The sequence below is a fragment of the Onychomys torridus genome, chromosome X (assembly GCF_903995425.1).
Source record: "Onychomys torridus chromosome X, mOncTor1.1, whole genome shotgun sequence".
Lineage (NCBI taxonomy): Eukaryota > Metazoa > Chordata > Mammalia > Rodentia > Cricetidae > Onychomys > Onychomys torridus.
This window is the reverse complement of record NC_050466.1, coordinates 42,332,070-42,404,158: the sequence shown is the minus strand read 5'-3', so window position 1 is coordinate 42,404,158 and position 72,089 is coordinate 42,332,070. Positions and strand designations below refer to the sequence as shown.

The following is a 72,089-nucleotide window of genomic DNA, read 5'->3' as shown; positions in this document are numbered from 1 at the left end:
AAGAGTGATGTTCAATTAAGAAAACACTTCCTTCAGATTGGCATGTGGGCTAGCCTGTGTGGAATTTTCTTGACTAATGTTCATAGTGAGAGGTTATAGCTGACTGAGGATGGTGCTAGCCCTAGGTAGGTGGTCCTAGGTCCTATAAGAAAGCAGGTTGAGAGACACCCGGAATAAGCCGATAAATAGCACCCTTCAATGGATACTTCTTCAGTTCTTGCCTTTGGGTTCCAGCCCTGAGTCCCAGTCCTGACTTCCATAAGTGGTCAACTATGATCTATAATGTGAAATAAACTATTTCCTCCTCAAATACTTTTGGATATTGTGTTTATAATAAATATTTTGATTTTATAATTAATTTACTTTTACATATCAGCCACAAATTCCCCTGTCCTCCCTCCTCCCACCCACAGACTTGTCCCCCAAAACCCCCCCATTCCCACCTCCTCCAAGGCAAGGTATCCCCTGGGGATTCAGCCCAGCCTGGAAGATTCAGTTGAGGCAGATCCAGTTCCCTCCTCCCTGCAACAAGGCTGACCAAAGTATCTCAGCATAGGCCCTATGTTCTAAAAAGCCAGCTCATGCACGAAGAACAGTTCCCAGTAACACTGCCTGGGGACCTCCTAAGCAGTTCAAGCTCATCAACTATCCCACTCATCCAGAGGGCCTAGTGCAGTTCCATGGGGGCTCCTCAGCTATTGGTTCATAGTTTATATGTTTCCACTAGTTTGGCTATTTGTCTTTGTGCTTTTTCCAATCATGGTCTCAATATCTCTTGCTCATATAATTCCTCCTCTCTCTTACCAGTTAGACTCCTGGAGCACCACCTGGGTTTGGCCATGATCTCTGCATCTGCCTCCACCAATTACTGGATGAGAGTTCTATCATGACAGTTAGGGTGTTCGGCCATCTGATCACTAGAGTAGGTCAACTCAGGCACTTACTCGATCTTTGCCAGTAGCCTATAGTGGAGGTATCTTTGTGGATTTCTGGGGACCTCTCTAACACTATGCTTCTTCCTATTCCCATGGGGTCTTCATTTATCATGATGGTGTCTCTTTTCTTGTTCTCCAACACTGTTCCTGATCTAGCTGGGACCTCCTGCTCCCCTAAGCTTGATTTCCCTGACACTTGCCCTCCATTACCCACTCAGCTCCAGTTTGCTCATGTAGATTTCATCCATTTCTCTATTGCTGAGTGATCCCTGTGTCTTTCTTAGGGTACTCTTTACTAAATAGCCTCCCTGGAGTTGTAAGTTGCAGTCTGGTTATCCTTTGCTTTAACATCTTGTATCCACTTATGAGTGAGTACATACCATGTTTATCTTTCTGAGTCTGGGTTACCTCACTTAGGATGGTGTTTTCTAGTACAGATTCAATGCAGTCCCCATCAAAATCCCAAAACAATTCTTAACAAACCTAGAAAGAACAATATTCAACTTCATATGGAAAAACAAAAAATGCAGGATACCCAAAAGAATCCTGTACAAGAGTTTCTTGCCATTTGGTGGGCCCTGTGTGGAAGGTTCCCCTTTTCCGAAAATGCAGGCAGACCTTGCAATCCCCACACTTTGCCCTAACACCCTGAGACCCCAGCCATGTCCTGAGTCTCGGAGACAAGCACCCCGCTCCCATCTGCCCAGGAACTCCCATCTGGACCAGAGGTGAGTGCCTGGGGTCACGCCCAGAGAGGCCCCATACATCCCAGCCCTGGACACCAGCCATTCTGGGGAAGACCTGGCCAACTTGGCCCCAGGTTCTGGCCATAGGGCAGGACCCCCCCAACCCCACCAGGAAGGTTCCCCTTCTTCAAGACTCCCTGTCAGACCCAACAATCTCCATGGCCTGTCCCTACAACCAGAGACCCCAGCCACTTCCTGAGATGCAGAAACAAGCCCCCAACTTCCACCCTGCCCCAGAGCCCCAATTTGGAAAAGATAAGGAGACCCCAGCCACTTCCTGAGACTCAGAAATCAGCCCCCAGGTCCCATCAGGCCAGGACTCTCATCTAGACCAGAGCTCCGATCTGGCCCAGATATTCAATCTGGACCAGAGAGAGACTCCCTAAATCTGTCAGCTCTGTCTGGACCAAGCACAATGATAAGACCAAGAACGAATCCACAAGGACCTAGGCAGAAGTACATACAACACAATAAAGAGCAATACAGCATCACCAGAACCTAGCACTTCTCCAACAGCTAGACCTGAACATCACGGAATGGAAGAAGCAGAAGAAAACAACCTTATAAATAACATCATGAAGAGGCTAGAGCCTTATATAGAAGAAATCAAAAATGAAGTGAAGGAACAGAAAAACAAAAAATGGGAAGAATGCTATAAAACAAACTAGAGGAAAGGAAAATTATAGCAGAAGAAAACAATAAGTCCCTGAAAGAAAATCATGAAAAAGCAATGAAACAAACAAGGGAAATGGTCCCAGACCTGAAAAGGGAAATAGAAAAAATGAAGACACTAGCAGAGGGAATGCTGGAAATACAAAATCTGAGTAAATGAACAGGAATTTCAGATGCAACTATAATAAACAGAATGGAAGAGATGGAAGAGAACAACTCTGGTGTTGAAGATACAGTAGAAGAAATAGATTCATCAGTCAAAGAAAACACTAAAGCCAACAAAGTCATGACCCAAAATGTTCAAGAAAATTGGTACACCATGAAGACCAAACTTACGAATAATAAGGATAGAGGAAGGAGAAGAATACTAACTCAAAGGCACAGAAAATATATTTAACAAGATCATAGAAGAAAACTTTCCCAACTCAAAGAAGGAAATACCTATGAAGATACAAGAAATCTATAGAACACCAGACTAGATCCCCACAAAGAAGTCCCCTCGCCACATAATAATTAAACAACTAAACATACAGAATAAAGAAAGAATATTAAGGGCAGCAAAGGAAAAAGGCCAAGTGACTTATAAAGGCAAACCCATCAGAATAACACATGATGTCTCAATGAAGATTTTGAAAGCCAGAAGGACCTGGACAGATATAGTGCAGACACTAAGAGACCATGGATGCCAGCCTAGACTAATATACCCAGCAAAACTTTCAATCAACATAGATGGAGTGAACAAGACCTTCCAAGACAAAATCAGATTTAAACACTTATTCACAAACCCAGCCCTACAGAAAGCACTAGATGGAAAATTCAAACCTAAGGAATTCAGATACACCCATGAAAACACAGGCAATAGATAACACCACAGCAGTAAACCCCAAAGAAGAGAAGTACACACACACTACCACCAAAAAATAAAAATAACAGGAATGAACAGTCACTGGCCATTAATATCAATGGACTTAATTCACCTATAAAAAGACACAGACTAACAGAATGGATACAAAAACAGGACCCATCTTTCTGCTGCATACAAGAAATACACCTCAAATTCAAAGATAGATACCTCCAAAGAATAAAAGGTTGGGAAAAGTCTCTCCTATCAAATGGTCTTAAGAAGCAAGCTGGTGTAGCCATCCTAATATCCAACAAAATAGACTTCAAACTAAAATCAATCAAAAGAGATGAGGAAGGACATTACATACTCTGCAGGAGAGATCCACCAAGATGAAGTTTCAATTCTGATCATTTATGCCCCAAACACAAGGGTACCCACATATGTAAAAGAAACATTACTAAAGCTTAAATCACATATAAAACCCCACACATTAATAGTGGGAGCCTTCAACACCCCACTTTTACCTCTGGACAGATCTGCCAAATTGAAACTTAACAGAGAAATATTGGTCATAACTGATGTTATGACTAAAATGGACTTAATCAATATCTACAGAACATTCCACCCAAACAAAAAAGAATATACCTTCTTCTCAGCAACCCATGGAACCTTCTCTAAAATTGACCACATACTTGGCCACAAAGCAAATCTCAACAGATTCCTGTGTTCTATCGGACCAACATTGTTTAAAGTTAGATTTCAACAACAACAACAACAACAACAACAACAAAAACCTCCAGAAAACCTACAGTCTCATGGAAACTGAGTAATGCTCAATTTAATCACCAATGGGTTAAGGAAGAAATAAAGAAAGAAATTAAAGACTTCCTAGAGATCAAGGAAAATGAATACACCACATACCCAAACTTATGGGACACTATGAAACAGTGCTAAGAGGGAAATTCATAGCGCTAAATGCCCACATAAAGAAGCTGGAGAAATCTCACACTAGTGACTTGACAGCACACCTGAATGCCCTTGAACAGGAAGAAGCAAAATCTTCCAGGAGGAACAGACACCAGGAAATTATCAAATTGAGAGCTGAAATCAATAAAATAGTAATAAAGGGAACAATACAAAGGATTAATGAAACAAAGGGTTGGTTATTTGTGAAGATCAACAAGATAGACAAGTCCTTATCCAAATAACCAAAAGACAGAGAGAGAGCATTCAAATTAATAAAATCAGAAATGAAAAGGGGGACATAACAACAGATAATGAGGAAATCAAGAAAAGCAGCAGGTCATACTTCAAAAACATCTACTCCACAAAACTGGAAAATCTAAAAGAAGTGGATAATTTTCTGTATAGGTACCACATACCTAAGTTAAAATCAAGACCAGTTGAACCATTTAAATAGTCCAATAACCCCTAAGGAAATAGAATTAGTCATTAAAAGTCTTCTAACCAAAAAAAGCCCTGTCTTGGCAAAGTATAGTGGTTGCTTTCCTTGTGTCCCACTTGTCCAGAAAGGACAGCATTTGTACTGTCAGCAGTTGAGGCAGTTCTTTGCCTAGTAGGCCATTTTGTGTCAAGAAGACAAACTTCCAAATGGAAATGTCTTAGAAGCCCAACATTCTCTTGGGATCAAATTGGTGCTGCCAGGAGCAATTGTGTCTCACGTTAACAGAATTCTAAGTTATTTAAATGCCATATTCTCTAGGTCCATGAAGTGTTTGAAGATTACCTGTCCATCTGACCTATGTATCTGTAAATCTGGATAACCTAACTAACATAATGATAGAGATGACAAGCATAGGTGACAATAACTCTGTAAGTCTTATCTACCTAAACAACCTAAGGACTAAGGCTTCCTATAAATAAGGCAAACAGTCTGTAAGCAAATGTACAGTAAAAGGACAATGACATTAAATTGTGACACTACACAATATATCTTTAACAGAGGTAGGAATGTATAGTGCAATATGCAATATGATAATAATCCTAAATATATATCAGTATACAGAATATCTTAAACAGATGTAGAACATACATACAGTATGACAGATATAAATTCACATTTGTATCAATATACAAATATTTCAAATAAGAGTAAAAATATGTGTACAATATAACAAACATAGGCTGAGGAAGGGAGCTGCCTAGGCCTTAGGAATTTGCCCCATGTTGGGTGCCAGATACTGATGAAATTATTAAGTCCACTCCATGTAGTTAAAAGGGAGGTTCATTTTGTGGGGTAACTTACAAATGAAGGGATAGGTTGCGGGGTTTGGGAAAGGTATGGTGTAGTCTGGTGGTGTTCTCTGGAGAACTCTGCTCAGTCTACCTCCTGAGTCTAGTGTCACAGAACTAAAAGAGAGACCTCCTCTGGATCCTGGGTCTTCTGCTTCCTCCTCCATCCCGCCTTGTGGGCATGATCATTACCGAAGCCTCACTGGGGGTTGGAACTTCCAGGCCAATGCTGGGATGGCTACCCACTACAATTGCCTGAATTTTATGTTTACTTAAAATGGCTTGCTATTTCCTCTGATTTCCAGGTAAACTTTATTTATTAGCATACAAATAAAATGTTACCACATTTCATAACAATAAAATATCACATTTCCCCCTTTTCATAATAAAAATGAAAAATAATAAAAAAGTTATAACTAATGTAAGAAAAATCATATACAATAAGTACTATAACTATATACAATATATACAATCAATAAATACATCAACAGTGTCTAGTCCATTTGCATTTGAAAAACTCAGAGAGAAAATATTCCATTATCTATCCTATTTTGGTATGTCCAAAATGTACCTGATTCACTTTCTATCCTAACTTATATTACTAACAGGTAACTACTTATGTCTTTCAAATTTATACACTTTATACTTCTTAGTAAGAATTTCTTTTCTGAAATTTCTTGACAAGGAAAATTGTAACTACAGCTATCTAATCTTCAACTCCCTTAGAGACCCAAGAAGAAAAAATATTACCTAGTAAAACAGGAAGTGCAAACAAGTGACTTCCAAAAATGTAAGTTAAGGAAGAGTCAGGTGCCTGGACAGTCACCCAAGGTTTCTTCACAATGTTGGGGCACAATCTTCATCCTATAGGCTTAGCATATCTGACAGACACATTTGTGAAGTAGGATGTACACAAGGGCTACAGCTAGATCTCACATTTGTTGCGTGTATTCTAAGTTCCAGATAAACTTGAAGTTCTCCAGTGTCCTGTCATGATTCAGGGCTTTAAATTCTGAAATTTGCTGGAGTTTTTGTAATTCAGCTGCCTATTCTTCTGGGCTTGTGGATGGCTTCATCTCAGCATCCCATTCTTCTCCACATCACATTCTTCTAGGCTTGTGAGTGGTTTCATCTCCTTTATTAAGTATCAGTCTAGCACTGAGAGGTAAGACTAAATCAGTCCAGTTATTCCTTCAATAATAACTGTTTCAGCTACTGTTCCACTGCACACCAGAAGCCATAGTTCCACTGCCTGTTCAGCTGCCTTTGAAGAAAGGGACACTGTACATTTTCTGGATTACAAAGCAACTTCAATGATAGTGCCATATTGTCCTAGCCTCAAAGGACACTTGTTGTTAAAGCTGCAACCACACTTGTTTTGGAAATGATTGGTGGTTCTTTGTTATATGTCCTGTTTACCCATTATGGATAGCATACTGTCAGGAGTCGATTCAAGGGCACTTTGTTGCCCAGTGGCTAACTTTTGCCACAATGAAAGTTAACTCCATATGCAGTTTCTTCAATGCCCATATCTTCTCTGAATTAGATTGGTACTGCCAAGGCCAGCCATGTCTCATAATCATAATAAAAAGAAAAAAATGTAAGTAATTAAAAACATTTTAAATGTCATATTCTATAGATCTCTAAAGGGTTTGGAGGTGACCTATCTATCTAAAATATAGCTCTGCTTGACCTTGAAAACTTATCTAATATGATGAAGAGTTCGTTGTAATAAATACTTTCACTTCTTTATATCCTAATAGTTGGTAATAATAACATTGAAAGATTGGCAAATTGCATTACATTGTTAAATGAACTGTATAAGTACAATATCCTGAACAAGATTAGAAATATATATATATATATATATATATATATATATATATATATATATATATATATATATATAATTTTCTAAAAATATCAATCTCAATATATATAATTTATACACAAAATATAAAAATCCAATTCAATATAAAGTATTTAAAACTAGAAGTTGTCTTTTAAAGGTAGATTCAATAATCTGCCTTTTATCTATACCATATCTATATCCGCTCTTAACAAAGAGGATTCAATAACCTACACTTTATTCTATAATTTCTATATCTCATTTTTTCTGAGTAGAGTCAATAATCTACCTCTTATGTTTATCTTCTTTTTTCTTTTCTTTTCTTTTTTTCAAACAAGAACCATAAATCTAATCTCCTTTGTTTAGCCATTTTCCTGACTATTAACAATAACTTGAAACCAACCACCATAAAGAGTAACAACTATCCCAAACCTGAAACCCACTGAAAGACCAAAAACTACCTGCCCCAACCAACCTCTTGAGAATGTGGGCCCTGTGTTCTTAAGATTGCTTCCTGCTGTTTTTGGCAAAGGCATCTTTAGGGAATTCTGAAAGAAAATTTTTGGATTAACTGTCAAGTTCCAGGGGAGGTAGATATATCATTTGTTGCATAATGCCAAAGTGCAGGGCTTATCTCAAGTCCTTATTCAAGTAGTCTATGAAACTGGATCATCTTAGATAGCCATCTCAAAATTATTCTGATCAGGTTTGTAGTCCAAACCTGATATTTGGGTTATGTTTGTCAGCTTAGTGGTATTATTATTGTCCACATGGAATCATTGTTGTGGGGCCCCATCATCTTTCTGGAAACTCCATATTCACTGTTAGGTCATGATTCCCTGTAGAAAACTGATAGAGACTCCAACACAAAAACATGTATAGGCAGCTAAATGAAGTCTTTTTCTAAAATTAGTTAGTACTCTATATGACCATTAATATCATAACAAAAAAAATATATATATATATTAGAAATGTTGATATAAATTTCATACCTTAAGAATAGTTGAAAGAATCAAAATATAACCAAAGGATTGAGATTAGTGGCTATGGAATAGTTCCTATTTTTTTCATTTTCTTCTGTTCCATATCAGAAGATGGTTCTTTCTTCTGACAGTATTGAGAGCCGCTGGTAATGAAAATCCATGTGAGTATACAGCAGGTGACAAGAAGTGCTCAGAAGTTCAACCTATCAGAACTAAGGGCTGTCTTAGAGGAAATCATCATGCAAGGTGTTAGGGAATTACTGCCTTTTGAATGAAGTGTGGCTGTCTCTTGTTATAAACTTCTTATGTAACAACAGCTATGATTCGTTCCATTTACTGTGCATCTCTATGTTCCATGTACATGCAATCTCACGATTGCATCTCAACCTTGGGCACAACTTTCCCTATACATTTGGGGTAAATCGACAACTGTCCCCAGCTGTTCTTATTTTTCATTAACACACACACACACACACACACACACACACACACACACACACACACACACACATATATATGTACATATATAGCTCATCTCACTCACAGATAGAGAAAAGAACCACTAACAGTTAAATTCTCAACCCCTTACCTTCACCCCAGGTTATTTATACAAGACCCTCATTTAATAGATTTACTGCCCACATTGCTGAGATGATGTTTTAGTCATTTGCTAGTTACTGAGTTAAGGCATTAGCTTCCCACTAAACTAAGGAGATGCCTACAAGGCCAGGAAGGTGATAGGGGTAAAGTTTCTTTCTTGTGCAAATTAAGTTTTTATTCCTCCTCAGCCAAGTGCTATTCCTAGATTTTCTTCTCAGAAATTACTCTGAGTGAAAGTGCTTTTACTAACCAAATACTACATGCTATGACATAGGTTGCTTAACCACCTAGCATATGTCCCCCTCCCTATCAGAAAGCAGCTGCAGCCTGGACAAGCATGAAAAGCGGTGCCAAAGACAGTTTTCTTTCTTGTGACTTACTGATCCCTAACATTCTACCTAACCATTTCTAGATTATAGTTTGAGTACATAAATTCCCTAATTTAACTTAGCCTTTAGTTGACCCTGCTAGAGAACTCCCCTTTAGTTACTCCCCTTTGGGGTTGTAATTGGAAGCTGACAATTAATTGCTTTATTTATGGATCCTTATCACCTCTCTCTATGCAACTCTGAAAACTTCAAGCCTCACATTATTTATCAAAAAATCACTGTGTGGGTATATATACTGGTTCTCTGAGAGCACTGGGAGAATGGATGGAGAAGAACAAAGATGAAAACTGAAAAGAAAAGAACTAGGTAAAATAAGGAGAAAACAACAGAAGGGACTGAGAGCAGGAGGGACTGAGAGCAGGAGGGACTGAGAGCAGGAGGGACTGAGAGGAGATAAATAAGAGAGCAGAAAAGAAACTGTATAAACGGAATTGACTTAGAAGTATAAAGGAATAGACTAAAGAACTCAGTGTACTTAGATTCATTGAATATCCCTCAGATTAGAATCCTCAGCTGGTTGTTAGACTCTTCCATGGACCCTGGAAGCAGACAATATAGGCTGGACCTAATAATGTTTGCATTAATACAGAGATTTTGCATTTTCCTTTTAACACCATGCTTATGTTTAGAGAAGGAGAAAGCCACTCTCCAACTCCAAAGCCATCTTTAATTTTTAATTGAACTGGGACTACAAGAAGATGAATAATGTTAAATGTCTTTAGAGAAGAGCAGAAACAAACACTTAGGAAGACTTATAAAATTTTATAGATGATATACCAATAGGCCATTTTACTCTTTCTTTGGACATTTTTTCTAGATGAGTTGTCCTTCCCCCCCCTCAATGTTTCATTTGTTCAGTGTTCTTCAGATAACTTAGCCTTCATCCTCCTAAAAGACAAAAACAAAAACCTTTCCCCAAGCCTAAATATGTGGAGCTTCCATTTTGGCAAGTTATATCTGATTAAAGAAAAGGCATGTGTTAATTGTATAAATTAGTTTAAATTTTATGGTCATGCTGGTTGATAAACTATCACATCTTCTAATTAAGAGGTCTCTCTTGTTAAAATTGAACCTTTATCAATTTTGATGATATCCACAGCTGATCAGAGCCAAATGCAGAGTTAAAAACTCAAGAGGTGAGAGCAGAAGTCAAGAGCTCACACTAAAAACTCTTTCTTACCCTTCACTGCCACTGTTGTCCTTCCCCTCAGCAAACAAACTCCTTCCTGTGTATCTTTCTTTTTATTGACTTTCTGTTTTGTCTTCTCAGTGGTTGTAAACCCAACCACATGACCTCCTCATCACTGCCTATCTATACAGACCTCTAGGACTTCTATTGTTATTTAGATTAAAAGCATGTGTCTCCATGCTGGCTGTATCCTTGAGCACAGAGATCTGTCTGCCATGTGATCTGGATTAAAGGTGTAGGCCACCACCACCAGGATTCTGCTATGGCTTGCTATTAGCTCTGACCCCCAGGCAACTTTATTTAATAACATACAAATAAAATCACATTTCAGTACAAATAAAATATCACTATACTCGTCCAGAGGATAACACATATCCTGGTTTCCATTCTGAGGTCAGCACATCTTTAAATTATATAGGCTGATTTAATTCTGTAGTTGTTTTCCATTATCCACTGTCTCTCCACAGCTGTTGTTCATTTCTCATTAGCATTGAGAAAATTCAAACTTAATAGAGCATTATGCAGTCTATTTAGCATTTAGTCTGTTTATTTAGCATATTCTTTAGAGTTCTGTTTGATCTTTCTATACCGGTTTGGCCTGTAGGATTATGTGGTATACATGTAATATGCTTTATACTGTAATAAGAAAAAAACTGTTTCATTTTAACAGAGACATATGCTAGGGCATGGCCAGTTTTAATTTGTGTAGGTATAACTATGATGCCCATAATTTCTAGAAAATGAGTGAATACAGAATCAGCTTTTTTAGAAGGCAAAGCAGTTACTCATTGAAATCCTAAACATGTACCAATAGTTTGGTTTACATATTTCAATTTTCCAAATTCTGCAAAGTGAAACACATCCATCTGCCATATTTCATTCCTCTGAGTACCCTTTGGGTTACATCCTGCTGGTAATGGCGTCTGATTGTAAAAAGAACAAGTAGGACATTTCTTTACAATTTCCTTGACTAGTTTCCATGTTAGGGAAAAATCCTTTTTTAAAACTTTACTATTGACATGATGATTTTTATGAAATTCTGAGGCCTCCAGAACATTTCCTATCAATAATTTATCAGTCTCACCATTAGCTTGTGCTAGAGGACCTGGAAGACACATATGGGATCAGATGTGAGTTATATATTAGGGATTATTCCTATTCCTGATTGTATCTTATAACTGAATAAATAACAAAGTTTATTCTGACTAATCAGGAATAATTCTGCAGTCTCGATATGTAATACCATTTTTTCAGCATACTGAGAGTCAGTAACTATGTTGAGAGGTTCTGAAAAATCCTTTAATGCCAACAGAATAGCATACAATTCTGATTTTTTAACTGAATTATAAGGACTTTGAACCAATTTACTTAAATTTTCTGATTTGTAACCTGCCTTTTGTTGTTTATTGGCATTTGTATAAAATGTAGGTGCTCCAGATATGGGTGTTTCCCATACAATATGAGGCAAAATCCAACCAGCTCTCTTTATAAGTTCAATTCTATTGCTTTTGGGAAATTTGCTGTTAATCTCTCCCAAAAATTACTGAAAGCTTTTTGCCAAGGTTCACTTTCTGTCTATAATTTTTCAATGTCTTCCTTAGTTAAAGGTACAATTTCTGCTGGGTCTATTCCTGCTAATTGACAAAGTCTCAAATTTCCTTTCAAAATCAAGTCAGATTTTTTTCCACATATGTTTTTAACTTTTTTACTCTGTTTATTTGGTAAAAGTATTCATTCCAAGCTGGGTGTTGGTGGTGCACACCTTTAATCTCAGCACTCATGAGGCAGAGGCAGGCAGCTCTTTGTGAGTTTGAGGCCAGCCTGGTCTCCAAAGCGAGTTCCAGGAAAGGCACAACGCTACACAGAAAAACCCTGTCTCGAAAAACCAAAAAATAAAATCCATTCCAATGTAATATCTTCATCTGCATTAAAATTCCTGTAGGAGAATGCCTAGAGGGTAAAATAACCAAAATGCAATCCAGCTTTGGATCAATACGATCCACATGTGCATCCTGTACTTTCTTTTCTACCAAGGCCAATTCTTTCTCAGCTTCAGGTGATAATTCTCTTGGACTATTGAAGTCCTTGTCACCTTCTAAGGTTTTGAACAAATTATTCAGTTCATCATTTTTTACCTCAGGAATAGTTCATAAAAGAGAAATACCTCCAAATAATCATTGAAAGTCATTAAGAGTCTGTAATAAATTTCTTCTAATTTGTACCTTTTGGGGTCTAATATTTTATAGACCTATTTTATATCCTAAATAATTAATCCTCTTTGTATATTTTCAGGAGTAACTTATAATTCCTAGTAAGACAAATTTTTCTTTACTGCTTCAAGCATTCTTTCTAATGTATCTGCATTTGAGTCAGCTAGTAAAATATCATACATATGATGATACATTACAGATTTAGGAAATTTTTACATATCACTTCAAATGGTTGTTGTACAAAATATTGGCACAGGGTTGGGCTATTCAACATTCCCTGTGGGAGAACCCTCCATTGATATCTCTTAACCGGTTGACAATTATTGTATATAGGTATTGTGAAGGCAAATCTTTTTCTGTCTTTTTCTTGTAAGGGTATTGGAAAGAAATAGTCTTTTAAATCAACAACTATGAGAGGCCATCCTTTAGGTAACAGAGTAGGCAAAGCGATTTGTAGCTGGCATTTTCTCCCAGCCTGCCCAGCACCATGGACCCTGCAACCACTTATAAAATAATCACTCAAAAGCTTATATAAATTAAACTGCTGGGCCATTAGCTCAGGCCTACCATTGACTAGCTCTTACACTTAATTTAGCCCATTTCTGTACATATATCACCACATGTTCCATGGCTTTACCTATTGCCTTTTCATGTTGCTCCATGGCTGGCAGGCTGGCTTCTCTCCCACTCCAAATTTCTATTCCCAATTCTCCTTTCAGCTAGTCCTGTCTGTACTTCCTACCTGGCTACTGTCCATATTTTTACAGCATACAGGACATCCCACAGCAGGAATTCTAGATTGTAGAGAGCCCATTGGCTGAATTACTTTGTTAATTGCTCTAAGGTCTGTTACCAATCTCCATTTACCAGATTTACTTTTAATAACAAATACAGGAGAATTCCAAGGACTTGTTGATTCTTCAATATGCTGGGAATTTAACTGTCCTTGTACCAGCTCTTCTAAAGCCTGCAGTTTCTCTGTTGTTAAAGGCCATTGCTGAACCCATGCAGGCTTGTCTGTTAACCATTTTAAAGATAGAGATGTTAGTGTCTTTGAAACATCATCAGTTGTTGTGCCCTGTTCTTGTATAATCTGGATGGCTCGTGACCCCTCATTAAAATAATATCTTCTAATATTTCTCTCAGAAATATGTTTTGTTTCTGTGGTTGGAGGGATGTTAATCTGAGTATTTCATTGTTGTAATACATCATGACCCTTAAGTACATAACTATATTACACACATATGGCTTTAATTTTCCTCTTTGTCATTCTGGACCTAAGATACTTGAGCCATCTTACACTCTGTTTCACTTGATATAATGTTCCAAGCCCTGAAGTGGCCAAGTTGGATGCCAAAAATTTGGTGTAATTATTTTTACATGTGCACCTGTGTCTACTTAGTCAGATAACAAAACATCATTTATTTGTATTGTTAATTTTGGTCTTTGTTCATTTATAGAAGTTTGCCAAAAATTTGCTTTATGGCTTCTCCTGAATTTCCTATTTTTTCTGGTACAGATGTTCTATCACCTTGAGCAGGCTGGTTTATTCCAATAGCTATTTGGGTATTCAATTGCTCTGAGTAGGGGTTTCTTCTATGATGGCAGGAAAGGTCTGAAATGGATTTGCTATGGGAGCCTGCATGAGCCCCTCTGAGAGTTTCCTGAGGACAGAGGCAAAGGATTCCCTTGTCTGTCTCTTGTTGATGTATATTTGTTGGTCCCATGTTTACCCTTACCACAACTTTTGCATACCCTAGAAGGAAGGGATATTCTGTTTCCATTATTCCTTGAAGAAACATTTTTCCTCAGAATGCCCTGTTTACAGTCCCTTTTCAAATGACCTGGCTTTCCACATCCAAAATATCTGACATTCCTCAAACCTCTTGAAATTGCTTCCCCTATCCACATATCATCATGGTCATGAGCCTCAACATTAAACATATCTCTAATCCAATCTTCAAAGGATGCAGAGCTAGCCTTTAACAGCCTAATTATTCTCTTGTATACTGCATTCATGTTCTCAAAAGCCAAAGATTTGATTATTATCTGGCTAGCTTCTGAATTCAGGACCATTTTATTTACTTCTAAAGACAGTCTTTGAATGAAATCCATGAAGGATTCTTTTGGGCCCTGTGCAACTTTTATGAATGACTCAATTTTCTTTCATGCTTTCTCAATTCTGTCCTATGTATTCATGGCTGCCATGCAGCATACAATTAAGGTTTGGTTATCATATGAACATTGTCTTTGTATTTCAGCATATTAGCCTTCTCCAAGAAGCTGACCCTGGGATATTTCCACACCTCTAGCCCTCCATTGTCTCTCTATGTTCTTAGCCTCATCTCTGTACCACATGTGCCACTGCAGCTGTGCTTTGTGTTCCAGGATAGCTGTTACTAATACTTCCCAGTCTTGAGGAATAATCCTATTACAGGTTGACCATGAGTTTAACAGTTGCTTTACAAATGGAGAATGTATGCCATAAAAGACTATAACCTCCTTAAACCTTCTTAAATCTAACATTTCAACTGGAATCCAATCAGTGTGTAATTGCCCTTGAACAGGTAATTGCTATATGGTTATCAGATAAATTAAGTTTGATTGAAAACAGGCTGTCTTTCTGTAACCTTATGCTGTGGGAAGTTCAAGTATGTCAAATGTGATGCTCTGATTGGTTAAAATAAAACACTGATTGGCCAGTAGCCAGGCAGGAAGTATATGTGGGACAAGCATAGAAGAGAATTGTGGGAAGTGGGAGGTGGAGTAGTGTAGTTAGAGAGCTTTTCTCCAGCCCCTGCCAAGCTCTGTTAGTCCAACAACCCACTTAAAATATAAACACACAGACATTCATATTATTTAAACTGCTTGGTTATTAGCTCAGGCCTACCACTGTCTAGCTCTTACTCTTATATTTAGCCCATTTCTATAAATCTATACTTTGCCACATTGGTTTGTGGCTTACCATTACCTTATCTCTTTCTTGTCATGGTGGCGGCTGGCAGTCTCTCTCCATCCCAGCCTTCCACCTCCCAGCATTCTCTTTTCTCTTGTCCCGCCTATACTTCCTGCCTGACCACTGGCCAAACAGCATTTTATTTATACAGAGTGATATCCACAGCACTTTTTTTTTCTGGTGCTCATGTGGGGCAAATTCCAAAGGCCTAGGCAGCTCCCACCTTCAGCCTCCTCCTGAGGTTGGCGGGTACCTACAACCGCCTGCAAAGTTCCATTTAACCAGGGAATGTCTACATGGTTCCATTCCTGAAAAAGGGAGCAGCTAGTCAGGTCTCAGTTCCCTAGCTTAGCCCTCAGACCAGCAAAAACCACTGTGAGTGAGGTATTCCCACTCCTCTCTGAGTGCAGCTGGCTCCCCTCCATCTTGGCTCCTACCTTCAGCTGCCACCAGCCAAGGTCGCCAGAAGGCCCTGCTTTGGAGCTATACCAATGCCTCCTGCTGGCTGAAAAGTGCTACTGCACTCCCCCAAAACCACAGAAAGGTAAGCTTATTTCAAGTAAAAGTACTTGATAATTTTACACCTTAAAACTGACTAACAAATTTTGAGTAATTCTTGTAATGTGGCTGACAACATTACCTCACAAGAATTTTAAAACCTTTTTGCCTGTATGATGAATGATATTTTCCTGGAAATATAAGACCTCCCTAAGGCATATCTGGCCTGTACCATTTTGGTATTCATTGTAATAATTCACACAGTGTTCAAACACTGATTTAATAATAAGAACAAAGATGAGTCATTATTGGGACTGATACAGGCTTTAAAAGGTAGCAATGGAGGCTTACAGAAAAAGATTCTCTCTCTGGAATCTGCTAACCAGGATTTACAGGCTTTAAAAGATAGCAATGAAGGCTTACAGAAAAAAGATTCTTTCTCTGGAATCTGCTAACCAGAATTTACAAAACAAGCTTGTACCCAAAATTGATTTTATTGATAATACATATAAATATTTAATGGATAGAACACTAACTCTCCAGAGCGAAGATGTAGCTACACAGACACTATAAAAGGAAGAAAAATGATCATTAATTGATAAGATAAGGTCCATGGAATCATGTGTTTCAGAAGAACATAAAAACTTCCATGATTCCATGAGAAATCTGGAATCCCTTACAAGAGAGGAGGTTTACTCCCTGGAACAGACCCTAGGTGCTCGTTTACAAGCCCTGGAGGAAACTCTCAATAAACTTGACAATGGACCTAATAAGCAGAAGGGCAAGACCATACAGGTTGTATCATCTCTAAAAGGCTCTCACACAATGGCTTATCCTGTTATCATCCATGAGAAGCCAGCAGATGACACACACCCTGAGCCATATATGACATATACATTACAAACAATTTCAACAAGGGACTTTAAAAAAATAAAGGAAGCCGTAGTTACATATGGGATATACTCCACATACGTAAAACAGATGTTAAATTCGTGGTCTACCTCACATAGAATCAATCCAGATCACTGACACCAGCTAATTTTAGCTGTTCTAGAATATAGCCAGCAGTTACAGTGGAAAAGGTGGTTGAGAGAAGAGGCAAGAAATTTGGAACAACAAGGTAAACTCAAAGGTTTTGTGATCTCCCAAGATCAAATACTTGGTGAGGGATGTTTTGCTGACAGGAATGTACAAGCCACTTATGATGAGCACACAATATCCCTATGCCTTACAGCAGCACTAAATATCTAAATGCTTTGGAAAAAATTCCAGAACCTAGCAGTTATAGTTACAACTTAGTATATATATATATATAATCTTAGATAGAATATATTAAGTATTAGACTCAGGTTCTTTAGAATAGGACACCTTTTGGAATGATCTTTGTAACATGCCACCTACCCACACTCTAGACTTCCCTGGATTTTAGTATGTGTTTTTTGCTTGATATTGTTTGCATTTATTATAATTCCAACTTATCTAGGTCATTACCCCTCATTACTCCTGGACAATATTTGATAACCATTTCTTTGTATATAGTCTTGTATTAGGTTAGAACCTTCTTATTTAGACAAAAGGGGAGATGGCCATTCCAGACTTGGCCTGGGGGTTCCAACTCCCATTGAGGCTTCTGTGATGATTGTGCCCACAGGGCGGGGCTGAGGGAGGATGCTGAGGACCCAGGATCAAAAGGAGAGGCTTCTCTGGGTTCCAGGACCCTGGACGCTGGAGGTAGACTGAGCAGAGTTCTCCAGAGAATATTCCTGGACTGAGCCATCCCTTTCCCAGACCCTGCAACCTCCCTTTCAACTACATGGAGTGGCCTTAATAATTTCACCAATAGAGGAGAGACCTGCAAGCTGCCACCATGACAAGTGAGATATAAGGTACAGGTAAACCACAAGCCATATGGCAAAGTATAGATTAATAGAAATGGGCTAAATATAAGAGTAAGAGCTAGAAAATGGCATGCCTGAGCTAATGGCCAAGCAGTTTAAATAATATAAGCATCTGTATATTCATTTTACAAGTGGGCTTCAGGATTGCTGGGACTTAGTGGGACCTGGAGAAAGCTCTCAAGCTACAAATGGCACCCAACATGTTGGCAAGAGTTCCCTCCTAAAACCTGAGAAAAAAAGATTCTAGAACAGAGCTAAAAACAGCTTCTTAATTGTCTCTCTCGAGTTAGCAGCAGCCTGCCAGTTTGAGGTACTATGGTAGCTTTGTGGGTGTGTGTCTGACCAGCAGTGTGGCAGGAATGAGGAGTCTACAAGCAGTACTTTACTCTGCTGTATGGTAGATTTAACCTTTGCTAGTTAAAAAAAAAAGAGGCTTCTAGGTTATGTGCTGCTTTGATAGAACTGCTTCTGATATTTGATGGTACACATAGCTCCAGACACAGAGCTGGTGGTAAACTGTACCACTGCCATGTTGGGAAGCTGATGGGGGCAGAGCCAGCAGCCACAGCACCGTTTCAGTCTTAGAAATGCAGCAGTTTAAAGCAATTAATTCACAATAAGACAAATTCAGAAGGAACAAGACTTTAAATGCTTTACAATGTGTGTAAAAATGTATGTAGGCTTGAAAGAGAGAAAAAAGGAATATATACAATTATATAAAAATAATTTTTAAAAATAAAGTCTTTAAAGAGACAGTAAAAGTAGTATGAAAAATAAGCCACGTTAAGTGGATATTACACAGAGAATCTGGATTGTGTTGTCTTTGGGATATTTAACTAAAGAGAAACATTTGATTGTAAAGGCAGCAGAGATAAGCCAATCTGTATATTTTAAAGACACCTTGACTTCAAAATTTGGATATAAGGATATGTTGCTTTGGAAAGGAGTCTCTGCTTTTGTTTCCACAGAAAGCCAGAGGCTGTGGATTTGTTCCCGATTAAGATACATCAGGTTTGATCAGCCAAGACCCTCTGAAAGGTCTCCAATGACACCAGGGCCCAGATGATCCAACATCCAGAATAGTTTTAAGGCAACTGGCTCAGAGGTTTACCCTCACGGACTACTCCATAATCCTAAAATTTTTTTGTGTCCCCATAAGATACAGCACCCTCCTCCAGCAGGACGTAGTAAGAGAAACTATGCCCAAATTCCCAAACATATCAAGCTGTCTTTGGAGATGGAATTGGTTCACTCCTTCTCTAAACCCAGACATATTGCTAAAAGAAAAGGTTAAGATATTCTTGTTTCCCAAGTCAGAAGAGACCTCTGGTGTTGGACAGTGAAAAATCCAACGCTTTTATTTAAATCAGGTTGATTATAAATGTGATCTCTTTCTAAAGAAATAAAAGGGGATGTGATAGGATGAAAGGGTAGATTAATGAACCTACATTTAAAGAGCAACAACTTGTTTGAAAAGTTTTACATTAGTATAGATTGTAGTCTATTGACACAAACTTAAAGTTAATTTTGTTATACTGTTTGTATATCTCTACTCTTGTTTGAGATATTATGTTGGTATAACTCATTTAAAATGTAATGGATAATTAAAATTATATTAATAATTAGTAATCTATGATAATCATACTTGTAGCTATGTTAGTTAAGTCTTCTAGTTATACATAGAGATATTTCAGATAGCTAGGTAATCTTCAAATACTTCAAAGATCTACAGAATATGACATTTAAAATATTTTAAAAATTTAGACTTTCTGGACAGTGAGACATGTCTGCTCCTGGAAGTACAGGTTTTTCTAAAGCTTTTATCCTGACACTTAAATTGACTATCTTTGTAAGTTGTAAAATAAGGATAATTAAACAATTTGCACAATTGATGTTACATACATCCCATCAACATTATTCCTCTCTTGTAATTGTTCTATGCTTAGACTGCCTAATATTTTATCAAATACTGACAAATTTCTTCTATTGTAAAGATATTTCCCATTTTTAAATGTGGGAAAACATTTTCTCTTTTAAGTAGTTTCTCCCTTTAAGATATCTGATATCTTAATTGACTTACCAAGTCTGCATAGAACAGTAGAAGTCTGAAGGAATTTCAAAATAGCTACCTATCATTTCAGATGGGATTCTGGAGAGAGAGAGAGAGAGAGAGAGAGAGAGAGAGAGAGAGAGAGAGAGAGAGAGAGAATAGCTAAGCATCATTTTGGCTAAAAGCTAAAATCCAGTCACATGCTCAAGCTTGAGCCAATTCGGGCCTGAGCTGCTTGAGTTGATCTGGCCACAAGTAGCTCTAGCTGAGTATAATTGCTTGTAGCTATGGTCGAGTGCAGCTGACTGTGTGCAGCCAGACTGGTAGCTCTAGCCAGACCTGGGGCCTGTAAATTCTGGCTGAGCTGTGGCCTGTGACCCCTGGCCTGTGAGGCCACCAATGCTTTTTTAATGAATTCTTGCTATGTGGGCACCAAATGTAGATGAAGTTAAACATTCTTAGTAAATAAGAAAAACAGCCAAATACGGAGGTAACTAGCCAAAGAGATCAGAGAGTTACAACTACCTTATCTTACCACTGTTGCTTCCCCAGAGGGAGCATTTCTTCCTGCCTGACTCATGTTTTTATTGCCTTTCTGTTCTGCCTTGTCATTTGCTCTAAACCCAACCACATGACTTCCTCACCACTGTTTGTCTATACAGACCTCCAAATATCTATGGTTGGTACTGTGATTAAAGGCTTGTCTTTCCATGCTTGATTGTGTCATTGACAACACAGAGACTCTGCCTGCCATGTGATCAGATTAATGGCATGGGTTACTACTGCCTGACTGCTGTCCCTGGCTTGCTGTGAATTCTGATATCCAGGCAAACTTTACTTATTAACATACAAACAAAATCACATTTTAGCATAAATAAAATATTACCATAGTAATTAGCTGGCATAGAAATGCAGGATTTTAGGTTTTGCTAGGAAGTTTGAAACATCTTTGTGTCATTTAAATGTTGATTATATCTCAGTACAGTAAAAAAAAAAAAAAAAAAAAAAAAAAATCTCTGACTGGGATATCAACCAAACATGGCAAAACAGGATGCAATAAGAATAATGATAAATCCTCATGATAGTTCTGGCCAGGGCAGAGAGATTTCTGGAGACCCATGAATGCACTGTTGTTTGCACTTCCATCTCTTTGAACCCCTGTGTGCCCAGCTTAGTTGATTTTGTTGGCCATGTTCTTCAGGTGTCCTCCAGTCCTGTTGACTCCTACAATACTTCTCCCTTCTTCTGCAGAGTTCCTTGAGCTTTGCCCAATGTTAGGATATGGATCTCTCATCTACTGCCATCAGTTGTTAGATGAAGCCTCTCTGATGACAATTATGCTAGCTATCAATCTATGATTATGGCAGAATATTATTAGGAAATTTTTTTCTAAGTCATGGTTGGTTCTACCCTAGTTCTCTGAGCCACCTAGCTTCCAGCTTCTAGCTATCCCAACAGTGTCAGGGCAGTCATTCAACTAACCCTGTCTTTTGTTTGGGAAGCTGAGGCTATCTATTAATATTTAAATTTATTATTGAAAGATGTGTGTTGATTGATGATATTTTGTTACATTTTTCTTTATTTGTTTTCTGTTTGTGTTTTTAGTCTTGTTTTGTATTTGAGTAATCATGGCTTAGGCCTTGAGGGATATACCATTGAGGGGGAAACATTTACTGAGAGTTTGGGGTCAAACTATAGAATGGTACAAGAGAGCCAATGGGTGTAGGTCCTGGGTCAGATGTAAAAAAAAGGAAGTGCAGAGAGATTACAAATGTTTTCTTATCCTTCATAGTTTCTTTTTTTTTAATAATGTCTTCTTATGACTTCTTGCAGAAGAAAATACTTGAATTTTGATGAAACATAATTTAAGAATTTGATCATTGTTATAATTTTCTTTTATGATGTTGACATGGTTCTTTACTTTTTGGTTATTTGTTTTCTTTTGTGGTACTGAAGATTGAACTTGTGGTCTTCTGTTTACTTTACAAGCTCTACACAATCAAGTCAAATCTGTCTTTAGTCAGGAAGCAGTTTTTGATGGAAGCAGGTTATTATTAATATAGAAATGCTACACTTTATATGGGATAATTTTTTTCTTACAAGTTGATTCCAAATATTTTCTGGTGAGAATAGAGAATTTAATATAAATATGAACTATTTAAGTAAATATCCATTACTATTTTGGGTAAGTCATACACTGAGTAATACCAGGGTGTAGATTTTCATATAGCATGATAAAATGTCTAATCACACAGAACTTGGTATGGGAGCTTAGATGCTGAAGGCTGAATGCCTCTGGACTTTTTATTTCATCTTAATAATGGCAAAAAGTAATCTCTGCATAAAAATATTATAGTATTTTACTATAGCTCTTTTGGGCCACTATTATGTTTAGTTTCAGTTTTTGGCAAAAAAAATATTTTACAATAATACTATATGCCTGTAAGTTTTATTTTCTTCTGATATGACCTTTATCTGTACCTTGAAGCTTCCCATTTTCTCTTATGTTTGTTGATGCTGACATACACTTTGTTTCTGAGCAACCAGTCTCTGCTAGAGAAAAGATTGGTCTATGAACTGCTTGCCTTTTGGTCATTAGTGGCAAATCATCATAAAAGATTCCATTTACTGTGTCAACTCACTTCTTGTTTTTTTTTCTCCCATCCAATCTTCCCCTTCCTTTTTCCAAAGAATCATGACTTTTGTGTAATCTAGTTTCTTTAGTAGTTTCCTAATTTTTTTAAGTGTGAACTATTCAAATTTTATGTAGAGATTCCTGTGCTGTGTGTGTTGGTTGGGTTCAAGATATTTTATTATTTCATGATTAGTTACTTTAAAATCTTTGGATAAATAAATAATGTAATTAATTTTTGTTTATAATTTTTTATATAGAAGACTACTGGTATGTACTGAATTTTACATATGTCTTATCTTCACTTTGCTTTTCAACTAGAAATAACAGCAAACCACTATGTAGAATAAAATAATGGAAGAGTTAATAAATACAGTCATAGTAACATTTTTGTTTAATCTAAATTTATAAAAAATCTATAATTTATATGATTGAATTGGCAAGAAGAACATTATTGGAATTAAAATAATTTGAACATGAATGATGGATCAGTAGGTGAAAGCACTTGTGATATAAACCTGAGAACATGCATTTTAATCACAACACTCATATTACAAGTTACATTGCTCTATACACTTGTAAGTACAAGGTAGAGAGTCAGAGACAGATAGATTTTAAGATCTTGCTGTTTAGGTACTCTAGTATAAAAGATGGAGCTTCACATTCAGTGAGATTCCTTGTCTCATGGTGATAATGTAGAAAGCAAAAGAAGAAAATACCCATTGTCCTCATGTATGTATACGTACTAATGATTATTTATTTTTATTACTATTATTATTAATAATTTGGGGCTATTTGATGATATAATACATTTAAGATAATATTGCCCACTTTTAACCTACTTTTCTAGGTTTATATAACTAAATTTTAGCATCTAATATAATTAAACAAAAACAAAAAGTCCTGAATCTGGTAGAACACTTCACAAAACTATTTGAGGCCAGGAATTTCATTCCTAAAATCATAAGAAATAAATTGATACAAAATAAACTCTTTTAAAAGTTACTTCTATAATAATTTGTAAATATTTTTTTAAAATACTTGTAAAAAACTGAAGGGTGAATAAAACAAACAATATAATATGGTTGTCAAAAATGTATACACTAGGGCTAGATATATGTTTCAGTAGTTAAGAGATGCACTGCTTGTGTAGAAGTTTGTTTCATAGCACCCATAACTTGTGGCTCACATGGCTTATATCCCAAGTTTTAGGAGATCTGAGGCCTCTGAATTTAGCATGTGCCTGTACACATGTGCATACCTATGCAAAACTATACATGATTAAATTAATAGATATTTTTAAAACATGTGTGCTATAGCTAGTTATAGCTAATTGTGGTGGTTGTGCTTACAGAAATATGTATGGGAGAAGTGCCTTGAATAATAATTTGTGTGTGTGTGTGTGTGTGTGTGTGTGTGTGTGCATGTTAAAAAGTATAAACTAGAGTATATTGTTTGTTTGTTTTTGTTTTTTTTCTTTTCTTTTTTATTAATAAATTTTCTACTCACTCTACATACCACCCACAGATGCCAACTACTCCCTCCTCCTACCCCCCAGTCCTCTCTCGAAAGCTACCTCACATATCCCCACATTCCCAAATCAAGGTCTCCCATGGGGATTCAGTATAGCCCAGCACACCGAGCCTAGGCAGGTCCAAGCCACTTCCCACTTCACACTGTCTCTCAGTGTGATGCTGAGAATGGCATCACTGTTAGTTATTTGGCACTCTTACCCTGGAAGGAAATGTCCCCAAACATGACAAATCCACAGAAGAGTTTTTGTTAAGATAAGAGAAAAGAAACAGACATGAATAGGCCTGTGGGAAACACACGTGTTCAAAAGAAAGGGTTGAGCTCATGCAAGATGGCACCGGCTTTATAAAGGGTGGGCCACACATGCATACAGGAACTTATGTGGCTACTCCATGCATGCACGTAGATTACATGTCTGTGCGTGTGCTTTATGCCACCATGCAAAGCCATGGAGTCCTAGTCACGTGAGATGTTTTGATCCAGAACTGGAAATAACTAGGCAGACTGCCAGGCAAGCCCAATCATGTGGGCATGTTGTGACTTCATATCATCCTTGACTTGTTTTTCTCTAAAAAAGAAAAAAATGTGGATGAGTGGGTATGGGACACCATTTCTCTCAAAGACTGCTTTAGGCTGAATGGTGGGCATCGGTTGCTCTTGGGGGAAATGGGGAAGCTGGCTCCTGAAGTCCTGGGATGAAGTCCTGGGATGAAGTCCTGCAGCTGTCCATCCTTCATGATGTGGCTGGTCCTAGGAAGAAGTTCTGTCATGCCTTGTCCTGCAGCTGTCCATCCTTCATGGTGTGGCTGGGAACCTTCTTTCTGACAAGATACTGGTGACATAAAAACTTAGAGAAAAGAATCATTATTATTTTATTTTTGGAGTTGACATTTATGTGAGGTAGATCTGGCCTATCCAGATGGAGACATGTTAAAAAGGTGGCTGTGATAAAATTAATGATTATTATGGTGTTTTAGTACTCTGCTTAATTTTTACCTGAGACAAGCCTTATTAGAGGTGGTTTATTTGAGGCACTTGTTTGTTTTATTAGTTTAGCATTTAGGAAACACAGGTGATCGGTTTCTGAGTATTGAACAATGATAGACTGTTATATCCTTACCACCTGGATATTTTTGATGGTTGTTTTGCCTCTAGCTCTGTGTGGCCCTAGTTAGGAAAGGAAGGGGTGATACCTTATTCCTCTGGAATTGGTGACAAGGCAGTGGATCCTGATGTCCTCTGGAGCTTGAGAGTGCAAGGCCCTGTTTGTTTCACTGTATATGAGGAGAGATTTTTCTGGGATGGAGGTGAGATAAAAGGTTTTAGATGAGACAGGTGGACCCAGTGAGGAAAGCCCTCGAGTTTAGCAGCTGAAGGAGTCACAAGAATTACTTTATAGGGTCCCTGCCACTTAGGGGAATGGGGTGAAGGGTGCTGGCCTGGAGGAAAGAGAAGAGCCTGGTCCCCGATGTGGATTGGAGGTGGACAATGATTGCCACATGGCTGGGGTAATGACCAGTATGTATAGCTCCATAAGATAGACCTTAGGTGACATAAGAAAGGAGTTAACAGGCTATTTGGAAGAGCTGGAGGGTTGGATAAAAGACTTGGTGTTAGAACTGGCCTTCCGTATATTAGTTCAAATGGAGAAATTGAAAGAGGCTTTTTAGGAAGAGCCCTGAGCCTGAGAAGAGCTAGAGGCAATAATCTTACCCAGTCAAGGTGAAGTTCCTGTGACATCTTAGTAAGAATGGTTTTTAAAGACCGGTTGGTATGCTCCACCTTTGCTGAGGATTGAGGATGGTATGGGATATGAAAACACCAAGGGATGTTAAGAGCCTTAGCTAGTGTCTGAGAAATCTGAGAGGTGAACTCTGGGCCATTGTCAGACTGAAGAGAAGCAGGAACCCCAAACCGAGGCAAAACTTCTTGGAGAAGGAGATCTGCAACTGTCTGAGCCCGCTTATTAGAAACTGGATATGCCTCCACCCAATTTGAAAATGAGTCCACCATCACGAGGAGATATTTAACTTTCCTGACGGTGGGCATATGGGTAAAATCGAGCTGCCAGTCAGTCCCTGGAAGGGAATCTATGGCCTGGTGCATGGGAAAAGGCTGACTCCTGTACTTGATATTGTGATCTGTTTTTTGGCAGATCTCACAAGAGGCAGTAATAGATTTTAAAGACTATAAGTCCTCAGAGGTGGGCTGCAGGTGAGCCTTTACGAATTGCTACAGAGCAAGATTACTAGCATGAAAGAGCTGATGTAGGTAGGGGAGAATTTGCCTAGTGTCAGGAGTTTCCTGTGAAGGTGTAGGCTGTACTGTATGGATTCTCTGTGGTGGGTGTGGTGAAACTTGGCCCTGGAGGGCTGCTGTCCTGGCTGCCTGGTCAGCTCGGGGTTGTTTCCCCTAGAGATGATACAGCTATCGGTCTGATGAGACTGGCAGTGGACAATTCCTATAGCCTTGGGGAGGTGAGAAGCTTCCAGCATGGGCATTATTTGGCCTGAGTTAGATATGGATCACTCTTTTGCTGTGAGAAGGCCATGCTCCCTCCAAATAGCACCGTGGGACAGGAGGATATGAAAAGCATATTGGGAGTCTGTGTAAACATTTAGAGATTGTCCCTGTGACAATTGGAAGGCACGGGTGAGAACTATCAGCTCAGTCTGTTGGTTAGTGGTGTGTGTGGATAATGCCTATGCCTCTATTATCTCAGTATATGACACTATGGCATAACCTACTTTACGGGTCCCTTCGTATAAAAAGGAGCTGCCATCTGTGTACCAGGTATAGGTAGCCTGAGGCAATGTGCCCTCCTGTATGTGTGAAGGGTGAGGTAACAGTTCCTCTAAGGTTTTAGTGCAGGAATGAGAAGCAGAATAGTCAGCATTAGGTTGAGGGAGGAGGTTTGAAATATTAAGAGGTGAACAGGTCTGGAAAGTAAGTGTGGCACCCTCTAGTAATGCCATGTGGAGAGAAAGAACCCAGGAAGGAGGTAAAGTTTATAAGCTTTTATAAGAGATGGGACAGATTATGGTGAGACAGGACAGTATGGGTGACCCAAAGTTTAGCATCTTTGATTCCCGAATAAGGAACTCTGCAGCTGCCAGGGCACAGATGCACTGTACCCAGCCCTGATGGTAAGGTCAAGTTTCTTTGACAGATAGGCTACAGGTGCAAAGGAGGGTCCCAGCTGATGTCCTAGAGTTCTCAGTGTAAATCCCTCTTTCTCTGTTACATAGAGGGAGAAGGGACGGGTTAAGTCTGTAAGATGAAGCCCTGGGGCCTGAAGAAGAGCCTGGTGGAGCCTCTGAAAAGGTATAGTGACAGAATGGAAGAGGGGCTCATGTGGCAAATTCTGAGCTGCCTCATATAAGGGGTGAGCAAGGAGAGAAAAAGATGGAACCCACGACCATAGGAAGCCAGCTATTCCTAAGAAAGACAGAGTCTCCTGTTTAGTAGAAGGGACTGTAAGAGACTGGCTTAGATGCTTCCTGTCTACAGTAATAACCTTGTGGGTTGGAATAATAGTTAGACCCAAGTAGGTGACCTGGGGAGTTGACAGCTGAACTTTAGAAGGAGATAAACTTTAATGTTGGCTGGATAAAAAATTTAGGAGAGCAGAGGTGTTAGTTTGGCTAACCTGTAAGAATGAGCTACAGAGTAAAATATCATCTACATATTGTATTAGTTTAGAGCCAGGGAGAGACAGAGAAAGCATGTCAGAGGCCAGAGCCTGACCAAATAGGTGTGGGCTGTCTCTGAATCCCTGTGACAGAACAGTCCAGGTCAGCTGCATGGACAAGTGAGTGTCGGGGTCAGTCCAGGTGGAAGCAAATATATTCTGAGACTTAGCACTGAGAGGGATAGAAAAGGTGTCTTTGAGATCTAGAACAGAGAAGTGAGAGGTTCCTGAAGGGATAGTGGACAGGAGAGTATAAGGGTTAGGCAATACAGCGTGGAGGGGGAACACTGCAGAGTTAATGAGCCGGGGGTTTTGAACCAGGCGGTAGGTTCCATTAGACTTTTAACTGCAAGTATGGGGGTGTTAAAAGGTGAAGGGGTTGGGCAGAGCAGATTTTTTCCTGAGAAGGTCAGAAATGATAGGCTTAAGACCCCTTAGACTCTGGAGTGAAAGAAGGTACTGAGCTTGGGTGATGTATCTGGTAGGGATTTGTAGCTGGATAATAATAGGCTGATGGTGTCTAGCAATAGAAGGGGTCTGGGTATCCCAGACTTTGGGGTCTACCTGAGAGGCTGGCAAGGGAAAATAATTATTAGAGTCAGTAGAGTGAGTGGCTAGGAGAAGAAGAAATGGAGCTGCTGGCACATCTGGGACGTGGCGAATATGTGGAGCAAAAGAAATGGATGCTCCTACCTTAGCTAGAAGATCCCTTCCCATTAAAGGTACAGGGCAACTTGCAACCACTAAGAATGTGTGTGTAAGAGGGATGCCTCTGAAAATGCAGTTGAATGGTGGTGTCTGGTGAGGTAGATAAGGCTGTCCCCCAACCCCGACAATAGGGAGACAAGAAGGAGAGGTAGGACCCCAAAACTCTTTCAGAACAGAGTAGGTAGCTCAGGTGTCCAAAAAGGAACAAGATGGGTCACTCACTTACTTTTACCATTACCCTTGGTTCCCTGTGTGAAATGGGAGTGGCCAGGGTGGAAACTGGGTAGCCAAGCCTACAAAGTCAGCCGGAGGGTGGTCTTTGTCTGGCGTTCCTATGTCGCTTGGAACATTAGGTCCCACTTTGAAACAGGGACCAGGGACCAGACAGCTTTCGGGGAGCCAGTCAGGCAGTGTTTGCCAGCATCTGGTAAAGTTTTTTTCTGTGCTTTTTCATCCCTCCTGTGGTATACCTTAAATGTTATCACCAGCACATCTGCCTGTGGGGTCAGAGGGCCATTCAATAAACGTTTAAGTTTATCCCTAATGTTGGGGAAGCTCTGTGAAACAAAGTGGGTCATTACGAGCTGCCTGCCCTCAGGGCTCTCTGGGTCTAAGCTAGTGAATTTAAGTAGAGCCTTGGTGAGCCGCTCTAAGAATCGAGATAGATTTTCACCCTTATCCTGAATTACCATTTTTAGTTTTTTATAGTTTACTAGTTTTAGGGAAGCTTTACAGAGGCCTGTCAGGAGACAGGTAATAAACCTATCTCTGGCTAGAGATCCATGCTGAGTATTATAATCCCAGTGTGGTTCCTAGTCAGGAACTGCCTGGGCTCCTGGAGGATGTGAGGGGTCAATCTGGTGAACTTGATCTGCATGAGTTCTAGCCTGTTCCCATACTCACCTGCACTCCTCAGGAAGTAAATTATTAGAAAGTATCATGAATATGTCATGAAAGGTGAGACTGTAAGATTGAGATATATATTGAAACTGTTTAATAAAGGAAGCAGAATTTGAAGTACAAGAACCCAGTTTAGTTTCTATCTGAGAGAGTTCTGCGAGAGAAAATGGAACATGGACCTTAATCAGTCTGTCCACACCAGCCACCTGTCCCAAAGGGAGAACAGTGATGGGTTTGGATGGCTGGAATAAGGTGCTTTAGCAGTTCGAGAGTGTGTAGTAGGTAGAGTGAAAGTTGGAGCCCCAGCCAGAGCAGGGCCTCTGGAAACGGCTGATGCCAAGGAAGAAGAATCAGGAAGAGGAGCTGAAGGAACAGACACCCTAGGAGTAGTGGTGGGAGCCGGACGTCAGATAGGTGAAGGTTCGTTAGCAGGATCTAGAGTCAGAGATTCCGGAGCCAGAGAATCATCCGGTTTAGGCCTAGCTAGGAGCATGTGAGCAGGAGAGAAGGAATCCAGAAGAGAAGGCTTAGCACTGAAAAAGAGGAAATCAACGACATAGGGCAACTCTTTCCATTTACCTGTTCACTGGCAGAAATTAGATAACTCCCGTAAAATATTGGGATCTAAGGAGCCACTCTGTGGCCATTTTTTATTATTTTCTAAAGCATACCTGGGCCATTTCTTAGTACAGAGACAGATAAGCTTAGAAATCTTTAAGTAAGGCATTGAGGTAAGAGGTTTTAAAGCTTCAAGAAGACAGCCTAAGGGAGAGGAAGGACCAATCGGATTGGAAGCCTTATTTCCCATGTGTGCAGTGGAGAGGCAGAAAAATAAAATAAAAAACAAACGTGATCCAGAGCCTAGACCCCAGGCATCCCTGTGGCCAAAGACAGATCCCAGGCACAAGCCGCTTCTCCGCTCATCAGCTGAGAAGCTGGGGCCCCACTGTGTGAAGCAAGGATTCCCTGGGAATCCTTAATGTCTAACCACTCCATTGAGCATGAAAAACGTGCTGGCTTCACACAGTCCCAGGACGCACCCAATGGTGGTGGTCCAACTGCGAGAAATATCTCAAGCTGCAGACGTGGGAGATGGCTGGAAATTTAGGCCTGCAATAGAGGCCAATGATAGCCAGTGAAGACCGTGGCCAGGGGTTCTTCTGGTTTCAAGAATATCCAGTGAGGCGCTGGACACTCACAGGTCATTCTCACAAATTCAAGAAACTGTTTACGTTGGCCAAAAGGTTGGGAACTCACCAATCAGTAGTGGTGTTGCATGCAAATTTGTGCGGCCAGGCAAATGGACAGTGGCCTGTCGCATACAGAGCAGAGTCTCAGGTCTGTGTAGAACAGAGTCCCCAGTTCCCGGGTTTCCAGGTGCAGGGCACCCGGAAGCGCCTGTTCAGTCACGGCACCAGAATGTTAGTTATTTGGCACTCTTCCCCTACGAGGAAATGTCCCGAAACATGACAAATCCACAGAAGAGTTTTTATTAAGATAGGAGAAAAGAAACAGACATGAACAGGCCTGTGGTCAAGAGAAAGGGGTGAGGTCATGCAAAATGGCGCCAGCTTTATAAAGGGTGGGCCACGCATGCATACAGGAACTCATGTGGCTACTCCATGCATGCATGTAGATTACATGGCTGTGTGTGCTTTATGTAACCATGCAAAGCCATGGAGTACTAGTCATGTGAGATGTTTTGACCCGGAAATGTCTATTTTGAACCAGAAATAACTAGGCCATCGGCTGGCAAGCATGTTGTGACTTCATATCAGTCACACCACAGGCACCAGATTATCAAATGCCTGCACATGCACCAGGGACAGATCCTGATCCCCCTGCTTGGGTGCCCCCCAAAAGAGTTTGAGTCAAACAACTGTCTGCCTTATTCAGAGGGCCTAGTCCAGTTCCATGGGGGCTCCACGGCTATGTGTCTATATATGGGCTTCCACTAGTGTGTCCAGTCATCTAACAGGGAAAGACCCTAAAGATCCACACATGAATGACCCAGCAAAGAAGTAGATGAGATCTAATGGGTGGGTGGGGGGGTGGCAGAGGTGAGGAGTGGGGGATGAGAATATAGGGAAATGGGAGGGTCAAGCTGGAACAGGGACAGAGTGGGAGGGAAGGGAGGAAGATACCATGATAGATGACTATAGATATTTTTAATTGGGTTTATGCTATATGAACTGAATGAAAACCATATTTAATATTCAAACACCATATACAATGAAAGTGATTCAACTAGTTTTGTTACTCAATTACTAAGCTAAAATATTAATAATGACCATTTTCAATGTTCACCTAAATGTCATAATATTGTTATAAGCCATTCAGTTTTCATACTATTGTTTGAATGAGCATAATATTTATTTATTTTTAAAGGCAGTAATTACTGCAAAAGGTATAAAGTAGATTGTCAATCACCATGAAAATGCTTCTCTAAGCAAGGAAATGTGTGAGCTGGCAAGCTATTAAAAAACTACATGGCAGTCGACAGGTGTTCAGGCAGGAAACAATTCAGTAACAAAAATATATTAAAAGTAAAACACTAACATACTTTATGTGTGTCAATGTTTTAATTATTCGATTTATTCATATTGACTTGAGTACCTAACATTCATAAATATGTAATAATGATGAATGCTGTACATTGCTGATTATTAAAAAGGAAAACAATTTATTTCTCTTTGTCTATGTATTTCTATTTTATAAATATAAGAACATACTAGACTGTTGTTAACAAACTTTGCAGCCTAATGCAAAAGTACTACCTTGCAGTTTAATTATAATACTCACCACTGTAAATAAGAAACTAATTTACTTCAACACCTATATGTTTAATGGACTGAACTTCTATTTGTTCAGTATGAATTCTTTCTCATTACAAAATTACTAGAATTCTAATTAAATACATTATACAATGAAATTAATTATCTGATGTTAGACATAAAACAGAGTATCCAAAAATGAAGTATTACATTTGATGACCAATAAAAAACCCTAAACTTATATATAATTGATGTCATTAAATAGATCTTGACCTATAAATCCAAATTTGATCACAATCATTTAAATATTTATTGGCATTACTTTACACTACATATTTAACCAATATGAAATTTTATCAATTTAATTAAGCATCCTAATTGAATTTATTAATAAATACTTATTTTTGAAATCACATAGATATAACATAGGATCACATGCAATGTAAAAGCAATTAGTAAATCCTTTAAAGTGAACATCTTACCTTGGATTTCTTGCTATTTTCAGGAGAAAGATATTTGAGACTAGCTGGTTGTTTTTAGGAAGTATGGTTGGCTGCACTGTTGTATCAGTACCTCCTCAGTAATGATGGTCATTAATTATTTATTGTAGTAACAAGAGACTAATTAATAGTTAAATAATAGCTAATTCAAGGCAATGAAATAGAAATAGTAGTATCTACTTAATTGAATTGTGGAGAACATTAATGTAATATGTGCAAAAAAATGAAAATCTTTTAGCACAACATAAATATGTGTTGCTTTCACAAATTTCTATTTAGCTGATAAATATTAAATTCTAATCATAGACCAGGTTTGGTGTTAGAATATTTAAAATGCAGTTTTGTTTTCTGCGTCTATGCAGATTGCTTATATTTGTCAAAATTACACAAATTTTTTCTATAACTGAGACACATAGGGTGTCATTACATTTGCCTTTATTGTACCATCTTTTGGTATATTGTAGTGATGATTTTCTACCTTTTCCTTGACTTACTTCCATGCAATTTAAATTATATTCAATTTGCTAGACCTGTGAAGCCCTCAAGTACTATTTTCTTAAACATTTAAACATACAAAAATTGGTCCTTTACTTTTTCTTCTGTTTCTCATGAGTATTTTTCTGAATCATCACCACTCCTTTTGAGTTAAAGTGAACTTGTGCTTATGTAATAAGATATCAAAGGTATCTTCTCTATTTTGTTTAATTTCTTACTATCCTATTTAGATCTACATTATAACTTTGTGGCATCCACTTGTAAGGTCAGTAACATTTTCGACAGCCTACAATGTTCCTAGACTCTTATTCTAGTTATTCACCTTGCTCTGGTTATTAAGTACTAAAGAGATTTGTCAAATGTACTTAATAATTAAAACAAGCTGACATTAAAATAGAGATATTTTCAGGGTCAGATAGACTTGGTTACAAATCCTCTTCAAAGTCTTAATTTTCTGTAGCTTGTCATGAATGAAAAAATATCAGATATGAAGCATAGCAATTTAACTCTTCATTACTGGTTTGACGATGGAGGAGATGACATGTTAAGAAATATTGGACAATTCTAGGTCTAAAAACATGGTGGCAAATAACAAGAAACACACAACTATGACAAATTTACTTTTGATTAGAATATAAATGATATTCAAAGCAGATTCCATTTCAGAAGTGCCAGATAATTTGTATTCCCTTGATCTCCTCATGTTGTCTTATTTCAAGAGAGTGCCTGAGCTGGCCTACTCTGGTAATCAGATGGCCGAATACCCTAACTGTCATGATAGAACTCTCATCCAGTGACTGGTGGAAGCAGATGCAGAGATCCATGGCCAAACCCCAGGTGGAACTCCAGGAATCCAATAAGTGAGAGGTAGGAGGGATTATATGAGCAAGAGATTTCAAGTCCATGATTGGAAAAAGCACAGGGAAAAATAGACAGTGGAATCACATGAACTGTGAAACAATGGCTGAGGAGCCCCCAAGGAACTGGACCAGGCCCTCTGGATAAGTGAGACAGTTTGAACTGTTTGGGAGGTATACGAGCAGTGGGACCTGTCTGTGGAGCATGAGCTGGCTTTTGGGAATCTAGAGTCTATGATGGGACACTTTGCTCAGCCTTGATGCAAGGAGGAGGGGACTGGACCTGCCTCTACTGAATCTACCAGGTTCGGCTGACTCCCCAGGGGAGACCTTGCCTTGGAGGAGGTGGGAGTAGGGGTGGATTTGGGGGGAGGGCTGGGGAGTGGGAGGAGGGAGCACAAGGGAATCAATGTCTAATATATAAAATTAAATTAACTATAAAATAAAAATATTTATAATGAAAAAAAAAGAAGTGTCAGATAAAAAAGAATCTTTCTAGAAACTTTGATTTCAGGCTCTCAATAGCCTAATCAGATATATAAACTGACATCAGCTCCCCTAAGATTAGATTGATCAAATCCAAAAATCCGAGATTATATATAGGTGCTGTTTGTGGGACTCTATTATGAAACAATATGAAAATAACATATTTATTTATTTTCCTGAAATTTTATAAATTCTAGGATACTTACAGCTAAATTTGATCAAATATTCAATATTTAGTTCTTAGTTATTCTATTTTAATATCAACATACAAATAAAAGTAACATTTTAAATTGTATTTTTTAGATAGTTTATGGTGATTTTTCATTTATAACATTATTCTTTGAGTAAGAATAAAGAAGTATTCTTTGAAGATCCACAAATGTATAGAATGAATTCTAGCTGCTTTCAACCACCATTCTCTTCTATCTTAATTTTTCCTCTCTGGCTGGATAGCTTTCTAACAAAAAATCCTAATATTTTCTTAGGTTTTTTTTTTTTTTTGAGTGTGTGACATACTGAATTAATTTCTATATTCATGGCCACATATTGGTAAAAAGTTATTACTTCAGTGGCTGTGCTACTGGGAAAACAACATCATCTCCTGCAACAACCATTAATGCCAATACTACCTCAGGTAGAGATGAAGTTCATGTGTCCCTCCCCCACCCAGGATAAATGTGGACTCTCCAAGTTTTGTGCCTGTCTTGTGTAAATAGTCAATACTACAGTAAGTTCTTGAGTGCATTAGCTCTGTTGTATCCAGAAGTTGTTTTGCTGCACATCTCCACATCTTCTGGCCCTTACATTCTCTGCACTCCCTTCTGTGACGTTACATGAGACTTGGAGAGGGTGATGTAGATATCTCATTTATGTAGTGGTATTTGCTCTGTCCATGATGTTGGGCTATATGGACTGAAGGAGGCAGTACTTCATGCCATTGTATGGGACCTCTTAAAAGGAAAGAGAGAGGGGGTCACAAGGTCCCATCTCCCTGCTTCCTGCTGCCTGCTGTAAACAAATTGCCAGGTGGATTCATTCCCAGCCAGATCAGAGGACAACTTCAGCTGTCTGCTTGGTTCTATATGCATGAGTATATTTTCTCATTTTATATTATAATAAATTCCTTAATATTCCTTAGGCAGACTCCCATGGAGTTCCCACAATATCTGGTGCCCAACGTGGGAAAGAACCCACAACCCTGGGATTAAGAGTCCCATGCTCTATTTTTAAAAACTATATATTTCTTTATGTAACTGTATATATTCCTTGTTCTCTCTCTTCCAAGCCTACGTACATTTTTACACACATTGTAATGCATTTAAAGTCTTGTTTCATCTGAATCTGCATTATAGTGTAACTATTGCTTTCAACTGCTGCATTTGTAAGACCAAAATGGCTCCTGTGGCTGGTGGCTCTCCCCACTTCAGCTTCCCAACATGACGGTGGTACGTTTTCTGCCAACTCTTAGAAACACTTGGTCTATGCTTTTATCAAAGCAGCATGTAGTCCAGCAACCTCTTTTTTCTTTTCTTTCTTTCTTTCTTTCTTTCTTTCTTTCTTTCTTTCTTTCTTTCTTTCTTTCTTTCTTTCTTTTTTTTTTTTTTATACTAGCAAAGGCTAAATCCACCACACAGCATAATGTACTGCTGGGAGACACTTCTGTGTAATATAGCATAGGCCAAGCCTGCATGCAAGCCAGAAACCAGCCATAGAGTAGCTCAAACATGCAGGCTGCCACTAATTTGAAAGAGACAACTAGGAAGCTGCTTTTAGCTCCATTTTGGAATCTTCTTTTACGATTTCTCAGGTTTAAAGTGGAAATTCCTGCCCCACATTGGGCACCATTTGTAGCTGGAGTTTTCTCTGGGTCCTGCCAAGCCATGCAGTCTGACAGCCCATTTATAAAATAAATGCACAGATACTTATATTGTTTAAACTGTTTGGCCTAATAGCTCAGAATTCTTGCTAGCTGTTTTTATATCATAAATTAACCCATTTCTATTAGTCTATAAGTTGCCATATGGCTCACTTGTACCTTACATCTCGCTTGTCGTGGTGGCAGCTGGCAGTGTTTCTTTGTCTCATCCATTCACTTCCCAGAATTCTCCTCTCACCTTGTCCCACCTATACTTCCTGCCTGGCTACTGGCCAATCCGTGTTTTATTTATTAACCAATCAGATCAACACATTTGACATATAGAACATCCCACATCTGAACACTGGACAAATGAGATGTCTGTGGCAAAAAGACAAATCATCCAGAAAAAAAATACCAAGAAAAAGAGTAAATTGGGCTATTGGTATATCACATATCTAACAGGATAAAATTTCATGTCTTCCTAAATATTTGTTTCTGCTATTATCTACAGACATATATTGTGAAATGTCTTTTAGTCCCAATTCAATTAAAAATTTAAGCAGGCTTTGGAGTTCAAGCATGGTTCTCTCCTGTAAATCTAAGCATGCATCTTAAAAAGAAAATCCAAAATTCCTGTATCATGTCAGAAAAGCCACCTGATATGGGACAGAAGAAAACCAATATTAAGGAACTATTCTATTGCCACTAATCTCATAATTCTTTGGGTGTTTTTTTTTCTTTTTTTGGACTCTTTAAAACTTGTCTTAAAGAATGAAATTTATATAAACATTTATAAGACTTATATAAGTATTTTAAACTTTTGTCATGATGTTAATGGACATATAGGATACTAACTAATCCTAGAAAAAAATGCTTCATCTAGCTTCCTGTACATGATTTCAGGTTTGAGTCTCTCATTTTTCTTCAGGGAACCATGACCATGTGTGTCAGTGACTTTGAAGTCTTCAAAAAGATGATGCAGCCCCACAATGACAATCCCTCAGGATGGTGGTAATACCTCTAAGCTAACAAACAACACCCAAGATCAGCTTTGGGTTACAAACTGCTCAGGACAATTTTGAGAGATCTAGCTGAGATGATCTAGCCCTACAGACTACTCAAACAAGGACTTGAGACAAGCCCTGCATTTTTCCAGTTATGCAGAGAAAGGACAACAAATGATACAGCTACCTCCCCCAGGACTTGACAATTAATCCAAAATTCTTTTTTACAGGATCCACTAAAGATACCTTCACCCCCAGACAGCAGAAGGTAATTTTAAGAACATGATGCCCACATTCCTAGGAGGTGGGGTGGGTAGTTATTTGGTCTTTTAATGAGTTATGGATAATTTTCATTGTTTAGGATTGTTTATTACAAGTTTTTAATTGATAATGGTCAAGAAAAAGGATAAACAAAGGAAATTAGTTTTGGGATTCTTGTTTTAAAAAAGAAGGTATAGATAAGAGGTAGATTATTGAATGTACCTTGAAAAAAAAGCTATAGAAATGATGAATAAAGGTTGGGTATTATTGAATCTACTCTGAAAAAAGATAGAAATGATAAGATAAAAGGGAAGATTATTGTATCTACCAAAAAAATAGAGAAATGATGGATAAAGGGTAGAATACTGAATCTACTCTGAAAAGAAAAAAAATTGAGAATATGGATATAATTAGGTAAAAAGGTAGATTATTGAATTTACATTTAGAAGGCAACTACTAGTTTTAAATATTTTACATCGGATTGGATTCTTATATATTGTATACAAATTATGTATATTGATACAAATTTGAGTTTGATTTTGTTAGAAAATACTGTGCATATATTTCTAATTTTTTTTTTATATATTGCACCTATTCAGCTCATTTAACAATATAATGCAATTTGTTAGCCCTTGAAAGTAATTATCCACTATTTAGGATAATACAGAAATGCAGGATGGTAGTTAGTCATTATAATTGAACTTGTAGTCATATTAGGCATGTTTTCAAAGTCAAGCAGAAATATATTTAAGATAAACAGGTCATCTTCAAATACTTCAGAGATCTGCAGATTGTAGCATTTAAGATGTTTTAATAATATAGGTTCTTTTTTATGACAATGTAACATGTCTGCTCCTGGCAGCACTAATCTACTAATCTACTTCAGAGAAGATGGTAGGCCTCAATGAAACTCCTTATGGGACTTAATTTCTTTGTGGCAAAAGTTTGTCACTGGGTAAGAAAATGGCCTTGCCTTCACTGCTGACATTATACTGTACAATATGGACAAGCAGGACACAAAACCAAGGACTGCCAATCCTTGCCAAGTTAGGAAACCTTTTTAGAAAATCCAGCTTCACAGATGAGTCTGTGAGATATGCTAAGCCTCTTGGCCAAAGATGGAAGCCCCAACATTTCAGAGGAACCTTGAGTAACTGTCCAGGCAGCCAGATGTTTCTGTCATTCCTCAAAGTTTTTGGAAGTTGTTTTGTTTAACTAGCTATTACTATTTACTTCTCAGGTCTCTGAAGGAGTTGAAGATTAGATAGTTGTAGTTTGCCTTATCAAGAAGTTCAGGAAAGAAACTCACTAAAGAGGTGTAAAGTGTATAAGTTGGAAAAACATCAAAAGATAGTTTTCAGTTGGTAATACAAGTTCGGATAGAAAGTTAATTAGGTACATTTTCAACACCAAAGTAGAATAAATAGTGGAATATTTTCACTGAGTTTGTCATATGTAAATAGACTAGACATTATTGATGTATTTATTGCCTGTATATATTGTATATAGTTATTATACTTATTGTATATTGTTTTTCTTATATTAGTTATATTTTTTATTTTAGACAAAAGAGGGGAAATATGGTGATATTTTATTTGTGCTCAAACAAATAAAGCTTGCCTGGCAATCAGAGGAAAAACCTAGCCATTATATTTAACATAGAGGTGAGGCACTGGTAGCACATGTCTTTAATCCTAGCATTCAGTAGGCAGAGTTTCATCTGGATCTCTGTGAGTTCAAGGACACACTGGCAACAGAGGCAGGTGTGGTAGCATATGCCTTTAATTCCAGCACTAGTTAACCATAGTGGTCTGGAGGTCTGTACAGAAAGAGAGGATGTTATGTAGCTGGGCAGAGAGAGGAAGTAAAATGGCAGGATGCATAAAGGTATATAAGCTGTGAGTATACAGGAAGTAGCTCTCTTGGGCTGAGGATTTCCTAGTGGTAAGAATTTGGGCATGGCTTATTCTGTTCCTCTGATCAACAAATGGCTTGGCAATTTAGAATTTTGTATTGGTACAGAATAGTTCTAGGTAAAGTACTCATTAGAATTTCTGAATACTAAAAGAGGTACACCTTTAGGTTTAAGAAGACATTATTATTGTGGAAAATAATTGAACTGATATATATCTTGTACATTAATGTAAAATAAACTTCTTTTGGAGACACAGGGATTTGTAGCTATTACTTCTCCATTATATGTAATATAAAATATTAAATGCATCTCCTTTAGAATTTGTAAGAGTTACATTTACAAAATGAATCATACTGATGCTTTTATATGTTTAAAATTAGAAAATATTTATTCTTTTAGTAAAATGTATGTAAAATGCTTTATTGTTACAAATGTATTAAAAAGTCACAAGACTTCCATATAACTGAGAAAGCTTAATAATTTTTTGTTAGAAAATAGATAAAATCTTGTTTGTGGTACAAGGAAAATTTCCTACATTTAAATGGAAGAAATCTAATCTTGTGCTTAGAGAGGCATTAAAAAATTTAATCTATGTGCCACTTTCTGAAAAAAATTTCACTATTCATGAGGTAAAGAAAAAATGTCTGCACAAATACTATGTACATACACACATACACTACAAAATGATTAGAGAAGAAAATGTCATGAATTTTAAAGGGTGTAGCAAACATATGAGGAGTTGGAGGGGTGAAAATGTTGTAAATCCAGAAGCCATGTATGAGAGTATCAAAAAATAAAATAAATAAAAATGAAGTCAGTCATGTTACCAATTAGATAATTATGTATTTCAACCTTTTTATCATATGGTCCTGAATGGGGCAGTGAGGTAATGAAGAAAAGATAAGGCAGCTTGACAAAAAGTTTGGTTCTGGTGGTTAGGGCTGGAGAAACAACAACATCCTAGAAGTTCAGCCTGATTATCATATAGAATCGAAGAGAGAGATGGGGTTAGTGTGTGGGGCTGGGCAGAAGTCATGGTTATTACATACAGATAAGGTTGATAGCAGGCTTATGGTATTCAGTGGGACTAAGGAGGCAGGTTTAGCTAATATCAGTAGGAATCTCTTTAAGGGAGCAGTCTCCAGACCGTAAATATCCAGGAGGGAGAAAGCTATCATGGACATATTCTGCACATACTGTCCATACTCAATACTTGTTTCCCTAGAAAGGGTTGGCCATGCCTCCAATTCTCACCCTGTCAGGAAAGACTTAGATCTAGGGAGCTAAGGCTCGGGTCCTTGACATGGGTAGCTTATGTCAACAACACCCATTACTTAGAATTACACACACTAAGGGGTTTCTCTATTCCATACATACTATTAAAGTTTGTTTTGTTTTATTTGTATAACTTAACAGAAAGATATTTATCTTTAAATGAAATATGAAGCCAGTGATGGTGGTTATTTTTTTTTTCTTTTTATTACAGCTTGGGATACATGTGACCATTTCTCAAAACCAAATAAAAACATAACTTATTATTTAAGAGACTATTCCTGAAGAAAGGCAGCACAAACCTATCTATTTATTCTAGAAAGAAAAGCTATGCCAGATTGAAGTAATGATTGAATCAAAGGCAAACTTGGTGAACCATTGAGTTTTTATTGGGGTTACTAGCAGGACTATAGTGAGGACTGTTACTTACAGGTAAAGAGATGAGCCTCAAGTAGTTGATATTTGAAATGTCATCCCAACAGAAATGATGACTGAAGAAATCTTTGCCTCTGGGGCTCTCTACACACCTTTAGGCACTAGAACTAGTCTGAGAATCTGTTGTAGCTTAGCTGTCCAGAGTGTCCTCCTCTAGCATTTTACTGCTTCTATAAACTGGGCATGGGCCCTTGGGAATCATGGACAAAACAGCTATGTAGTGAGACCCTGTCTCAAAACAACTTCTTTACCATGGCCTTTGACATTCAAGTGCTTATGGCATGCTCATCATCTATTCTTTACACTTAAAATTTTTTCCTTGTGTTATGAGGCTGAATCAGTCTTCATACTTAATACTTTGATAAGTCAATCATCACTATGGAAACATTCACCTTTCTTGAATTCCAAGTTAACTACACTCATTACATTCCTCCCCTAATCCTCTCTCAGTGTGTACAGGTACTTCTTGCCAGTGAGCCTCTCACATTGTGTTTACACATGCATAAACACACATACAAATAAATATAAAAAAATATTTCTCCACTAGCCTTTGAAACACAGCATCAAGAATTACACCTAGGGAATGGGGAATGGTCCAGAACTTAAGAAAGTTTACTGTTAGCCAAGCGGTGGTAGCACATGCCTTTAATCTCAGCACTCAGCAGGCAGAGGCAGGTGGATCTCTGAGTTCGAGGCCAGCCTGGGATACAGATTGAGTTCCAGGAAAGGCACCAAAACTACACAGAGAAACCCTGTCTCAAAAAACCAGAGAGAGAGAGAGAGAGAGAGAGAGAGAGAGAGAGAGAGAGAGAGAAAAGAAAAAGAAAAAAGTTTACTGTTTACTGCATGTAACTCTAGCTCTAGTGGCAGAGGGTGGGGGAGAGGAGCACGTAACCTTCACATTGCATCTGAGGGCATCTGCACTCATGTACACAATTCTTCACACACACACACACACACACACACACACACACACACAAACACACACACACACGCACACAAACACACAAACAATTTTAAGAAAAACTTGTAAAAAGATTCTATCTACTCCTAAGTTGTATGGCATTATGTAGTTTACTAAGATATATAGTTGGTATGTAATAAAACATTTCTCATCAAACTAATAGAACAATGCCAACTGTCTATGTTGTAATTACCTTCAGTAAAATTGCATTACTTTTATCCTAAAATTTATTTTGAAAAGAAAAAAGTGGCACAGGGTCAGGGAGAAAATAAGCCTTAAGTAGAATTTGATGAGGGGAGAGAAACAAGAAGGTGCTTTAGATAGGAGTTGATGCATCTGATTAAGTACTAGGGAATTTGGAGGGCAAGAAATTCAAAGTGAAACTCTACCATTTTGCAACTATATAAAGGCTCCTCTGTGCTGCTGAGGTTTACAGTCAAACAGCAGCATCCCTTAAGCATCCTACAGAATGTTTAAGCCATTGATAGATTTGCAGCAGTTTTTCATGCAAGTTATTGGTCCCCCTTAATAATGGGTTAGGAAAGAACTATTTGGCTCTGTCTTAAAATGTAATTTTAGAAATATGAATTCTATAAAGTGAAGGTGTTATACAAATATAAATAGAGCTGCTCTGAAGATTTCAGACATTGGAATTTTCATTGTGTTTGGCAAGGAATTGTTTTCTAAAGAAAATGAAAAATCACAGAGATTGGTATACATAGTACCATGAATGAATAAATATTCTCAGAATACCATAAGGATAGCTAACATTTAAAAAGCAAGTTGCCAAAAGTCATATCCCAGACTCAATGGGTGAAAGAAAGTGTGAATGTGTCTTGATAGCAAAGCATGAATCTATATAAGGTCTATTCAAAGAAGGTTGTAATTATAAGCATGTTTACACACACACACACACACACACACAAAATAATAATAATAATAAAAGGCCATGAAAAAATAATCTACACAAGAGGATCTTGCAAACTTCGTATCTTCAGTGTTGACTGCACATTATTTCACACCACTGTGCATTAATCAATAACTATCACTCAGGTAGCATTTACATTAAATAAAATAAATGGTACTCTGATGTCTTTGAGGCAGAATTGTGAAGAATCTGTAGATGAAGTACTTATGAAGAAATGATTGATCTATGTAAGGTTCTTCATAAATTAGTAACATTTGGTTACTCAGTGTTCAAGTGTTCTAGGGTTGAAGACTGTGAGATGTTCTGATGAAGAAGGCAGAAATACATTTGCAGAAGAGCAGAAATTTCTAATTAAAACCAAGATATTGCATAGAGTTACAATTATAAAAATTGATTTTAGTAAAATACTATTGTAACAAATAGTCAAACTTTTACAAGTATTATTTTATATTCTTCTATAATATATTCGGCAAAACAGTAATTAATATAAAACATCAGGTGGGGAATCATATGAAGCTAATTGTAAAGTTTTTCTAAATTACTCTCTTGATATGGAAGATGAAGCTTAAATTCAAATCCAATATACAAATCTTAATTAAATCACACCCTAAAACCCTTAAATGGTGGAGCCCTAAATGAGTGAGGCCTAAAAATCTAAGTCAGAGAACTGACCTCTCAAAATTGTCCTCTAATTTCCTCATGTGCAGCATGACCCTTACCTGCCTCATATTCTCTCTCACTCTCTCATTCAACAAATAAATAAACTTTTAAATAATAAAAAAATAAAATTTAAGAATTAAAAAAGTAATATACCTAACAGATAATATAACTGAACAACTATTTAAATTATGCCTTAAAAATACACTTTATAGGAACAGGAGTGGTGGCAAACACCTTGAGCCCAAGCATTCCAGAGACAAAGGCAGAGGCCAGCCTGGTCTACAAAGTGAGTTTCAGGCATAGTCAGGCCCTCTGGATGAGTGAGAAAGTTGATTAGCTTGAACTGTTTGGGAGGCTCCCAGGCAGTGGAACAGGGACCTGTCCTTGGTGCATGGGATGGCTTTTTGGAGCCTGGGGCCTATGCTGGGACACCTGCTCAGCTTTGGTGTAGGGAGGAGGGGAGATCTTGCCTTGCAGGAGGTAGGATTGTGGGGGAGGGCTGGGGGGTAGGAGGAGAGAGGATGGGAGAATCCATGGCTGATATGTGAAATTAAGTTAATTATAAAATAAAAATATTTAAAATAAATAAATAATAGTAAAAATTCTGAATAGGAATGATTACTTTTATCATTTTTAAATAATTTTACTCTTAATTTATTCCTTTACACTGTAGTAAATATGGCAGTTATATGATGCTTGACATTATAAAAAAGTGCTCCTTGTTTTTATAATGGAGTTTAGTTTCAAACTTAAATATTATATTTCCTTCTAACCCTTACCTTTAAAATGATAGAAAACAATATGACATAGCCATAAAATTATTTAATCCAGTGTGAATCATGAGATACACTTAATGATAGAACCAAGCATTTAATTACTCGTTATCTGATGATAAAAATAGGGGAGAACAAAAAATATTTTCTGAAAGAGAGATTACTGATATTTAGAATTGTCAAATGAACAATTTGCCTGAAATTACATTTTATATTAGTTAGTTTTGCGTTCATTCTGGCTAGAATAGTGTAATCCAGAGGATTGTCTTTAAATATTGAACAAAACAATAAACAAAGCACATTAGTGTCATTCTTCAAATAACCTGAGACATCATTAGTCCCTGAACAGTCTACAGCAAAGGCCCAGACTACATCCATTTAAGTTGAAATGAAAATAAGTATATACAGAACCATTCTCTTTTAAAAGACACTTTACAGTTTCTGGTTTGTTTCCTATGAGAATGACATCATAACATATATTAAACATATTATAGGCACATGAGAAAAGATGGCAGTTAAATTCCTTCTTGGATGAAATCTAATCAATGGTTCCTTTTCATCTCCATTCTCAGCTGATTGCATATAATAACATCTCATTTAAGCTCCTCAGCCCAGATAATCAATTTACTTCTGTACCTAGAGTGAATATATAGGATGACAGCCATCAGGTGGCTGATAAAGTCCTGAAGCAGAAACTTAATAAGGTTGGCTCTGGTAGTTGCTCAGGTTCCCCTCTTTATTTGTGTTAAATACAGTCACATTCAGAGTTGAGATTTGTGATGGGCCTTGGAAAACAAACTGTGACATCAACAGTTCACAGATGAGAACACTGAAGGTAATCAGAGCCAAGTGCAATTTCAGGGAGCTTGAAGACAATCATAAATATGTACTAAAACAAACAAACAAACAAACAAAAAACTTCTGTAACACCTAGTTCCATGAAGCTAATTTAGTAACTCAGCAAAGGCATGTTCCTCTTGACAAAAACCCATATGCTAAAATGGTCTTCCAAGAAGAAACTAGACTTTCAGTGAGTAAACACTTTAAAAGTCAAAGATCACATGTAAGATGAAGAACAATTATTTAAACATTAATGAAAGGGAGTAAGTCATCTTGTGATTGATTTGTGCTGAGAACTGGAAATCAGCAACCAAGATAGACCAAGTAATACACTACCTTATAACACATACACAATAAGAAAAATAAGTGAAACACTTACAAACAAAGAAGAGAGTTTATTTTTAGATTTTATTTCTCAAAATAGTGCACAGAGGCCATGTGGCTTTCAAGCATCCTTCATCATTTATCAACACAAAATGGAGGAGAGAGACAGGATATGGCATAAGAGAAGTTATATGATAGTCTGGAAAAACTGAAAGCATCATAAAGATGCCTCAAAACTAGCCTCATTCTGGAGAAGTACAATGTCCCAGTGATACAAAGATAGAAGATGCCTTATCTCAATAGTAGGGGAAACTGTAGAGGGTAATATGGATAATAAGGCAAAATTACCATAATAATACCCAAATGATTGAGAGGTAAATGAAATTATGAGACTGGATGGAGGGATGGAGAAAGGAACATGACTTTTGCTAACATGTTCATTGGTTGAAAATTTCAGTGTGCACCATCATAAGACAAACTAGAAACATCACACTAAAACTCATATACCAGACATAGTGGCGCATGACTTTAATTCCAGCACTCATATACCAGGCAGCCAAATAGACTCCTCCCTAAGGTACAAAATGAAAACTATCAATAATTTAGTTGGCCCAATAAAAACAAAGAGAAATATCCTGATTTTGACATGGAATGATAAATGAAGTATAAAATATAAAGTCTTAAAACAAGTGGGATTTTCTGTATGTCAAATGTGTTGCTCTGATTGGTTAAAATATATAAAGTGCTGATTGGCCTGTAGCCAGGCAGGAAGGGGATAGGGTAGGTGGGACAAGGAAGAGGAGAAGGCAGGGAACAGGAAGGCTGGGAGGGAACACTGCCAGCTGCTGCCAGGAGAAGCAATTTTTGAAAATTTCAGTGTGCACCATCATAAGACAAACTAGAAACATCACACTAAAACTCATTTTCAAAAATCCCATAGCAATAATTAGCTACTTTCAATAGGTAAATTAGATGGTAGGTAAGTACACTTCAGTCAACATCTTATTCCTGGATGTATCTTCATTTTATTTAAGTGAAAAGTAGTATTCATGTCATTTTGCTTTTATTAGGTCACCGGTAAGCCACAAGCCATGTGGCAAAGTATAGACTAACAGAAATGGGTTAATTTAAGATAAAAAAGTAGATAACAAGAAGCCTGCCACGCCCATACAGTTTGTAAGCAATATAAGTTTCTGTGTGCTTTCTTGGTTGGGTCTGAGCGACTATGGGACTTGCAGATAAGAAAAATTTGTCCTGACTGTGGGCCAGACAGGAAAACTCTAACAACAGGAATAAAGTGTTTGCTATACAATTATGATAACTTGGGTATGGAATTCTAGCAGCCATATAAAAAGCCAAGCTCTTTAAGAGGAATCTTTAAAGTTGTTATTAATAAAAAAAAAAGGAGGTCAGAGAAATAAAATAAACCACAGCCAATCTCACCTTACCAACTCCTAGGCTTCCAGAGCTACTTCCTATATACTGACACCTATACACCTTTCTGTGCTCCACCATCTTACTTCCTCTCTCCTCCCAGCTACATCACTTCCTCTTTGTACCCAGCTCTATCACTTCCTGTCTTTCTGTATATACCTCTAGACCTCTATGGTTAACTAGTGCTGGAATTAAAGGCATGCACTACTATAATTGGCTCTGTTCCAAGTGTGGCCTTGAACTCACAGAGATCCAGATGAATCTTTGCCTCCCAAATGCTAGGATAAAGTCATGTGCTACCACTGCCTGATCTCTATATTTAATAAAGTGGCTAGCTTTGTTCTCTGGTATCCAGGCAAGCTTGATTTATTAGAACACAAATAAAATACCACATTTTCTATTTTTGTCTAAAATAAAAAATATAAGAAAAGCTATATACAATAAGTATAATAACTATAATTATAACTATAACTATAACTATATATATATATTACACATAGGCAATAAATACACCAACAATGTATAGTCCACTTGCATTTGACAAATTCATCAGAAATATTCCATTACCTATCCTGTTTTGGTGAGTCCAAAATGTACCTAATTCACTTTCTATCATAATTTGTATTACCAACTGAAAACTATCTTTTGATGTTTTTCCAACTTATACACTTTACACCTCTTTAGTGAGTTTCTTTTCTAAATTTGTTAACAAGGAAAACTATAACTATACTATCTAATCGTCAACCCCCTCAGAGACTCAAGAAGGAAATAATGTTACCTAGTTAAACAGGAAATATAAACAAGTGGCTTCCAAATAATGTGAGAAATGACAGAAACAGCTGGCTACTTTAACAGTCACCCAATGTTTCTCTGCAATGTTGGGGCATCCATCTTCAGCCTACAGGCTTCACATATCTGACAGACTCGTCTTTGAATCAGGATTTTTTGTAAAGATCCTTCCTACCTTGTCTTGGCAAGGATTGGCAGTCCTTTCTTTTATGTCCTGTTTCTCCATTTTGGACAGCATACTGTCAACAGTTGATGTAAGGGCACTTTCTTGTCCGGTAGCTAACTTTTTCCCTAATGAAACCAGAAATATAAAGAAGAGGGACCTATTGGAGCCCACTAGGTGTACCCAGCAGGACTGCATAAGAAGTTGATTGGACTATGGGTCTGTGTGCCAGATGACTGTAACGAGCAAGGGAGAGGTTTTTTGCTTCACCCCACTGACATTGTTATAAATAGACCTTTGTAATAAAGTTCTGGGCCAGTGGATAAGGATCTAGGCCCACCTGAGTCTATTTTGTGTTTTCTCTCTATTTCTAACTAAGCCTCTTGTCCCTAATTCCTCAAGAGTTCCTGGGATAAATAAGGGTAGGGGATGGTCTCCTGGACATCTGAAGAAAAAAAGACAAATCATCCCCAAAATGTACCCCAAGAAATAGAGTAAATTGGTGTATTGATATATCAAACATATCTAACGGGATAAAATTTCATAAGTTTCTCTAAATGTTTGATTCTGCTGTTCTCTACAGACACATAACATAAATGGTCTTTATGTAGTCTCAGTTCAATTAAAAATTAAAGCTGGCTTTGAAGTTGGAGCATGGCTCTCTCCTTCTCTGAACCCAAACATGCTTGTTAAAAAGAAAATAAGAAATCTCTGTATCATGTCAGAAGAGTGATCTTATATGGAACAGAAGAAAATCAAAATTAAGGGTCTATTCTGTTGCTACTAATCTCATCATTCTTTGGCTCTATTTTGACTCTTTAAAACTTTTTCTTAAGGTATGAATTTTATATCATATATTTAGAAGTATACATAACAAAGCAATTCACTCAAGTAACATGAAAATATTTTTAAAATTAAATATACTGAGGAATATTAACTCTCCTTTTTCTCTTTATATTTTAAAATAAATCTCAAGCCTAGTTAGGAAACATAAATTTCTCTGTAAGAATTTCCATTTTTACATAAACAGTTCATAAGTCATCACTGTTGATAGAGTCTATGTGCATAAGTAAATTCAAACTGTAATTGTAATGAAATCATTACTTTCAGTTCCATTTCTTAAGGTCAAAAGTTCAAAAAGAGTTCTGGACCATTCCTAAAAGGTCCTTTGAGTGCTCGTAGTCAGGGCCTGGCTCTCAGCTGCCTTTAAGTCTGTATATAGCTGTCAGAATCACAATGCCTCTGAAGCAAACACTTTCAAATAGATGTTCCATAACCAAGATTTTCAGTTCAAGCAATTCTAGTTGAAACTTTTGCTTTCAGCTACCACTGTGTTTTACAGTGTGTAGCCATCTGTAACTGGTCCCAGACCAGGCTAGAGAGCTTCAAATCACAGCTACACGGGTTCACGGCTCCTTCAGCTACCCTGAGCTGAAACTGTGGCCTTCCCATGGCAACCCTAGCTTTGGGAAGAAAATCCATTCCCTGCTAAGCTGACAGTCTAAGTGCTCAGCAAACTGGGTCCCTGATGCAGATCCCTGGTCTGGCTGTTCAGCCTGGAGCATTCACTCAGCAGTTCCAGCATGTCTCAGGCTGGCTGTTCAACCTGGAGTACGGTTCTCACCTCCACAGCTTCCTGCTTTCCAACTCATCTCAGTTCTTGGCCTCCAGAAGCTGTCTGGAAGCCTTCTGGACTCTGCTGTCTCTTCTGTTCATTGCTACTCTGCTCACTGTTCATCTTTCCCGAAGTGATGCAAACCACTGGGCTTTCTCGGCAGTTCTCCTTTCTCACAGTGTAGAATCTCAAAAGTTGCAGAACCTTTCCTGCAACATGGCATCTCTACAGGGCTTTCCAAACTGCTGCTTAGAGTTAGCCTCTCTCGTAGCTTAGCTTCACGGTTGAAAGCCTGTGGACCATCACTGCTAGTGCTGGCTCTGCTTTCACTAGCTCTTGGCATCTGCTGTTTGGGAAGCTATGACCCTTCACGGGTTTCAGACATTACTTTCTGTTGCTACTTTTTGAAGCTAGCAGTTTGTGGAGCTGCTTCTTGCCATTATTGATGGTTCCTAAAGCCTGTATGTTCTAAACCTACAATTCTTTTTCTGACTAAGTCTGTGACCTATTTAAACCTACATACTATGGGACTACTTTATAAATCTTACCCAAGTATTATTCAAGCTTACATAATAAATTTACATTATATAGGACTACTCTAGTATTTTTTCAAATATCTAACTTAGCAAACACCTAAAAGGGATATATTACTTCTTACTCTTAACTAGCTTACACTAGGAATAATCTCTTAGCAAACTCTCTATACTGCTACCCTAAACCTATATTTATAAACTTATATTTATAAGACTCACTTACATTCTATAGGACTATCTTAGTAGACTTTCTTATCGCTCTATTTGACCTTAGCAAATATACTTCTTATCTTATTTAAACTTACATTTCAAATGCCTAAAGATTTCTTGATACCTAGAAGAGATTTTTAGCTAAACTATTAACTAGAACAGAAGTACACAAATCGCTTAGTCAATGGCTCTTTCAAAGCTGGAGTTTAGTGAGTACTGTCACTGTGGAGTTGTAACATTTGTTACTAAAGAACTGTAACAGTTTTTGGACAAAGCCATACCCCAAAGTTGCCTTTTCTGCCACTGAGTTCTCTCAGCCATTCTGGAACCAGCAGAGATGTTCAGTTCAGCCGCTGACAGCTTCTAACTAGAGGATGTCTCTTTACCCAAATTCATAACAGCTCTCCTGTGCCATAATCCAGACAAATGTTTCTGTTACAGCAGATCTTTCGGTTTGTTCTACTAAAAACCTCACTTCAGACTGAGGGTGAAATTCCTGTATTCAACTGCTGCAAAGCTATTAGCAAAAAAATTTGCACAGCTATTAGACCATATAAGGCACTGTTTATACTACATTTCCCAGAAAGCCTTTTGGGTACACTAGCAACCTTCCAGTTCCCTTTACAAGATTTTGCTTTTGTAATGGGAGATTATTTTTTTCCTAAGCTTGCTTTAGGATGCCTGTGCCACGGTTTAACAGGTACACCTCTAATTAGATCTTTTATCTGAGATCTTTTATCTGACCCAATTCGTGAGCAGTTCTGCTTCCATGCACTCAGACTATGGTTTATTTGCCTGAGGCAGAATCCTTGGTGTTTCACTCTTTGTCAGTGAAGCAAACCAAAAACATTTGTTTCAGAAAGGTCCTTTCCCTGATAGAAAAGAAAGCTGCTCTCCTGGATAGCTCCCCATCCTTTCATGGTAGGCTCCTTCCCCATATAGTATCTTTGACATGCAGCACAGCTGTTAAAGCAGCCACAGCTTGGCTTCCCTGCCTTCTCAGCCAGCAGCTTCCTGAAGCTGCTCTGCATTTTCTCATTAGGTCCTTGTCTCAAGATTTTCTCATGCAGGTGAAACTAATTTTAGTCCTTTACAGAAAGAAAACAAAGTTCTGAAAGGCCTTTTAGAGGGAGAGATGAAGTTTTTCCGTACACTTTTTGGCTTCATGGCCAAGAGTGAACTTATTCTGAGGGTACAATGTTGTACTGCTGATGGAGCAGAGGTATTTTACTTCAGTCCACACCCGCTACAGGGGAAATTTCTTTCCCCTGCTGCTTTTTTAGCATTTTAACTGTCCCCAGGCCAAAAGCTTCCGTATGAATTTTTTTTTTCTACCTAATAATCTGAAAGAAGAGCTTTTTCTCTGCCCATTAAGTTCAAAGAAGATAGATTCTTCCCCAGGATTTTGTGTTCATAGCCCCATAGGCTCATCCTACTTTACTCTAAGCTTTTTTGTTCTCTATATTCCTACATTATATTTCTGTTTTCAACCTAACTCTAAACTTTTTCCTGCACTATATTACTACATTCTACCTTCCTTATTTTTATAGATAGGAGAGAGAGAGAGAGAGAGAGAGAGAGAGAGAGAGAGAGAGATCTATAGAGAGAATTCTAATGCTGCAGCCTTGCAGAATTTCCTTCACCCCCTACCTATACATCCGAGAATAAAATACCGTTGTCTTCATTTTTCAATTCCTTATCTGCATGCCTACACTAGCAATGCCTCCTACAATCCTTTCACCAACTTCTATGTTTTTTTTTTTTTTTTAATCTTTTTCTTTGTCTCTGTTCAAGCACCTTCTGTAGGAGACCAGTTGCCACACTTATATACCCCAGGGACTCCTGAGGAATGAGGACTAACAGACTTACTTAGAAATAATACAGAAGTTTTTCTGTGTCCTGCATGGCCCACGGTCAGGACAAATCTCTCTCATAGACCAGTCCCAAGGAAACACACGGAGACTTATATTATTTAAAACTGCTGGGCAATTAGCTCAGGCTTACTACTGACTAATTATTACACTTACACTAACCAATTTCTGTTAATCTGTATGTTGCCACACGTTCCGTGACTTTGCCTGTGTGCCATTATATGCTGCCTCCTGGACGTCAGGCTGGCATCTACTGACTCAACCTTTTGTTCCCAGAATTTTCCTTGTCTCCTTACCCTGCCTAGACTTCCTAAATGGCTATTGGCCAACCAGCTTTTTATTTATCAACCTATCAGAGCAACACATTCACAGCATATAGAACATCTCATAGCACCTCCTATTTTCTGTCTAAGCAAAAAAGAAGGGTTTAACTTTAACATAGTAAAATTACATGTAACAAAACAGTAATCAAGCAAGAATTATAGTTATCATATGTAGTCTATTGGTATTTAGAAAAAATAATGAAAATATTCTATCTGTCCTGTATTTGTGAGTCTAAAGTCTCATATCCAACTTATCTTTTATCATAACTAGGGGAAATTATAACTAGTCTTCAGCTATATCAAAGACCCCAGAAGGATATAATATTACCTAAGTACGCAGAGAATGCATTGTACGCAACTTTCAAAAATCTAGAATGACAGAGATATCCTGCTACATGGACAATTATCCAAAGTTCCTCTGCAATGTTGGGGAAACTTTCTTCAGCCTATATAGGCCTAGAGTCTCTCAGTCAATTCTCTCTCAATTTTTTTCCAAGACAAGATTTCACTGTGTAGCCATGGCTGTCCTGGAACTCACTCTGTAGAGCAGACTGGCCTCAAACTCACAATGTTCTGCCAGCCTCTGCCTCCAAAGTACTGGGATGAAAGGTGTGCACCATCACCACCCTGCATTAACTTTTTGTTCTTAGTACTGTGAATGACAAGTGGGTTTGGTTGTCTGATACCAAGAGGACTCAGTATTATTTTTGTTTAAGAAGAAGCAAGCCTTGAGCCTTAAGTATTCATTACTATAAGTTTATGGCTTTTTAAGCCATCCATGGTTGTATTTACATGTTTTCCCCAGACTATTAAAAATATACCAGAAAACTTCTGAGAGAGAGATGCTGAGGACAATTTTAAGAGCCATGCCATATTGCCTGCCTAAGTTAAGTCTCTGTTGTCCAATATTGAGCCACTTAGCAGAAACTTATGACATGCTTGGACAAGTCCTGAGTTATTAGAAAATAACTTAGCATTTCTTTATCTTTCTGCTACATTGACCATTAGTAACAATGTTTTGTGGTTAGGTTGCTAGGTTGGGTTGCTTGGCAACTCAACAGTCCCCTGATCTTTTCCCAAAGAAATTTTCCTCGTCTACTAACTATAAAACCCACTTGAGAAAAATAAAATTTTGCAGCTTGATCAGAATACTGTCTTGCTGTCAATTCTTTGTATCTCTTGTCCCTTTCATTTGCCATTCCCCCTTCTAGGGTCTCTACTGAAGATCCTGCTGGCTGGGAGAGAGAGAGAGAGAGAGAGAGAGAGAGAGAGAGAGAGAAAGAGAGACAGAGAGAGACAGAGAGAAATCTCTGTCTCTCTCTGTCTCTGTCTCTGTCTTTCTCTCTCTCAAACACACACACACACACACACACACACACACACATATATATATATATATATGTTCATGCCTGTGTGTATGTGTAGAGGTCAACACTGAGTATCCTCCTTTGTTGCTCCCCACCTTATTTTTTTGGAACATCTCTCACTAAACCTGAAGCTCATAGATTATAGGGTTTACATTATCAGCAATCCCCAGGAACTACTTATCCCCAACCTTGTTGGACATATAGACTAGCATTTCACCCAGCTACTGTATGGGTGTGGGAATCTAATCTCAGGTTCACATGCTTACACAGCAAACACATTTACCACTGAGTCACCTTAGGCCCAGAATGGTGGAGTTATTTTATTGCTGCTTGTTTGATTGTTTTTAAGCTAAAGTGTGAAAGTTATAGAGCAGAATCCAAAACTGCCATGAAATACACAGATTGTTTATCCAGGTTGGCTCTGGTTAGGCCTTTTGCAATGAGGAGTACTGCTGATCTACATCTCAGGACTCTTATATATGTAGGTTACTGTCCACATCATAGTTTGGACTGTCTTAAACTAAGGCAATACTGGCATTTCAAAGAGTTTTCAGTTTCTGTTTCAGAAACTGCAGAAAACTTACCATTTAAAGTGTAGATACTACTAGTACCCTAACTGTTTCGGTTCTTAATTGCTAATTATACAATCTGTGCAGATGCTGATGATGAGGCTCTTCCAGTTCTTCAAATATTTTTGCAGCTGCTTTTGCATTCAAAATAAAGCCCAATGCATCTGTCCCAGAGGCAGTTTTATATTATTCCCTGGAAGGAATAATATAAAGTTTTTTAATAGTGCCTGGAACTTTCTTGCAGAATTGTGTGGAAGTCTGTTGCTTTCCGGGTGTTTGATTCCCATGCAGCATGCCTTCTTATCCCAATGAAAGGGAAAAATAAGAACTCTATTGTTCTTTGCTCATTTAAATGCTATTTATATAGTTTTTCTTCTTCAAATCTCTCACAAGGCATATTTTTCATAGCCTTTTCCCCCTTTCTATCCACACAGTAAAGTATATTTACTTCTGTGCAATGCATTGCCCATGTAATCTGTAAATTCTGTTCTTGAACTTGTTCATTAACATATTAATTAAGACTCTTCAATGATTAGTGAAATATTGGAAAATGGAATGTTTGTCTCACATACTGTGGAGTTCTATTGTTCTATACATGGGCTTTATCAGTTCATGGAGTGATCACATATTATGATTCCCCTAGACATCTGAATCTTGCTCCTTTCTATACATTCTCTGTTTTTTTCTCAATATCAAATCAAATGGGTAACAGGGATATTGTCTGGTTCTGGTGCCTCCTCAGATAGACTCTTCTCAACCTTAGTAATCTTTATTTCATGTTAAGGAATCAAAAATGTACAGAGAAAGATTTTTTTCTCAAATTTTACACAATTTCAATTTTAATATGAAAATGACCAACAGCAACTTATCTATGAGGTATTCTCATAGACACTACCAAGCTATGCAGTTTCTAATCTTACAACATCATGCCATCTTGAATTCTTTCTCTTTCATTTTTCTCTTTCTATGTAGAGCATCATTATGAACCCAAATTTTTTAACTTATGTTATAAAGATTTATCTGCCTTGAGCCTTGATTCTCAGTTCTGCACATCTAAACCCATAAAAGTATTCAGAAGTGGCCTGGTGGTGTTGGTGTACACTTTTAATCCCAGTCCTAGGGAGGTAGAAACAGGCAGATCTCTGTGAGTTCAGGTCCAGCCTGGGATACAAAGTGAATTCCAGGAAAAGCTCCAAAGTTACACAGAGAAACCCTGTCTCAAAACAAAATAAAACAAAACAAAAAATGTACTCAGAATTGAAAAAAAAAAGATTCTTCAATATATAGGATCTTTTTTCCCCCCTGGGAGGGAATTTTTAGGTAACAGATATTTATCCTTTGTTCTTATGCTCATATTAAATATTATGTGCTACTAAAGTCATTCAACAAATATTTTGTCATTTCTTTAATCTCTAATGAGTAGTGAATTTCAAGTAAATTAATTTTTTCAGATAAGCTTTTGTGTTTTAGTATGAGGAACAACAATATACTAGAAGAAAAACTTGAAATAGGGAAACTTGGTTTTACTTCTATTCATTCAGCTTTAGGTATTTGTTCTACAGTGCTTGGGGTGTGAAACTCTGGATCAGCATGATAAGAGATACAGAGATTACTTTAGAAAGACATTTCAAAATACATATCATTCAAACCAGAGTCATTGCCTTCAGAAGCATTCACTTAATACTCCACATTTGTCCAGAAGTTCATGACTATGTAGAAATATAGGTGATTATATTCCCTGTAGACTCATACTCTTGTTGCAGAATCACCTTATCTCATTCCCATAGTCCATTTTCAGCCTTTGTTCCTAACCCATCTCCAGTCAGTTTTGCAACTAATCTGTGGGAATATCCTCTACCAATGATCTCATAGCCACCATATTTGCCTAATATCTTTAGAGAGCAAAACGAAAAACATATTAGAATACTTATCTAAGAAATATAAGACCAGGTATCAACACCAAAGTACACATTAAATATAATAATTCCAGTTGTCTAGAACTCAGAACAAAAACAAACATGTAAACAATCAAGACAATATGTTTCCACTAGAAGGCAGCATACCTATTATTGTAGGTCCTGAAAAATGAAATACAGCTGAAGCACAAGACAAGTACTACAAAATGGCAAATATGAATATGTTCAGATATTTTAAAAAATGTATGAATAAATCCCTAATGAAGTCTGTGAAAGCAAAAACAAATGGTAGAATGTAATAATGAAAACAATTCAAGACATAAAAATAGAATTTAACAAAGAAATAAAATCATTAACAAAAATCAAAACTGAAAGAAGACTGGAAACAAAAAATATAACATGTCAAACAAAAATCTCAAAGTTAAGACTCAACAAGAGATTACAATGAATGGAAGGGAGCATCCCAGATGTTAAAAGCAAAGTAGAAAGCAAGAATTATCATTGTCAAAGCAAATGTTAAATCCAAAATATCCAGGCACAAAACATCCAAGAATTCTGGGACACAATGAAAAGACAAAAATTTATGAATAATTAGGATGAGGGAAAAAGAAGATACCCAGGTGAAATGCACAGAAAATATATTTTAATAATCATGGAAGAAAATTATCATAACCTAAAGAAGCATGGTATAAGAAGTATAAAGAACACTAAATATGGAAGACTAGAAAAGAAATTCCCCAAGACAAATTATAATCAAAGTACTAAATGGACAGAATAAAGAAAAGATATTAAAGACTGCGAGGGAAAAAAGACAAAGTAACATATAAAGGAAGTCTAATTAGAATAACATGTAACATCACAATGGGGATTCTAAACTTCAGAAGGGCCTGAACAGATGTTCTACAAACTCTAAGACAGCAAAATTATCAATGATAATAAAAAAGGAAGAAAAATATTCTATGATAAAAGCAAATTTAAACTATTTCTATGTATCAGTCTAAATCTCCAGAAGGCACTAGAAGAAAACTTGACTCTGAGGGAGTTGAACACACCCAAGGAGACATAAGGAAAAAATAATCTTAAAACATAAATAAAAATGGGAAGAGGAAGCTCTACTCTAACAGCAAAATGACAGGAATCAAAAATACAATGTTTATTGATAACTCACATCAATATCCTCAATTATCCAATTAAAGAACAGAGATAAACATATCAGAAATCAGGATCCATCTCTTTGCTTCATTAAAACAAACAAACAAACATTTCTTAACATCTGGGATAGACAAAAAGGTATTCCAGGCAAATGGATCCAAGAAGCAAGATATAGACATTTTAATGTATGACAAAATATACTTCAAACAAAAACTAATTATAAGAGATAGTAAAGTCCATTAATACTCATCAAAAGAAAAATCCATGAGGAGGAAATTTTAGTTCTAAACATTTATGCACCAAATGCAATGGGATCCACATTCATAAAACGCACAGGCACGCGCGCGCGCACACACACACACACACACACACACACACACACACACACACAAATAAAAAATAAAAAAAAAGACCTACTACTGCTACAGCTAAAGTTACATATTGACACACATAAACAGTGATAGTGGTGGTTTCAATACCCAACACTTGCCAATGGACAAATTATAGAGACAAAAAAAAAAACAAACAAACAGAAATGCTGGAGATAAATAATGTAATAAATCAAAAGGACCTAGAAGACATCTACAGAACATTTAAATAAACACAAAAGGATATACTTACTTCTCAGAAGGTCATAGAACTTTGTCCAAATTTCACTACATACTTGGACACAAAGCAAATTTCAACAGATAAAAGAAAGTTGAAATTGCACTCTGCACTCCATCTGACCACTGTGGATTAAAACTGAAAATCAACAACAACAGAAAGTACAGAAACTCATGGAAACTGATCAACTAACTACTAAGTGAAAATGGACCAGGACATAAATTTAAAAGGAAATAAAAAAATAAAATAAAATAAAACTTTTAGAATTGAATGACAGTAGAAAAAAACATACCCAAATCTATGGAGCACATTGAAAACAGTTCTAGCTAGTTCGATCAGGAGCAGGAGCAGAGAGCGGACCCCAGAGAGAGGCCTAGTCATCATCACACCCCTGGAGGAGCTGCAGCCCTTTCCTCAGGCCCCAGTCACCACCACCACAACCATGAGTAGCAAGCCAGCATCCACCTGCTGCCCCAGCCGCTGCCCTCAGCGCCACTGACACCAAGCCCAGCTCCATAGGCAGCAGCGCAGTGCAGCACCTCCAGGTGGGGACAACAAGGTCATCACAAGGAAGGTTTTGGAAACAGTAAGGAATCCATATGGTTTCATCAACAGGAATGACACCAAGGAAGACATGTATTTGTGCACCAGACTGCCGTAAAGAAGAATAACCCCAGGAAGTACCTTCGCAGTATAGGAGATGGAGAGACTGTGGAGTCTGATGTCTTTGAAGGAGAAAAGGGTGCCAAGGCAGCAAATGTTACAGGACCTGGTGGAGTTCCAGTTCAAGGCAGTAAGTACACAGCAGACTGTAACCATTATAGATGCTATCCATGTCCTAGGGGTCCTACACGCCAGCGAGAGAGGAGAACAGAGATAACAGGAAGGCAGGAGGGAACACTACAGCAGCTGCCAGGACAAGGAAGATGTAAGGTACCAGTAAGCCAAGAGCCACGTGGCAATGTATAGATTAATAGAAATGGGCTGAATATAAGAGTAAGAACTAGACAATGATAGGCCTGAGCTAATGGCCAAGCAGTTTAAATAATATAAGCGTCTGTATGTTTATTTTATAAGTGGGCTGTCGGACTAACAGGGTTTGGCGGGAACTGGAGAGAAGGTCTCCAGCTACAATAGTGAGAGTAAGGAAAAGAAGGAGGGATCAGAAAGTGCTCCTGAAGGCCAAGCCCAACAATGACAGTCCTTTTGCAGGTGAAGGTTCCCACATTACTACTTGAGGAGACCCTATGGGCATCGACCACAATATTCCAACCTTCCTGTGCAAGGAGAAGTGATGGAGGGTACTGACAACCAGGGTGCAGGAGAGCAAGGTAGACCAGTGAGACAGACTATGTATTGGGGTTACAGACCACGATTCCGCAGGGGCCCTCCTCGCCAAAGACAGCCTAGAGAGGATGGCAATGAAGAGGACAAGGAAAATCAAAGAGACAAGATTCAAGGTCAGCAGCCACCTCAACGTCGGTACCGCCGCAACTTCAATCACCAACACAGACGCCCAGAGAACCCTAAATCACAAGATGGCAAAGAGACAAATGCAGCCGATCCACCAGCTGAGAATTCATCTGCTCCTGAGGCTGAGCAGGGAGGGGCTGAGTAAATGCTGGCTTACCATCTCTACCATCAGCTGGTTTGGTCATCCAACAAGAAGAAAGGATGTGAAATTCCAGCAATAAGTAATGAACAAAGATTGGAGCCGAAGACCATAAGTGCTTGCTTTTGTCCTTTGACCAGATACACTAGAACTATCTGCATTATCTGTGCAGCATGGGGTTTTTATTGTTTTTACCTAAAGATGTCTCTTTTTGGGGATGACAAATGTGTGTGTGTGTGTGTGTGTGTGTGTGTGTGTGTGTGTGTGTGTGTGTTTGTGTGTGTGTGTGTTTTAAAGGTCTGTTTTTTCTCAATGCACCTTTAATGGTTTTTAAATAGGTTCATATCTGGTCAAGGTGAGATTTTTAAGAACTTCATTTTTAATTTGTAATAAAAGTTTACAACTTGATTTTACCAAAAAAGTCAACAAACTGCAAGCACCTGTTAATAAGAATAAGAAGAAGAAGAAGAAGAAGAAGAAGAAGAAGAAGAAGAAGAAGAAAAAAACAGATCTAAGAGACAAGTGTTTAGCACTAAATTTCTACATCAAAAATAAGGAGAGATCTTATATTATTAAGTTAGTCATACATCCAAGTATTCTGGAACAAAAAGAAGAAATAATATCATCAAAGAATACACAGCAAGAAATAAGCAAACTCAGAGCTAAAATCAGAGAATTAGAAGAGGGGGAGGGGAAATACACAATCAGTGAAATGAAGAGTTAGTCTTCAAAAATCAATAAGACTGACAATTTCTTAGCCAAATTAACAAAAGAAATCAGAGAGAGAACATCCAAATTAATAATATTAGAGTTGGAAAAGGGAATATTAAAAAGACACTGAGGAAATAAAGAGACATACTTTAGAGATCTGTACTCTGCCGGGTGGTGGCACACGCCTTTAATCCCAGCACTTGGGAGGCAGAGGCAGGTGGATCTCTGTGAGTTTGAGGTAAGCCTGGTCTCCAAAGCGAGTTCTGCAGCAATGCTACACAGAGAAACCATGTCTTGAAAAACAAAACAAAACAAACAAAAAAATCTGTACTCCCTCACACTGGAAACAAAACTAAAAGACTTGAATGAATTTCTTAATATATATGAACTACCAACATTAAATCTAGATCAAGTAAGCCATTTAAACAGAATCACAATTTCTAGTAATGTAGCAAAAGTGCTTAAGACTCTCCCAACCTAAAAGAACCAATGGCCAGATGACTTCAGTGCAGAATTCGACCAGAACTTCAAGAAAGAATTATAGAGCAATATTCGTTATGAACATAGTTGCAATTTTTTTTCAATAAAATACTTGCAAATGAAATCCAGGAACACAACAAAATGATTATCCATCTTGATCAAGTTGTCTTTATCAGAGAGATGCAAGTATGGTTCAGCACATGTAAACTGATAAACATAATCCACTACATAAACAGACTGAAATACAATAGACACATTATCATCTGATTAGAGACAGAAATGCCCTATGACAAAATCCAACATCCTTTCATGATAAAATTCCTGGAGAAACAGGGGACAACAGGCAATTTATAGTAATCACACAGACAATATCAACATAATGAAGAGAAACTCAAAACATTTTAGTAAAGTCAGAAAGAAGACAATGATTCTTCTTCTCTCCATATATATTCAATATAGCAATTTAAGACTTAGACAAAGCAATAAGATAACCAAAGAAGCTCAATTGAATACAAATAGGAAAATAAGTCAAAATATCGTTATTTGCAGATGATATGGTTTATGAATCAAAGAACCTAAAGATTTCACCAACAGATAATAAAAAAATTTCAATAAAGTAGCAGGATAATCACAAAAATCACTAGCCTTCCTATGTACAAATCACAAACAAAGTGAGAAAAATAAAAGAAACAGTATCTTTCACAATTGCTTCAATAAAAGTAAAATATCTTGGGATAACTCTTGCCAAGTAAGAGAAATACCATATAATAAAATACTTAAGATATTGAAGAATACAAAAGAAAATGAAAAGATATCCCATGATAGCAATTGGTAGGAGTAATTTTTATAAATAGTCATCTTACCAAAATCAATCTATAGATTCAATACAATCTCAATAATAATTACACCACAATCTTCATAAAAATTGGAAAAAATAGAAAAACAATTGTAATCTTCATATGGAAACAAAATAACCTAGGATAGCTAAACCCATCCTTGAATAATAAAAGAATTGCTGGAGGTACTAGCATCCCAGATTTCAGGTTGTACTACAGAACTACAGTAATAAAAACAATAGTGTAGTATTGGCATAAAACTAGCCATGCTTATAGAGGAATCAAATTGAAGACCCAGATAAAATTCCATACCCCTATTGACAGATTTTTGACAAAGAAGCTAAAAATACACTCTGAAGAAAAGACAGCATCTTTAACAAATGGTGGTGATCAAAGTGGACGGCTGCATGTAAAACATGCAAACAGATCCATATTTATCTGTCGCGACCGCCTCGACCAGCAAGGAAGATGCAACACCGAGCTCTTCTTTCTGCAGTTTATTCAGGAACCTTGAACAATCTTCTGACCCCAGGGGGGAGCCCTCCCTCAGCCCTAATAGCCTCTAGGCAGCCAACCCTAAACCGCCACGTGGGCATTGCAGACAGGACCAGGTATAAGGAAGCAAGCCAGATCCTAAAGCCAAGCCGAATATGGAATTGTTTACCACCAAGAGTGCTCACCATCGGGAAGGTGGAAGGCAGAAGCCAGTGCCATCTCTAGGGTGCGGCACGCAGCTCTCTACATTTATCACCCTGTTCAAAACTCATCTCCAAAGTTATCAAGGACCTCAACATAAGACTACATACCCTAATATGATAGATATTGGAAACAGTCTTGAACTCACTGTCAAAGAAAAATAATTTTTTAACAAGACAACAATAATATATGTATTTAGATCAATAATTAATGAGATGTCATAAAACTAAAATTCCCTCATACAGCAGAGAAAACTATCATTCAAACAAAGACAGCCCATAGAATGGTTTTAAAAAAACCCACTTTATGAATTAGGAATATGATAGAGAATTAGTATCTAAATCTAGATATAGAAATCTAAAAATCTGAACACTGGGAAAGCTAATAACTTACCTAATAAAACAGGTCACAGAAATAAACAGAATTCTCAAAAGATGAACACAAATGTCTGAGAAACACATTGAAAAATATTAAGTATTCTTAACCAGCAAAGAAATATAAATTAAAACTACTTTGATATTTCATCTTAAACTATACAGAATGTCCAAAATAAATAAAGCAAATGACATCATATGCTGGAAAATGTGGAAAGGGGGAACACTTATTCATTGATGGTGGGAATGCAAACTTGCATTGTCACTATGGAAACCTCAGGAAGCTAGAAATAGATCTACCCCAAGATCCAGCTCATAGCACTCTTGGGCATACACTTAAGGAAATCTACGTCCTATTGTAGAGATACTTGCTCATCCATGTTCATTGCTGCTACTCTCTATAGCCCCAAATTGGAAACAGGATGGATGTCTTTCAATGGATGAATGAATAAAGGAAATGTGGTACACTTTTACAATGTGGAATATTATTTAGATGTTATAAAAAAATAAAATTATGAAATATGTGTGTAAATAAATGTAGCCAGAAATCATCCTGAGTGAGGTAATCCAGCCCTCAAAAGACAAATATGGATTCTCTTGTATGTGGATGTTAACTTTTAAGTCTTAAATATGCAAGCCACAGTCCAAATAACAGAGTTTACCTATGTACTAAAGGACTAGGGAAGAAGGAAAGGATCTCCAAAGGAAGGAGAGGTAAGGGATATTGTTATGAAGAAAAAAAGTTGGAAACCAGGCTAGGAGAAACAAATAGGAAAGGATATAGAAGAGAAAGTTAAAGAGGAATATGAGAGGGGGCAGCTAAAAAAAACCCACATGGAATCCACTGCAGAAGTTTCCTAAAATATATACATATAGGAAAAGAATATCTAAAGAGATTTATCAACAATAGGGAAAGAATGGCCTAACTAGACATCTTATGCCATCAAGTAAAATCTTCAGTGTCAGGAATGGGTTATATCTTGTTGAACCATTGACCAAAATTGCCCAGTTGAAACCCACATCCATCACAGGCTATTGCTGAGGCTACTGGTTACTCTCCACAAATTAATGGTAAAGTCATATTGCTGAAGACAACACTTGCATATCACATTTAACACGGAGAAGGTGAGCTGGTTCCTAACTAAAAGCTTCACACCTACTGACTACCATTCAAGGTGCTGGAAAGTACTCTACACTACCAGAAGAAAAAGGCAATCATCAACGCAGTTACAAATGTTGCAACTTACAACAATTATATACCTGCAAGTTATACTGCTGCAATAGTAGCATAAACATTATTTGAGTAACTAATCTCATTCTAGTGGAATTAAGGCACGGTCCATTAGGTGGAACCCATACCTGACTATCTAAATGTGCCAAGAACCTGAAACTTGGTAAGCCATGAGTTTATGGGAAAATCACATATTGGTATGCCCCTAAAAGAAGATAGCAAGAAAGGACTCCCAATGACATTCCACTATTACCCTATATCAGTGCCTTATTCAAGCATCATCAGAAAAGCTTCTTCTCATAGTACACAGGAACTAAGACTGAGATCCATGACTAGAAAAATTTCAGAGAATAAGAGATTTTGTAAGACTCAGTCCTAAAAGAAAGTTCTTCCTTAAAATCATCCATTCAAGGTTCAGGGGTTCATGAAAAAGAAGAGTCATAAAGATTGTAAGAGCCAGAAGTGACAATGACTCCACAGAAACAGTGACTTCCAAACACAAAAATACTGGTGCAAATATGAGCTCACAGACTCTGGTAGCATGTACAAGACCTATACAAGTTAAAGCTGGACAGGATCCCACAGATTAAAGGTAGAGAGTTTAAAGCTGAGATGGAGAAGTGAATATTGTCTCTTATCCCTAACCAAGTGGCTGTATGCAATTGATAACCAATGGAAAATAAAAAAAAAAAAATGTCAGTTTTCTCCAATGGTGTCACATGGGATATTATAACTATACTTCAGTATAAACCCCATACTCAGGAGTAGTTGCCCAACACAAAACAAGTTCAACAGTATTTTTTTTTTAATTTTTATCTTATTTTCTTTTGCTTTATTTGTCCATTATTATCTTACTGGTATGTTGCTTATATTTTTTTGGTTTTTGTTTTAATGTGTTTATGCATTTCCTTTTGATTATGTTTCTTTTAAGGGGACAGGGAAGGAATACAATGTTGGTCTGTTAGGAAGTTGGGGAGGTTTTTGTAGGAACTTAGATCAAATTGTGTGGGAAAACCTGATCTAAATACATTATATGAAAATGTTTTTCAAAAAATAATAAATTAAAGGTACAGATGAATATATGGAGAGTTTTAGAGGTCCATCTTAGAAAGTCATATACTTCTTCAACTGCAGCCTAATTTAGCTGGGACAGAGTTATTATGTCCCATAAAAATCCATGAGAAATGGAAAACTTTTCATTTCTCAGAAGAAAATATAAAGAGGGTTTGATGAACAACTGGGACTGTCTTTATCTATTTGTATCAACATCTACAAAAATTGTATTACATATAGAATGAAAAGAATAAAGACAATCCTTAGTGTAAATGTAAGGAATGCAACATTGACAATGAGAATCATTTTCAGAAAACTGTCATAATTTATGTGATGAGCAGTCTATAAGGACAAACTAAAAAATGTGTTCACTCTTGATATTTTATTAAAGGACCACCAAAAATATTCAATGCAGCAATATTTACAATACTTAGTTTGTAAAACCAACCAACATGTTCATCAACAGAGGAATGAACAGATACAATGTAGTATACATATACAAGAGAATTTTTCAGCCACAGAGAAGAATGAATGTATGTCCCAAATATGAAAATATGTGAAACTAAACATGATCATATTAAATAACCCTTTGTGGTTCCTGAATTTTATGTATATATATAAATTTATGTATGTTTATATGACATGAGAATGGAAGCAAAACTTTGTAGAGATTATTTAAAATTGATGGATGAGAAACTAACTGCAGGAATATGGGGGGAATTTTACTGAATATTCATTATATACATGTACAAAAACCTTCCTGTGTAAAATACTGCTATATACAACATTATACAATAACTACCATTCACATATCAAAGTAAAAAAAAATCTTAAAATGTTGCACTTGACTCACTCTCTTAGTAGTGAAAAATGGAAAAGCTGCTTTGAAGAACTAGGAAGCTTGGCTGTTAAGCCCTTATTTACCTAAACAGAGACAATTATGAATAACATACACAGATGGAATTTCTAGAATGTATCATCTTTCTACTCGATTTTTGGCAATATTGAAGATAGTTCAAGTGTGGGCTTCCTTGGCAATATAAGAAACAGCTGCAGTGCCAAGGGGTGACTTGAAGTAGCTTATCTCCCTGCCTTCAACACAGGCACAAACTAAGTATAATTAGTACATGAATTTTTTTTTTGAATTTATAGGAGATGTTTATTGAATAAAGTTTGATCTATATCTTCAGAATATAACATTGTTCATTTAATGAATATAAAATAATATGAAAACTAGAAACAATGAACATTATCCACACACTCTCAAGTGTTACTGCTGTGGATATCGCTCTGTATAAATAAAATGCTGATTGGCCAGTAGCCAGCCAGGAAGTATAGGGAGGACAAGGAGAGAGAAGAATTCTGGGAAGAGGAAGGCAGAGGTGGAGAGAGAGAAGCTGCTAGGCTATGATGAGATGAAACATGTTAAGATACCCTTAAGCCATGTGCCACATGACAACTTATTAATTAATAGAAATGGGTTGATTTAAGATATAGGATCAGTTAACAAGAAGCAGGATCCATTAGGCTAAACAGTTTAAAAAAATAAGAGTCTGTGTGTTTATTTTATAAGTGGGCTACAGGACTGCCGGAGCTTGCCAGGAGCTGGAAAGAAACTCTCCAGCTACAAATGGTGCCCAATGGGTTGGTAAGAGTTTCCCCCTAAAACTTAAGAAAAAAGATTCTAAAATGGAGCTAAAAACAACTTCCTAGTTGTTTCTCTCAAGTTAGCAGGTTTGAGCTACTATGGAGGGTTCCTGGTGCATGCTTGACCTGCAGTATGGCAGGAATGAGGTGTCTACAAGTGACACATTATGCTGCATGATGGGTTTTGCCTTTGCTAGTAATAAAAAATAGATTCTGTGCTACACACTGCTTTGATAAAAGCATAGAAACACTGTTTCTAAGTGTTGATGGCTCCCAGAGATGGTGGTAAACTGTACCAACTCCAGGGTGGGAAGCTGACATGGGCAGAGCAGAGCCACCAGCCACAGTGGCTGTGTCAGTCATAGAATGCTGCAGTTTAAAGTCATAGGTTCACAATAAGACAGATTCAGATGGAATAGTTTATAATGTATGTAAAATATATGTAGGCTTGAAAGAGGAAAAAGTGATATATACAGTTATATACAGAATAGATAGTTTTTAAAAATAAAGTATTTAAAGCGACAGTAAAATTAATATAAAAAATAAGCCACATAAAGATGGATATCACACAGAGAATCCGGATTGTGTTGTCTTTGGTATTTTTAACTGCAGAAAAACATTTAATTGCAAAAGCTATTGAGTTAAGCCAATATGTATATTTTAAAGATAACTTGACTTCAAAATTTGGATCTAAGGATATGTTTCTTTGGAAAGGAGGTTCTGCATTTGTTTCCACAGAAAGCCAGAGACTATGGATTTGTTTCAGATTAAGATACATCAAGTTTGACCAGCCAAGACTCCCTGAAAGGTCTCCAAAGACACCATGGCCCACATGATCCAACATCCAGAACTGGCTCAGATGATACACCTTCATAGACTACTCTGTAATCCTAAAACTTTCTTTGTGTCCCCATAAGATACAGCGCCCTCCCCAGCAGTAAATAGTAAGAGAAGCTTTGCCCAAATTCCCAAATATACCAACCTGACTTTGGAGATAGAATTGGCTCACTTGTTGGTGAACAGTCTGATTAAATAAGAAACACAGAGCCAAATCCAAATTTAAAAGCCCAAGAGGTCAAAGAAGTTCAGAGTTGACACTAAAATCCCTTTCTTACCCTTCACTGCCACTGTTGTCCTTCCCCTCAGAAAGAGAGCTACTTCCTGTGTATCTGTCTTTTTATTGACTTTTTGTTCTACCTTCTCATTGGTTGTAAACCCAACCTCAAGTCCTCCTTGTCACTGCCTGTCTATACAGACCTCCACATCTTCTATGGTTGATATTGAGATTAAAGGTGTGTGTCTCTGTGCTGGCTGTATCCTTGAACACATAGAGATCTGCCTGTCATGTGACCTGGATTAAAGGTGTGCACCACCACCATTACCACCACCACCACCTGGCTACTGCTTTGGCTTGCTATTAACTCTGACCTCCAGGCAACTTTATTTATTAACATTCAAATAAAATCACATTTCAGTACAAATAAAATATCACCATACTCACTCCTTCTCTAAACCCAAACATATTGCTAAAAAAAAAAATGTTTAGAGAGTCTTTTTTCCCATATGAGAAGAGCCCTCTGGTGTGAAAAACCAATATTTTTATTTAAAACAGGTTGATTATAAATGTGATCTCTTTCTAAAGAAAAAAAAAAGGACAGTATAGATAATGATAGGATAAAAGGGTAGACTGTAGACTCATTTAAATTGTAATGGAACTATTAGCCTTCTATGATAATCAAACTTATAGTCATGTTAAGTTTTCTAGATATACATATGTATATTTTAGATAGATAGGTAATCTTCAAATACTTCAAAGATCTACAGAATATAGAATTTAAAATGTTTTTAAAAATTTAGACTTTCTGGACAACGAGACATGTCTGCTTAAAGTAACACCATTTTACTTCAGAGAGGAGTATGGGCATCAAAGACACTCTATATGGAGTTTATCTTCTTCATGGCAAAAATAGCCATTTGGTCAAGAAACTGCTCTTGCCTGGACTTCTTGATCAACTGGACATGCAGGACCCATGGGAAGGTGACCACTGAAATTTGCTTGGCAAAATGGTCCTTCAGGTTCCTGCTTTGCAGAGGAAACTGTAAGACATTCTACAGGACACAGTGAGAAGTAACTGAGAGACTCTGTGCCTGTGAACTGAAGACAGATGCCCCAACTTTAAAAAGGAAATTTGGACAACTGTCTAGGCTGCCAGCTGTCTCTGTCTATTCTCACAAGACTTCTTAAAGTTGTTTGCATCCTTTTCCCATTTCTCAGGTACTATTATATCCTTCTGAGGCCTTTGATGTAGTTGAAAACTAGATAGGTATAAATTTACTTAGTTATGATAGAAGATAATTTAGATATGAAACCTTAGACTCACAAATGTAGGATAGATAGGATATCATCTTTAATTTTTCCAAATACAAAATGACTAGGTATTATAAATAGACTAGATATTATAACTCTAATTGTTGCTTGATAATTGTTTTGTCATAAGTGACTTTATTATGTTAAAGTTAAAACCTTCCTTTTTGAAAAAAGGGAAGTGTTGTAGATATGGCTCTGTATGTTGTGAATGTGTTTCTCTGATTGACCGATAAATAAAATGCTGATTGGCCAGTAGTCAGGCAGGAAGTATAGGCAGGACAAAAAGAGAGGAGAATTCTGGGAACAGGATATCTGAGTCAGGAGACATTGCCAGCCACCATGAGGAGAAGCAACATGTGAAGGCAGAATTGGGAAAAGGTACCAAGCCACATGGCTAAACATAAATAACAATTATGGGTTAATTTAAGTGTAAGAACTATTCAGTAATAAGTTTGAGCAAATGGTCATACAGTTTGTAAATAATATAACCCTCTGTATGTTTACTTGGGTCCAAGCAGCTGTGGGACTGGCAGGTGAGAGAGATTTGTCCTGACCACTGCCAGACTGGGGCACAGGAAAACTTTAACTGCATATATACTTTGTCTATTCATTTTTATTTTATTTTAATTTGTGATAGTCTTTCTTTACAACTTTATTACTAAAACAGGGAGAACAATTAAACCTCTTAACACTGGGCACTGTAGCTGATCCTGTCATATTTTTTAAATCCAATGTTAAGTCTCCATCCAATTGTCCAAAGATATAAAATACTGAATCTGCACATACACTTCCATTTGCCAAGTAGATTTTCCATTGTACCTTTTATGCAGTCTTTCAAACATATAAACAAAAAAAATGGAAATGACACACTAAAAACTACCTCGAGTAAAAATAGTTTAAATATGAATTTGTCATTCCTGGCAATAATCTGCTCCACCCCATTCCAATCCTTCCTACATGAATAAATATTTACAACAATCAATTATTTTCTGTAATTAACATTTTAAAAAAATTCCAAATTACTCTTAACTTACTATGAGATGTAGCCAAAATCATAAGAGAAAATACAGGTAGTTTACTCCTTTTTTGACTACTCTGGAGTCATAATGAGGAATAAACATCCTGTTGATTCTAAATGGAGAAAATATATATTCAATTTCAGTTCATATTGAGTTGACTTATTTTTTCTCTCTACTTTTTTGATGTCATTCTCTAATCTAATATTGATGCATGACCCTAATTAGTATAATTAAAAAACACCCCAGAGTCAGATATCAGGGTAAAAGCGGAAAGATCAGAGAAGCCAAGGAGCAGCCACAGTCACTTTTTACCTCTCTGACTCCTCAGACTGAAAAGGGCCTATCTCTTGTCACCTCCTGTCTTATACTCCTCTCTCTGCCCAGCCATATCACTTCTTGTCTACTGTCTGTACAGACCTCCAGACCTCTATGGTTACCTAGTGGCTAGCTCAACCCTCTAATCTTCAGGCAAGCTTCATTTTTCAGAACACAAGCGCAAAATATCACAACAGAGTACATTTAATTCTTCTAGTTCATACAGTTCTTTCCCAATCTACTGATTTTCATCAACAAGAACAACAGATTTATTTTCCTATCTCTCACCTTCAATATCTTTTTCCAAATATCAATTCTTTAGCCATTTTTAGCTTGACCTCAAGCAGTTTCACTAATCGTTTTCCTCTTTATCAAACAAATTTCAATTTTTAGTGCTTTTACTCCTTTTACACCTCACTGCACACATTGTTCACTACCTCTTCCAACTAGCCTAATCACAATTATGCACAATTTTTCAAGTTTTTTCTTTTTTTCTTTCTTTCTTTTTTTTTTTTTGCTTGTTTTTTGAGACAGGGTAGCTTTACAACTTTCTTGGAACTCATTTTGTAGAGCAAGCTGGCCTTGAACTCACAGAGATCTGCCTGGCTCTGCCTCCCGAGTGCTGGGATTAAGGGTGTGTGCCAATATCGCCCAGCAATTTTTCAAGTTTTTAAGGTCTTGAATCAATAAAAAACTTCATTTTTTTTCACATTTTTTCTTTCTAAATTCAAGTAATGAGATAATTTATATTTATGTGCTTTAGTACACTGCCTTTGAGATCTGTACTTTGATGTTTGTGTGTGTGTGTGTGTGTGTGTGTGTGTGTGTGTGTGTGTGTGTGTGTGAACTACAGGTTTGAACAACTTGTTTAGTTCCTACAAATATTTCATCTTGTCATCTTCAATTTGCTCTTAGTTTCACTTCGTGCTTCCTAGTGTGGGGTTTGTTGGTAAAATTTACTTGATTTGTGGCAGTCTTAATAAACTTCCTTGTTTCCCTCTTTTCTTACTCTTTAGACAAAAAGATTTTCTCCCAATGATCTATCATTACTCTAGTTTCTTGCTTTTCTTATATTTTTGGTTGTGAGCCTAGCCTTTAACAGCTGAGCTATCCCTCCAGCCCATCTTGCTTTTCTTAACATGATACTTTTTTTTTATATTATGGAGGTAGCAAGTGCCCAACATATTGGGGTGCAAATAGTTTCCATCTTGGTACAATACAGTACTGTAGGAGGGCCATCACAGCAGGGCACAGAATATATCTCACTCATGAGTAATTGAAATTGGTTCTGTATATCTTGATTTTGTTGGTCCATTA

The 72,089-nt window shown here is 37.4% G+C and overlaps 1 pseudogene; it reads left to right on the top strand.

The window, feature by feature from the left end:
* The first annotated feature begins 30,661 nt into the window (after positions 1 to 30,661).
* On the top strand, positions 30,662 to 60,048 carry LOC118574615 (annotated as a pseudogene).
* Positions 60,049 to 72,089: the final 12,041 nt, after the last annotated feature.